Source organism: Hippopotamus amphibius, chromosome 2, assembly GCF_030028045.1.
Source record: "Hippopotamus amphibius kiboko isolate mHipAmp2 chromosome 2, mHipAmp2.hap2, whole genome shotgun sequence".
Taxonomy (NCBI): Eukaryota; Metazoa; Chordata; class Mammalia; order Artiodactyla; family Hippopotamidae; genus Hippopotamus; species Hippopotamus amphibius.
In genome coordinates, this window is record NC_080187.1 from 139096965 (window position 1) to 139169053 (window position 72089).

The following is a 72089-nucleotide window of genomic DNA, read 5'->3' on the forward strand; positions in this document are numbered from 1 at the left end:
TCAAAATATTAAGTTTGTTCCCTAACATCTTCTAAAACTAACCAATGAGGCATTTTATTATGAGAACCATTTATGAACCTATGGGTCTAAATATATTTGATATGCTTGAATCAGCTGGTGTTCTTAGCTACAATTAAAAGCCTTGTGTAAATATTTTTCCATATTTTGCCACTGTATTTTTGGAATTAAATCTTAGATGTAAGACTTCTGAGCCTAAAGGTAAATGCACATGTAACTTCCTGGCACATGGCTCCTCACTAGTTATTTGCTGACTCTTTATCCACAGTAAATCCAATTATAAGTTTAAAACAACTAACAGTTTTGTGGTAAATGCCTTCATGCCACTCTCCTGTACAATCTCACACCGAGAATCACACAATTTTCAAAATGATCGAGCTGGCTGGATTCTGATATAAGAGTGGATTAAATACTCATTAGTAATTGGGGTGATTAGTCATTGGAGTCTGGAGAGGTGTCCCACCATCATATTCAAGTTTTCAATAAAATGACTTAAAAATTTTATAGAATCAGAAAAAAAAAAGTTAAATAGGAGATAGAAGTTATCTGACCTAAACCTCTCATCTCACACCTGGGGAAACCAAGGCTCAGTAATGGCCTGATTTTCCCAAGTCATCCCAACAACTGGTTTCTGAGTTGGGACTTCCACTCCCTGAAAATCAGAGGCACTTTTGATTTCCCAACAGACTGTCTTCTGCACAGGATTCAATCTTTCCCTTAGGAGCAGCTATTTCTTCCTAGTCAGGTAAAGTGACCCATGACCAAGGCAGCAGGAATGAGTGGTCCCCTCAGAGCCATCTTTCTTTTCTTTTCTAGCCAAATCTGCCACTCTGTGTTTCATCACCGCCAGCCCTGGATCCCTGCGAACCAGCCTCCAAATGTTTCTCAGCACGGCAGAAGAGTCAGCCAACCCGGGCTGTCACCACCCCTGCCCTCCCCAGAGAAAGAGGAAACCATTCCTGCTCCTGGAGAGACAGACATGATGACAACTAAAAAGGCATTTGCCTACCAAAGCCTAGAGCTCCTTCCTCCCAGATTGTGGAAGGAATAGTTCATCCTGCTTAGCCATCAAGTCAGCGCTCAGCAAATCTAGCCAATGATGAAATGAAGCATGTAAGGGAACTGCAGGCAGTGGTCCCCAAGATCCCTATTCCACTACACAGTTCTCTGCCTGGGACAAAGCATCTAAGGGGGCTGGACCCTGCCACCGGTGTTCTACTGGCCAGGATGAACACATGGAGATCAAAGTTTTCTCTCCAAAAATATACCGAAGGTCCCTAGAGAGTAAACTCCCACAGTCTGAAACCCTGTATCCTGGAATTGTCAGATGCACAAACCCTGACTCAAAACTCCCAACAGTCTGCTGAGATCGGCCTACTCTCTTCCTCCTTACTGAGTTCACACCTAAGCCACAGTGTCCACCTAAGGCTGCCTGAAGGCCATCCTGATGAATTATCTCCACAGAACACAGGTCACTCTTTTGCATATCAGAGGCCAGTGATTTCACCTAGGGTTCCCAGATCCCTGAGAGTCTGTGAAGGTAGTGATAGTTACAAAGTTTTAAAAACATTATACTTTCTATTTCTCTTCATATCTAACTGTGCAACAAAAACCTCAAGTGTGTGTGTTGGGGAAGAGGAGTTCAACACCTAAAAACGTGGCCATGGGAGAAAGCATGGGGGTTCTTTTACCCTGCAAGGCAGAGGCTCAGAGCACTTCCTTTTGGTCTTCTGTTTCATCATGGCCACAGAGAGGCGTTTTAGGAGCAAGTAGACCTGGGTTATAATCCAGCCTTCTTCATGAACACTGGCTATGTGAACTTTAACAAAATAATCACTGCAGACCCATTTTTCATCTCTAAAGCTGGGAACATCCCACCCACTTCACAGAGCAGAGGTGAGAATCAAATGAGATAAAGTAGATGAAGTACCTAAGAGAGCTCTAGGCACATTGTAGGAGCTCAGTTAATGCTGGTTTCCTTCTACCTTCTCCCTTTATGAATGAACAGGCAGCATGGCGTAGAAATTTTTTTTTTTTTTTTTTTTTTTGGCACACGGGCTTAGTTGCTCCGCGGCGTGTGGGATCTTCCTGGAGCTGGGATCGAACCCGTGACCTCTGCATTGGCAGGCGGATTCTTAACCACTGCGCCACCTAGGAAGCCCATGGCGTAGAAATTTAGATTTTCATATTTGACAGGCATAGTCTGAAATTCTCTGACAATCAACAGCCACATGGCCATGGGTCATTTAACCTCTCTGAGCCTGAGTTTTCTTATCCAAGAAAGAAAGTTTTTCTTGCAGGGTTGCTGTGAGGATTAGAGATCAGGTACCTTGAAGCATGTGCTCAATGGAAGGGAGCTCTTACTGGTTTTCATGGTGTTCTCCCCATCCCATGACGTGGATTTCAACTGAGAAGCACCACACCCCATGCATGGGCAAATCTGAGATGGCATGGGAAGGGTAAAAGCTGAGCATGCTGTGTGCCACGCATTCTCAAAGGGGGGTGATATTACCCCCAAGGGGGTGAAAATCACTTCTTGGAGGAAGTAAAAATTGGTTCTGCAAGGGAGTGGAGGGATCTTAGATATCACAGTGGTTTCTGGCTTCTCAAAGGGCCATGGTACATCAACAGATATATGGTGTATCTGTGGTATTAAAATTTCACAATGGGGAGCAAGGGGTTGGCAATTAGGGGGGATATGTGTCAAAAATCTCCTTGGGATATGTAACAAAAAAAAGGGGAGGTGAGAAACCCACTGTATAGAGACGAGAAGCATCTGAGAAGAAAAGAAAATGGTTGAGTGAAAAGGCAATACTCTCCCTGTGGATTAGCAGGAATGCTGGGGGTGAGGGAAGTCATGAAAACAGTTCAAGTTCAATGCCACCTGCTGGAAACCTACAAATGATTTTTGGTGTGGGGCCGTTTTTGTTGCCACTATTGTCTTCACTGAGTTTGTTTGTGTTTAAAAAAGAAAAAGAAAAAAAGCGAATATATACTGAACACTCCTTTGCTAGGAATTGTGCCTGGCATATGATATATACTACTCCAACATTATCATGAAAAGTAGACTTCAGTTCAATCAATGAGAAAGCTGGGGTTGTTTGACGATAAGCAAAACACTTCTTTGCAAAGCCCCCATTCTTTCTAGAATGGCCAACCTTTCAAATTGCTCTAGACAGTGCCTGCTTATGCCTGATGTCAGCAGAGTCACTATTAAAGAGCACCTCTTTTCACTCTCATAAGTTTGACCTACCTAAGGAGGTAAAAGACCTGTATGCAGAAAACTATAAGACGTGGATGAAAGAAATCAAAGATGACACAAACAGATAGAGAGATATACTATGTTCTTGGGTTGGAAGAATCAACATAGTGAAAATGACTATACTACACAAAACAATCTACAGATTCAATGCCATCCCTATCAAATTACCAATGGCATTTTTTACAGAACTAGAACAAAACATTTTACAATTTGTATGGAAACACAAAAGACTCCAAATAGCCAAAATAATCTTGAGAAAGAAAAACAGAGCTGGAGGAATCAGGCTCCCTGAGTTCAGACTATACAAAGCTACAGTAATCAAGGTAGTATGGTACTGGCACAAAAACAGAAATAGAGATCAACGGAACCGGATAGAAAGCCCAGAGATAAACCCACGCACATATGGTCACCTTATCTTTGACAAAGGAGGCAAGAATATACAAGGAGAAAAGACAGCCTCTTCAATAAGTGGTGCAGGGAAAACTGGATAGCTACATGCAAAAGAATGAAATTAGAACACTCTCTAACACCATGCATACAACTAAATTCACAGTGGATTAAAGACCTAAATGTAAGGCCAGACACTATAAAACTCTTAGAGGAAAACATAGGCAGAACACTCTATGACATAAATCACAGCAAGATTCTTTTTGACTCACCTCCTCGAGTAATGGAAATAAAAACAAAAATAAACAAATGGGACCTAATGAAACAAAAGCTTTTGCACAGCAAAGGAAACCATAAACAAGACAAAAAGACAATCCTCAGAATGGGAGAAAATGTTTGCAAATGAAGCAACTGACAAAGGATTCATCTCCAAAATATACAAGCTGCTCATGCAGCTCAATAACAAAAAAACAAACAACCCCATCCAAAAATGGGCAGAAGATCTAAATAATTTCTCCAAAGAAGACATATAGATGGCCAAGAGGCCCATGAAAAGATGCTCAACATCACTAATCATTAGGGAAATGCAAATCAAAGCCACAGTGAGGTATCACCTCACACCAGTCAGAATGGCCATCATCAAAAAATCTAGGAAAAATAAATGCTGGAGAGGATGTGGAGAAAAGGGAACCCTCCTGCACTATTGATGGGAATGTAAATTGATACAGCCACTATGGAGAATAGTATGGAGATTCCTTAAAAAACTAAAAATAGAACTACTATATGACCCAACAATCCAACTACTGGGCATATACCCTGAGAAAACCATAATGCAAAAAGGTACATGTACCACAATGTTCCTTGCAACACTATTTACAATAGCCAGGACATGGAAGCAACCTAAATGCCCATCAACAGATGAATGGATAAAGAAGATGTGGCACAGGTCTTCCCTGGTTGTGCAGTGGTTACAAGTCCACCTGCTAATGCAGGGGACATGGGTTTGAGCCCTGGTCTGGGAAGATCCCACATGCCACAGAGCAACTAAGCCCATGCACCACAACTACTGAGCCTGCACTCCAGAGCCCACGAGCCACAAGTACTGAGGCCACACAGCACAACTACTGAAGCCCGTGTGCCTAGAGCCCATGCTCCACAAGAGAAGCCATGGCAATGAGAAACCCACGCACCACAACGAAGAGTAGCCCCCACACTCCACAACTACAGAAAGCCTGTGCACAGCAACAAAGACCCAATACAGCCAATAAATTTTTTTTTTAAGTTTAAAAAAAAAAAGATGTGGCACATATACACAATGGAATATTAGCCATAAAAAGGAACAAAATTGAGTTATTTGTAGTGAGGTAGATGGACCTAGGGTCTGTCATACAGAACGAAGTAAGTCAGAAAGAGAAAAACAAATACCGTATGCTAATGCATATTATACATGGAATCTAGAAAAATGGTGCTGATGAACCTAGTGGTAGGACAGGAATAAAGACGACAATGTAGAGAAGGAACTTGAGGACACAAGGGGGAAAGGGAGGCTCGGACAAAGTGAGAGAGTAACACTGACACACATATACTACTAGATGTAAAATAGATAGCTAGTGGGAAGCTGCTGCATAGCACAGGGAGATCAGCTCGGTGCTTCGTGATGACCAAGAGGGGTGGGATAGGGAGGTTGGGAGGGAGGCTCGGGGAGGGGATTATGGGGTTATATGTACACATATAGCTGATTCACTTTGTTGTACAGCTGAAACTAACACAACATTGTAAAGCAATTACACTCTGATAAAGATGTATTTTTTTTAAGTTTTTTAAAAAAAGAAAAAAAAGTGTCCAGGTTTGGGTAATAAATGAAATAACCACTCTACGTTACTGTTGCTCTGTCCAGTCCTCCAGGGATTTCCACAGGGAGGGTCTAGAATCAGAGAGACCCTGAATGGCCTCTTGCAGGAGCATCCTCATCAGAGGAGGCAAAGCAGTTCCTGGAGGAGAGGAGGAGGAATGATGAAAAGAAAGTGGCAGAGAGGTATGAGAAGAGTCCCACACAGAGAAATCGCAAACTTCCTGACTTCTGGAACCTTCCTGAATAACGCCTTGATGCACATGTGGACCTTTCGGAGCTCAGAGAAATGCAAAAGTGCAGATGTGATCGCGGCAGAAGGGGGAGGCCGCAGTTGCAGCTTCTGTGGGATCACACACGTGGCGGGTTTAGGACACCTACCGGGAGGTGGACGAGGGGAACTGGAAAAGGCCCAGCCAGGGCTTCATAGCCATGGAGCCACGCCCTTCCCCAGGCTCCCTGCAGCCTGGGACTGGACACCGACAGGGTTTGGACAGGTTGGACAGCAGCCTGTGAGCATTTCCTCCCGGGGAGTGGAGGAAGGCCCTGCCGCCCGCCTCCACCTCCGGCCTGGGCATCCGCTGCAGACCCTCACAGGGCCCAGCAAATTGACATCTGCAGGTTCAAGCAGGAAGTCAAGGCTGCTGGAGACGTTCTATTTGTGCCTGCATCTGAATAATTTAACACTCTCTCCAAAATAGACTATCATTAGAATTTGTCAATTCCTGTGCAGACAGCCTCAATAAAAAAGAGAGAAAAGGGAAGAAAAAGGTCGCACATATGTTGCCTCAGAGTAGTGAAACAGGAGGCTGGCGGTTCTGTGTTGTTCTTTTTTTCTAGAGTCAAACTCTTTTTTTCTAGATGCACCTGTGAGCAAGTCAAAGCCCCCCCCTTGCTCACAGGTGCATCTGACCCCACAGGAAATTTTGCCCTTTAGTGTCTCCTGAGCTCTACACACAAGTCTACTGCTGCATCCACCAGATGGAGGAGAAAAGCCAACTTCTTATAGATTTACGAGGGTCCAATTCCACCCTCACCCCTTATTTTGTGTGAGACCATATTTAGGTCACTTTTATGACCTTCAGTTTCTCCATCTACAAAATGTGAATAATAACGTGGCCTCCCTCGCAGGGCTTCTATGGTATTAAATGAGGTGATGGGGGTAACGCCCTCTTTCAAGGTCTAGGACACAACACTTGATTAATAGTCTTTAGCCTGCTGTTCTGTATTAGGCACTGACCGTAAGTGAAATGATGCTGGTTCCCACGAGGTCCTGCAGACAGGCACAACTGCCAGCCCTGAGTAATCCCACTTTCTTCCCATTGCTTAGCCTGTCAATGCTCATGGGAAAACAAACAAACAAAACAAAACATATATGTATATATACAAATATACCTACATATTCATACACGCACACACACAAATATACCTATACACATATACACACACATGCTCATCAGCTCAGCCTCCAGTTCAGATGCTCAGATCAACCCATCAGTGTTTGTTGAGCCCCTGGTTATTGCCTGGTTAACCCCCCCCCATGAGGGCTGTTCCAAACCTTTTCTAGAAATCCCACTGCACTTCCAAAACCTTCCCTCTTACTTCCCAACCTCACTCCGTTCACTGAGTACCATACCCTTCCCTCAAAACGTCTCCATCCTCCTCCCCTCCCCGTCTCTCTGCCTCCACAGCATCACTGCCCATCTCAAAGGCTCAGCTCTGCACGGTGCTCAGCCCCAACCCCTCCCATTCATTCCCAGACTTGGCTCCATCCACCTCCTCCTCCCTTTGCATCTTCAAGGTCTTTCTCCTCATGCTTAGTTTTTATCCTGTAAAAATGCTCAAGTATCACACATCCTAAAAACACTACTCTCTACTGTCTTTCCCACTAACTCAATCTACATTTTCTCCTTTCTTCCGCCACCACCATCTTGAGGAATGTCTGGGTTCACTGGCCTGTGTCCCTTCCTCACTCGTTTCTTCACTCCTGAAGCTGCACCTCTTGTTCTTACCACGTGCTGGCAGCTTGTCCTCCAGACTCACTCATTCTGTCCTAATTACCATTTAGGTGTCTCTCCTGGGTCCCCAACCTCCCGGACCTCCTCCCTGGTCAGTCGTCTCCTACTCTGGGGTCCCTGACACCAGCTCTCTCCTGGCTCTCTCCTTCCTCCCTGAATGCTGTTTCTCTCTCACTTTCTCCACTACTCTCAGTCCATGTTCCTTATCCTCCACCCCCTTTTAAAATGGAAATGTTCCCTGAGGTTCTCTGCACAGAACTTTTCTCTTCTGCCTCTACTCTGTCTCCCTGAAAGACTGCAACCACTTCTCCCATATCACATAACTGGACACTGACCTTGCCCCTGAAATTGCAATCAGTTCATGAACCTGCCCACCCAGACGTCCACCAGCCTCTGAAATGCCCAACGTGGAATTCAGGATTCCTCCAACACCCCTCCCATCCTCCTGCCCTAATCTAGAGACCCCAGCAGCTGACTGCTCCCTGGTTCCTCAGCCCCTCTTCGCGTACCTCCTAGCCCTGCAATCTTAGTGTCCTCTCATCTCCAGTCCCTCCTTTCCCCTCCCCCACCACCATCCAGGTTCATGCACTGGGCACCCCCCACCTACTGGCACAGCAACCACCCACAGGGCCCCAGGCCTGCAGCCCCTCATCTCCCCCAGCACCCCCGCCCCCGCCACTGTGGACCCTCTTCTTGAATGGCTGTTGGTATGCCCTCCCTTGGCTGAGCCTTCCAAGTCCTCAGCTGAACATTCTCCCCATGTCATCCCCTTGCACCCTCTCAAGATCCCTCTGTGGGTACCATTTCTGCCTCTGCTTTAGAGATGATGAAGCAGAGGCTGAGGAAAATCGCACTCATGGGCACACAACTGGCTAAGAGTCTAACCAGGGAAGGGGCCTAAAACCACAGAGTCTTACTGCCTCTAACCACAGACCAGATCAGACCAAAAGAAACCCCTCCAAAGAAGCCTTGGGTGGCACCCTACTGCCTACCAATTCCCCACCACCGTGGTCCCCAGAGTCCCCAAGCAGCCACATAGCCATCACACTGGATGCTCCGCGTGTTACTCCATTTGGCTTCTGTCCACCTCATGGCCACATTCCAGTTCTGGGCTTTTCCCAAATTTTGCTGGCTTCACCTTCTCACTTGGTTCTGCCACGATACCCCCTCCTCCCCCTGTGCCACCTCCTGCCGACAATCGATATCTCCTTCTTTGGTACATCCAGCACTTCACTTGTGCCTTTGCCACAGCCTTCATTGCCATTGACCTTATGCAATGGTCACGTCCATGTTCATTTTCCCATGGTCTTGAGGGCGGATACCCTCAACGTACTCATTTTTGTACATGGCACACACCTCACCCAGGGCACATCACATATTTGTTAACAGCAGAGCAGGAGACCTGCACAAGGCAACATCAGCATCTCAACTAAGTGGAAAATGGGGGTGGGGGGGCAGGGGGAGGCTCCAGACCCTGGCTTGCTCCCTGGTCCACTCACTTGTTCTGGCTCTGTGCAGAAAATGCACTGCTTACAAGCTGCCAAGTTAATTTTCAAGGAAAGAACAGAACAGCTTTCACATTCTGACACCTCCTCCTGCTCTCCCATCCCACCTTCTCGAGAATCGGCCTCGGAGGATGACTCACTGGTGGGAGAGGGTGAAAACAGCTCCCAGGAGGGGACCGACAATGTCTGCCAGACACAGAGCAGGGCTGGTGACAGCATTTGTCCCCGGAGGGTGGAGATGCAGTTTCTCCACAATCTCAGGTTGGATTTGAGCCCTTACGATAAACCTAAGAAAGATAAGAGCATTTGCGAGTGCATTCACCTCCTTTTATCTGTGGAGTATGCTCGAATACCTGTGCAGAGAGCACCAAATGTTATTCATTCTTCACTCCCTCCACTCAAGTCTCCTTACAGTCCATAAAATGCAAGTCAGTTTAATGCACCTAATGAGAAAAAGAAAAGAAAAGCTCAAAGAACTACTCCTGAATCTGCTTGGCTTGGCAGAGTTAACATATAAATCCTGGACTGTATAGCTCAGGAAACTATATTCGATACCCTAGGATTAACCATAACAGAAAGGAATGTAAAAAAGAAGGCATATATGTGTATAACTGAGTCATTTTGCTGTACAGCAGAAACTAACACAACATTGTAAATCAACTATACTTCAATCAATCAATCAATAAAAAATCCTGGTGACCCCCTGGGACTATTTCTGCACCCCAATATTCAGGGATTAAAACCTGAACTCTATCTACAAAGGCATCACACAGAGCCTGGCAGGACTCTTAGAACCAAATGTCTTGCTCCTCCTTCCCCTCAACCCACCCCATCTCCCCACTGGCATCTCAGCTCCTGCCACATAAACACTCTTCTGTGCTGTCCCTGGATCTATTCTGTATCTGTTATACCTCTGGAGTATTTCTTCTCTTTCTCATTCAAAAGGTTATTTGTTCCATAGAAAGAACTTTTATTTTCCAAAATCAGCACAGTGTGTACAATCTGCTTTCTAAACACCGACTGAGCCTTTCTGCCAGAGGATGCTGCTGGACAGTTCCGCCAGGGTGAGGGTTTGCAGCACAGCACGGCTTCCTGGCAGCCTCAAACAGAGGTCGAGGCCGAATGATCTGCCACAAAGGGCACAGCTGATCTCTTTCCAGCCTGGCCTCTGCCCATTAATTAGAACATCCTAGAAGAGGCTTAAATTCACTTCCCACTCTCCCCACCTCATCTCATCCACACTGTTCTTTTTTCTCTAAAGATAAAGCGAAGCACCCAGGGGAAGGAAGGGTAGAGAACATCTCACGAGCGTCTGCCGTGTGCTCAGCTCAGAGCTCAAAGCTTGACATTCATTCCATTCATTCAGTCCGTACGAGGACCTCCAAGGTAGGTATTATTATACTATTATTATTCCATTGCATAGAAGGAGGAACTGTGGCAGGCTCAGACAGGTTAAGCAACTTGCCCAACATCACACAGCTAGTGTTTGACGGAGCTTAGCAGTTGAGTCCAAGTCTTTCAATCCCAAAGCCCATACCTTGAGGCCTACAGGGCAAAGGACCAGACTGAACTGCTCCACTGTAAACTTCCTGAGAACAAGAACCACACTTTAAATATCTATATTTCCTACAACATCCACCAAAGAAAAGGCGCTCAGTGTGTGATGAAACAATGCACGCGTGAACAATTTAACAAAACAAGAGATTTTGCTACTTTCTTCTTGAAGTGGTCTGTACCCTGATTTGTTGATTAAGTTCTACAATAAAGCCAAAAGCAGAGAGACACCAGCAACCGAGGAATATTGACTTTTGAAACAGCAATCCCTGGCATGCCGTGTGAAGAACTACACCTGTATGCTTTCATTTCTGCCTTTCCACCACCTGGTTTGAAAACTATAGTCCTTGCTATGGTTCTCCACTGTTTATCTTAATGGAGGTAAATCTCAGTGTCCCTGTCAAATGGATTGGAAAGGAAGCATGATGCAGCAGCAATGACTGGGCTGCTGGCCAGGATAGGTTCCAATCCCAGAAAACAACTCAGCCTCTATGACCCTCAGTTTCCTGAACATTCACATGGGGTATTATAGCATCCTCCTTGCCTCACCTAGGGAAGACCAACTTCAAAAACTAGAGTATGCAGCCGGTGTTGACACTGAGTGGCACTAAAGTGGACAGCTGACTGTCATCCAAGAGGTTTTCCCCAAAGGGTGTTCTTATCTTAGTAAGGATAACTGTAGGAGGCAGAAGAATGGCTTCCCAAAGATGTCCATGTCCTAATCCCTGGAACCTGGGGATATGCTACTTGACATAGCAAAAGGGACATGCAGGGGTAATTAAGTAAAGGATCTTGAGATGGAGAGGCTGTACTGGGTGATCTGAGTGGACCCATTATAATCACAAGGGTCCTCATAGAAAAGAGAAAGACAGGAGGGGAAGAGTCAGAAATCTGAAAATGTAAAGCTGCTGGATTTGAAGATGAGGAAAAGGCCACAAGCCTGGGAATGCAGTCGGCCTCTAGAAACAGGAAAAGGCGAGGGATCAGGTTCTCTCCTCCAGCCTCCAGAAGGAATGCAGCCCTGCAGACACCCTGAATTTAGACCGAGGGGACCCATTTCAAACTCCCATCTCCAGAACTATGATACATTTGTGTTATTTTCAGCCACTAACTAGGTGGCAATTTGTTACCGCAGCAAAAAGAAACAAACACAATATCCCAGCCCCAGGTCTGGCTCTCACCCTAAATCAGGTTTCATCAGCGCTGCATCACAAGTCTCTCTCCCATTTCCCAAGGATTCCATATAGCAACCAGAGTGCCTGACCTATCTACGAGGAGAGATCTACCTGTAAGTCAGCATCTTCATCTTGGCACAACCAGCACCTCCTATCCCATTAGGCAGACCAGCATGGGAGGCCCTTCTGTATTTGGAAGGATGCTGAGAAGCACAGAATTGGAGCAGGCAGAGGTAGATGAGTCACCCAGCTCCTGGTCTCCCGCTGCACGCATACCTACAGTAGGCACAGCCTTGCCAATACCTGGATCTGTCGGCTAGAACATCTTCTTTCTTGGGCAGTATTTGGAAGGCACTGCCAACATCACCTTCTGAGAAGTTCCTTTTTCTGTGCCTACTTGGCTGACCAGCACCTCTTAAGAGTGTTAAATGTGTTCTTTCTTTAGAATTGGGACTATTAAATAAGTAATGCATTTAAAGCACTTAGAGCACAGCAAGCACTCAACAAATTCCAATTATTATCACTATTATTATTAATATATTCAATCCAGTTATGGTCAAGCACAGTGGGGCTGGGGGCCTTTTTTCTCTTCAAGGGGACTTCATTTTCTCACTCTCCTCTTTACCCCCCAGTGTTAAATTTCCATTTCTTGAGGGAAGCCTCCCCCCTTACGCTGACTGCATGGTAGTGATTATACAAAGATCAGCTGGGATCGCTGTTGGATGATCTGTAAGATCCTTTTCAATAAATGAGAAAATGTATGTGAAACTGTGAGTACAGTGCCTGGCATAGACCAGAAACTCAACAGTGTTTGTATTCTCACTTATTAATTCTCTGTTACAGGTTGAATTGTGTTCCCTCGGAATTCATATGGTTGAACCCCCAGTGCCTCAGAATCTAACTGTATTTGGAGACGGGGCCTTTATTATTATTATTATTATTTTTATTGGCTGCATTGGGTCTTTGTTGCTGCACACTAGTTTTCTCTAGTTGCAGTGAGTGGGGGCTACTCTTCTTCGTGCTGCATGGGCTTCTCATTGTGGTGGCTTCTCTTGTTTCGGAGCACGGCTCTAGGCGCACGGGATTCAGTAGTTGTGGCACACATGGGCTCAATAGTTATGGCTCTACAGCACAGGCTCAGTAGTTGTGGTGCACGGGCTTAGTTGCTCCACGGCATGTGGGATCTTCCCGGCCCAGGGATCGAACCCGTGTCCCCTGCATTGGCAGGCAGATTCTTAACCACTGCACCACCAGGGAAGCCTGAAGACGGGACCTTTAAAGAGATGATTAAGTTAAAATGAGGCCCTCAGGGTGGACCCTGAACCAACTTGACCGGTGTCCTTATAAGAAGAGGTGATTTGGACTTACAGAGAGACACCAGAGATACACACACAGAGGAAAACCATGGGAGGAGGTATCAACAGGACAGCTGTCTGCAAGCCAAGGAGAGAGCCCTCAGAGGAAACAAACCTGCTGGCACCTTGATCTAGACTCCAGCCTCCAGAACTAGGAGAAATTTTGCTGTTGTTTAAGCTGCCCAGTCTATGTTATTTTGTTACAGCAGCTCTGGCAAACGAATACACTCCCCTTTTAAGGACAAACAAGTTCTGTATCTCTGGACACCAGGAAGCTGCATTTTGACTTAAATAAGTCCCTGATCCCTATATGGGCCTGAAAATCTCTGTTTTGTGAAGCAAGGATGCATACTTTCCCAGCAGGACTTGGCTGCTGCGCCTGGCACTCAGGAGAGGGCTTCTTACTTCCTGAGGAAGGAGGTGTCATTAGTAGCACAATCCCCCCAACAACCCTGCATGGAGAAGAGAGTCGTGCATCGTAGGCTCGCAGAGGAAACACTGCTAGCAGAAGACTGTAAAATCACAAATGACAGATTCGTGACTCCCCTGAGGGAATAAATAGTGAGAACAGATGGGCCCCAAGGCGGGGAGATTTCATTTAAATCTTAATAACATTTTGATAATTTAATGGATGTGGTGAGAAAAGAGTAGCAAACCAGTACCAGCAAGCCAAAACACAGTTTGCCCACCCCGATGTTAACGCAGGAACACCTCCTCGTGAGGAGAGACACAACAGGGTTACAGGGACAAACTATTTCCTGAGGCATTTAAGGCATCCTCGCTGAACTGGCAAAGCTTGTGATGGGGGTGATATCCAGGGCAACACAGCACACCACATTTTCCCTATGTACCTCTTCAGGGAACATCTCTGAGCAACAGTCCTCCATACGGTCCTGGGTGACTTCCTGGTAAATGAGTAACCTAGGAACCGGCAGTGGACACAGACCACATGTGCTCAGAGCTCAGGAAGGTCTCACCTGGAGGTGGCTTATCTAGCGAATCCAGCCTGTTCCCAATTAATCTCTCCCTGCTCCTCTCGGGTGACTCTCAGTGAAGACATGCCCAGTATCAAGAAAGAGCCCTGGACAAGGAGCCCAAAGGCCTGGATCACAACTCTACCAGACATCAACCATGAGACGCTGGATGAGTGACTCACTTTCTCTGTAAAGTGGGACTAATACTTCCTACCTTGCAGGACTATTTGGTAAAGAGCAGACGAGGTCCAATCTTTAGAAATGGTAGGCAAATAACTAGTGTCCAACACGTGCAAATCCCTCTATTTGTGTCCCACAAACAGCACATGTGCTCAGACACCCGTGAGTGGTTACTGCATGGATCTTGGCTTTCTAGGTTATTCCTGGATAAACAAATGCATGACGGCATACCCACACTCTCTCAGGCTCTTATCAATATTTAAATAGGTATCTTGGAAAGTGCAGGACTGAGAACAGACGAAAGGTTAGGGAAGAGGAGCCCAGATGCAAAGTATCTTAACTGGGGTGTCCAGTTCTGTTAAGTCACTCAGAGAGACAAAATAAGCAACTGGAAGCTGCAGGAAGGATGGAGAGGGAGTGAGAACCGGGGGTGCCAGCTCTGCAGCTGGGGTGCCAGCAGAAAGCAAGCAGGGGACTGGTGCCCAAATGGCCCCCAGGGCATAAGAATGGAGCAGAGCCAACCCAGCAGCAGAAAGCTGAGTAGTTAAAGATGACCCAGACAGGGACATCAACCCCGGGCACCCCTGCTTTCCCAACTGAGTCCTCAGGGAAGATGTCTGGGGACCCTGTTTGTGAGCATGACTTAAGTCTTGCCAGAGAGGATGGAGGGCATCTTTGATGAACCCCTATGCTGAATCCCTTTGTAGTCAGACTCCTGGTCAAGCATTACTTTTACAAATATGAATCTAAATAGATGTTCTCTTGAGTTGCGTGGAGAAGGACAGGGAGTGGCAGAGAGGAACGAATTCCCTGCTTGGGATGAGGACTCGCGTGTTTCAAGAGAGCTGTTCTGATCTCATCCATTTTCACTTTTAAGCCAACTCTTTCCTTCCAGCTAATGGGTGATCTATTTGGTTTGCCCACTTGTCGAGTCCACCTTCAGCAAGAAAATTTTAGAAATTAAAAGGTAAAAATTAGGAGAGAATATGAGAGATGTGAAAGACAAAGAAATGAGGGAATTCCCTGGTGGTCCAGTGATTAGGACTCTGTGCTTTCACTGCTGAGGGCTCGGGTTCAATCCCTGGTCGAGGAACTAAAATCCCACAAGCCACACAGTGTGGCCAAAAAAAAAAAAAAAAAAAAAAATTCCACTCAAAAACTATGGGTGACTTTAGAAGGAAAACAAGAACAACAGAAACAGAAACAACAATTCAAGGTTTACTCTGTCTCTGGGTTGCAACCCTTGGCTGAGTTTCAGGATCACTGGGCAGTTTCTTCAAAAAATTCAATTTCCCAGCCGCATCCCGAGAGTCTGGTTGAAGTATTCTCAGGAGAGTTAGGAAATGGGTTTCTTGTTTGTTTGTTTTTTTAAATAAAATCCTCAGCTGATTCTAATATACAGCCAGGACGCAGAACCAAAGCACTGGATAAAAATTTACCCAACATGAAGAAAATCTTGACTCTTCAAATCAGTGGTGTTTACTAAATTCCAAGCAAAGGTAGCCCCACCCTGACAGTTTTTTAATTTCAAAGAGAAAATGTTAGAATAAGTTATTAACCCAAGAATAAACATTAGTGTGTTCACAGATTATTTCCCTGCCACTTTAAACTACAAGAGATAATTTGTAGGAATCTTAAGGGAGGGGATATACTGTAGCAGTTAACAGTTCAGGCTCCAGAATCAGAATGTCTTGACTAGGTTTCTCCACCATTTTACTCCCTGAATCATCTTGGTTAAGTTGGGAAGGTTAAATGAGATACTGCATTTAAAGTAACCAAAGCCTAGCACATAACCCTCAGTAAGGGTTAGTTTTTATTATTTTATTATTATTTTAATAGTTCCACTGTTTTAAAATACAAAGCTTTATAAACAGACTGAAAATAAACATTGAATAAATAAAAAAATACACCATGTTCTGTAATGCCAATTTTCACCAAATTAACGTGTAATGTAACTACATAAACAGAAATGTAATTTGTAATGGAATTAAACGGTAATCCCTATCCACATTCCATGGATTTTTTTTAATTTGGTGTGATGAGAAAGACAACACTTATTTTTCTGAGTTGCTGCCTAGGCATTTTACAGTATAACCTTGCTCACACCCAGAGTCTGGATATTTAGAAAAGGATTGAGTTTAGGATTCCATCCATAAGTTCCTACTTTGCTTTTTCCAGGGTACCTTTTAAAATAACTACTTAGAGTTAAGCCCATGAAAAATTAGTGACCTCCGTCCCAACCACTTTATAAGCAGTAGGTGCTTACTATGTTGTTCTCTGTTTCCTGCTGGATCACGACCTGGAACAGAGGACTGCCCTTCTCCCCATTCCCACTGTATCCCCTCTGTCTTTTGTGTGGGTGTATTGAAATGGTGCCTTCAATCAAAATGAGCCCCTAGGTTCCCCTTCCCCAAAGTGGGAGCTCAGATGCTGAGGGAGCCACCTGCCAACCCTGTGTGGGCCAGCACCAGGGCCCCCTCATTCAGTGGTCACAATTGGCATACTCTTAATTCAACACACCAGCTCTGGCTTCTCAACACATTTGGCAACATGATTCAGTACTTCATCTGGAAGAATAAATGGGTGAAAACAGCCATGGAATATTTTGAAAGTAAGAATGATGAGGGAATTGTACCTCTAGACATTAAAACAGGACATAAAACTATAATAATGACATTAGTTTGGCACAAGAGAAAGAGAGATAAAATAAAACAAAATATGCAGGTGGCTTTTCAACTCACTGGGGAAAGAAGGAGTATTCATTAAGTGGTACTGAAGGAATTGATTAACAGAAGTTAAAATAGACTGAAATAGAGACAGATCCCTACCTCACACGATAAGTCATAATAAAGTGAAAATGATTAATAGATCACATGTAAAAGTAAAATAATAAAAACAGCCAAAATTTACAGATGAATACTTTTCTGAACTTCTTAAGCATGATAAGACATTTTTAACTGAAAACACTGGCAATATAAACATGTGAAAACTAGATTGCTACATGGCAAGACCATGTAAGTGCAAAATTAAAAGCAAATAGATTGGGGAAATGATTACAGTAATTATGAGGGTCCCTGATTTAATAACCTCCATATACACAGCTTTTACCGACAAATGTGGAAAACACTAACACTCAATGTTAAATGGACAAAGGACATAGAAAGATGATGCTTAGAAAAGGAAATACAATTAGTCAATAAGCAAAAGTGCTCAATCACATTAGCAATCAAATGCATGAAAAGTAAAATATTTTCTCAACTAGCAAATTGACAATGGTTTTTTAATTATAATACTGCAAGCAAGGATGCATTAAGGGGCATTCATACCTTGCTGGTTGTAGGGTAAATTAGCACAGACTTTCTGGAAGGTAACTTGGCAGCATGAATAAAGAGCTTTATCATTTATAAGTTTTACTATTTTCCAAATTTTATTCAATAGCAAGTACTACTTTCTGAATCAGAAAAAAAATTACTAAGCATAAGGAAACCAACCACCTGGATGACAAACTTGAATAGTCGCTAATTTCACCAATAGATTTGGGTAACTTCAAATGTCCCTGCCAACACAAGTTTTGGAATAAGTCATGTTATGTGTGTTACTGTATATTAGTTTATAACAACCAGAGCCAGAAGTGGCAGCTCACCAAGCAGCCCAGACATAGACATGAGAACAAATGAATTGGTCACCATAGCTTTGTACTCACATCTCAAATGACAGACTACCTTAGGCACATCTTACCTTCTTTCCTCATCCACTTTAGCCATTGAATCTCTCCCTGAGATTAAGAAAAGATTTATGATGAAAAAGATAGCTCTTACCATTGGGAAACTCTTGTTCCCCTAGAAATGCCAACCCTTTGCTCCTTGCAAAGATATGCTCTGTACGAGCATTTCATTTTTGTGCTTTGAACCCTGCCTTATCCTAAAAAAATGGAGCATCTTGACTGAACATCCCGCAGAGGATTCCATCTGCTGCTGGCCAGACAGAAGCTGGGGATTAGGAGTAAAAGCTGGGAGCCCCAAGCGGATCAGCCAGCGTGCCCACACCCCCAGGCCCTGCCTCCACGCAGAGACAGCTCATTAGCCAGTGCATAAAATGTGTGAGGCTCCAAGCAGAGCTGAAGGGAGGCGGGAAGGAGCTGTGAAGAGGAGCCAGAAGTGGAGGAAGGGAGCAGATTGATTTTGTCCATTCAAAGTGGAATGTGAGTGAAGCATAACAATTATTACTGTAATAGGGAGATGTCCCTCCCCCGCATCACTCTGATTTATACCAACCCTTCTTATGCCGGTGGCTCCCACGTATGCTGTTTTCTTGGGGCAGTGTTCAACCTCACCTTAGCATCCTTCAGCACTGAGGAGCCTCTCAGAGAGGGGCAGCTGGGTCCCACCTTACACCCACCAGCTAGCCATGCATCCAGCCACTTCAAGTAGATTTCCCCTGCTGTGATTCAGCTACTTCTTGGGTAGCCCTGGGGCCCCTTCCCCTCCCCTAAGCTTTATGCTTCCTCCCATGGAGCCTTGTGTACCTTCCAAACTCCTCAGTGAAAGGACGAGAAAGTGATTCTTTTCTTCCCTTGGCACTGTACTGCCATGCATGTTTCCATGCTAGTATGGGCTACTCCATTAAGCCTCCTGTCTGCCAAAATTTCCAGGCTCAAAGTAGGCACCAGGATCTATATCTTCATTGCCCCAAACTCCAGGGACATGTCAAGCCCTACAGGGGCTCCATCAGAACTACAGGGGAGTGGAATGTCTGCTGGTACAAGATACCCCATGTCCCCTCCTTGCAAGCGTCCCCAGCCTCCACAAGGGAGCCTCTGGGGGGTCCCTTCACTTGACTTCGGGAGCAGAAAGTCTTTCACCTCAAGCAAATACTTCCTACAGGCCACGATTCTGAAGATTATGCCTTTCTTTCCATCTCTGTACTCATAGAGACCCGGGGGCTTAGAGTTAAGGGTTCCATAGCTGGTTTTGATACCTCTTGGAAAGTCATGAGGGAACCCTAGTTATTTGTGGCTCAGTTTAAAAAGAAGAGTGCCTAAGACTTCTTATTTTCAGATTTTCACTCTAAATGCCTATTCTGGGACAAGAGAAAATTCCCACTCAACATCCTGTTACATAGTTAACTTGTTTTGGTAGCTCAAATTATTAGTCCCAATTCTCCTCCCCCACATCATATGATTATAATTCACATTCTTAGCCATTGTTTTCCACTGTGAGAGGCATGTACATCCCCACCTCGTTGATGTTGGCTTTGGCCATGTGGTTTGCTTTGGCCAATGAAATGTTAGCAACAAGATATGCACAGAGGCTTTCAATGTGCTTTTACAGTTTGGCATCTCTCATGTCCTCCTATCACTTCCCATGAGAAGGACATGTCCCTAGCAGCTTCTAGTAGCTTACAAGTAGCTGGATGAGAGACACATGAGGCAGACCCATGCCTGACCTGCAACATGAAGGAGAGCCCCTCCAGCTGACTGGCAAACTCATGAGTGAGATAACTAATAATTGTGGTGTGAGCCACTGAGATATTTGGGAACATTTGTTATGCAGCATCATTATTCTCACTCAGTAATAGCTGACTAATACACTTGCTATCTGTCCAACATTATGCTAAGCACTGTAGTACCTCATTTAATTTCTTTCTCTTCACAACTGTATGAGATAGAGCACTATTAATATTATCTTTATTCTATAGATAAGGAAATTGAGGCACAGAGCATTTAAGCACAATTAGTAAGTGAAGGAGATAAGTTTCAAATCCAGTAATCTGACCACCATGGAACATAAAACAGAAAGAGAGAAAGGTGTCACTCTGTGCTCTGCAAGGTCTGTACTCTGGGGCTGACCCTGGACTCAGAGCTGCAAGGCTCTCAGCATAAGACTGACCAGATCCCAAGGGCTGAGGCAACTTTTCTAGCTCTGTCAGTGCGTGCAGACAGAATAAGGCAGGCTTCTCTTCCAGAATGCATGACCCGTCCCTGAACTTTGAGGAGGGGAAGTCCCACGGGGAATTCTAAGCAAGGAACAATCCTGCCTTTGTGAAGAGCAGCCATCCAATGTTCTGCACAGGATTACACAGCACATCTCATTCTCTGCCCGTTTTTTAATTCTCTCTAAGCAAATATCTCTGGCTTTTTTTTTCTTTTAAAAATGATTGCACAATTGCCAGCTGCTGGGATTATACAAATAACCTGATAATAGCAAAGCAATATGCTGCCCAGTGTTCAAACACAGCCACACAGCAACAAAGCAGCCTGGGTTGCCAGTCCTCCTCCACAGCCTGCAAACAAGCAGCACAAGTAAAAGCCACCCACTCTTTCTGTTTCAGGGGAACAGAGTATCAGGATGTTTAGTCCCAAGATTTTTGTCTCTTCAACTTCCAAGATGCTCTATGCACAAGAAGAATGCAAAGTCACGTCCTCTGGCAGAATAATTCATCAATGTGATTCAATGATGTATTCCCTTCTTTAACCAAAGTTAGTACCCCTGATGGGCAGCAACGGGGCTTACAGGTATTCAGGTTATAGACAAGCTAGCAATTCAGAGGACGAGGATTGCATCTTCCTTGCCTTCCACTAACCCCAATGCCAAGCATGGTGGGCGGTCAATCAATATCTGTTGGATAGATAAATGTAAAAGGGGTTTCAGGGGTGGAGGGGAATCCATCTTTGAATTATGCATATTTTAATTTTTAAAATACAAGAATAGAGCAAGCAAAGACAGGGTTATGAAAATTAGAACCCCTTAGAAAAGAAGAAACCTTGAAGACACAGCCAGACTTTAAAGTCTTTGACACTCACCAACAAAGCTGATACTTTATCATCTTTATTTCAGCAAGAGAAGTCAGCTCAGTGTCTGTGGCAGACACCTGAGGTTCCCTGCCCAGCAACCACATCTGCTTCTTTTGGTAACAAGTCCTCAATTTCCCTTTGAAGAACTCCCCATTCCTCACTCTACGTGGGACTCATAGGGTGACCTCCAGGACAGGGATGTGACCTCAGCTGGGCCAGGGAGATTTCCTTCATCCCTGAATCGGAATCTTGAGCTGGACACCCAAAGCCAGAAAATGGTGGGGAGCTCAGCCCCTTGGGAGTGTTTCCAAATAGTCCATCTATTTGCAAGGGAGCAGGCTGGACTTTCCACAGACAGACTGGAGATTTCCCCAGAATACAGCATGGAATTTACATCATTACTCCAGCAATGCATTCCATTGTTTTGCCCTTTCAGCTAAGCTCCTTCTCCTGAATCCTTCATTAAACACTAGCACAGAGTAGAGGAGAGAACTCCAAGCTGGAAACAGGGGCTCTGATCATAAATCTGCCACAGGAAATAATAAGTTACCTCCCCTGTTGGGGTCTCAGTCTCTCCCTCCATAGTATTAAGGGGCTGGCATTAAATAACCACAAAGGAGCCTTGTGTGCTGGGTCAATAAAAATTGACCCCTGGAAGCCCTGGTTCTTGGCAACACAAAACTCACATTGTCAGGGACAGTGAGGCTTGGAGTTTAAAGTAGTTAATCTCCTGGCTGGATGACTGGGACAAAGAGGATTAACCCTCAGATGAGAGAGTCATCATCCAAATATAGAGCAATCCCAAGCACACACATTAGAAACAGGAAGCACCCCCACCTTCTCTTGCAAATTCTTGTTCTCTAGCCTTGTTGGTGAGCTGATCGATTAACCCTCCAGCATCCCAAGGCGAAAGTGTTAAACCCTCTCCACATTCCTCCACCACCCTTCTCAATTCTCCAATCCAGTGTTACAGCATTTCTCCTTTGAAATACACATGTTTGTTAAAGGTACACCAAGTCTGTTAAATAACTAACCATTGAGCACCTAGTGTGCCAGGGACTGTTAGACACCAGAGCTACAGGGGTAGACAAGATGATACAGTCCTGGCTCTCAAGGAGTTTTCAGTCCAGAGGGAAAATACCTATTGAGTGCCATGTACCCTACAAAGCACTAGACAACCAACATCTCCTCAATAAATGCCCTTCAATAACCCCTGAAAGTAGATCTTACTATGACCATTTTACAGAGGAGGAAACTGAGGTGCTGAGAAAAACTACTTGCCCAAGGTAATGCAACCTATAAGTGTCAGACTGAGCTGCTTGGTTTTAAAATCCTATGGGATATAGAATATGAAACATCAAGTGTGAGCCCTAAGGTAAACTAGAGACTTTAGATTATTATGATGTGTCAGTGAAGGTTTACCAGTGGTAACAAATGTACCATTCTGGTGGGGATACTGATAATGGAGGAAGCTACACATATTTTGGGGGCAGAGGGATGGGAAATCTCTGTATCTTCCTCTCAATTTTGCTGTGAACCTAAAATTGCTCTTAAAAATAAAATCTTTTTTAAAATGAAAGCATCATTTGTAAATGAAAACAATCCCATTTACAACTGCATCAAAAAGAATAAATACCTAGGAATAAATCCAAACAGAGAGGTGAAAGGCTTGTATACTGAAAACTATGAGACCTTAATGAAAGAAACCGAAGAAAGCACAAATAAATGGAAAGATATGCTGTGCTCAGGGATTGGAAAAAACAAAATTAAAGTGTCCATACTGCCCAAAGCAATCTGCAGCTTCAATGCAATCCCTATCAAAATTCCAATGGCATTTTTCAAAGAAATAGAACAAATAATCCTAAAAATCTGTATGGAACCACAAAAAAACCCAAATAGCCAAAGTAATCTTGAGGAAGAAGAACAAAGCTGCAGGTGTCACTGCTCTCATTTCAAACTATACTACAAAGCTACAGTAACCAAAACAGCATGATATTGGCATAAAAACAGACACATATATCAATGGAATAGAATAGAGAGCCCCCAGACAACCCATGCACATATGGTCAATTAATTTACAACAAAGGAGCCAAGAATATACACTGTGGAAAGGATAGTCTCTTCAATAAATGATGGTGAGAAGACTGGACAGCCACGTGCAAAAGAATGAAACTCACCCACTATCTTACACCATACACAAAAATTAACTCAAAATGGATTAAAGACTTGAATGTACACCTGAAACCATAAAATTCCTAGAAGAAAATATAGGTGATGAAATCCTTGACATAGGTCTTGGCAATGATTTTTTGAATCTGACACCAAAAGCAAAGGCAATGAAAGCAAAAATAAAGTGGGACTACTTCAAAATAAAAAGCTTCTGTACAGCATAGGAAATTATCAACAAAATAAAAAGGCAATCTAAAAAATGGGAGAAAATATTTGCAAATCATATATCTGGTAAGGGACTAATATCCAAAATATACAAAGAACTCACACCTCAATATCAAAATAACCAAACAATCTAATTTTAAAATGGGCAGAAGATCTGAATATACATTTTTCCAAAGAAGATATACAGATGACCAATAGGCACATGAAAAGATGCTCATTGTTACTAATTATCAGGGAAATGCAAACCCAAACCACAATGAGGTATCACCTCATACCTATTAGAATGGCTATTATCAAAAAGACAAGACGTAACAAACGTTGGTGAGGATGTGGAGAAAAGGGAACCCTTGTTCACTGTTGGTGGGAATGTAAATTGGTGCAGCCACTATGGAAAGCACGCTGGATATTCCTCAAAAAATTAAAAATAGAACTACCATATGATCCAGCAGTTCTACTTATAGGTATTTATTTGAAGAAAATGAAAACACAAACTCAAAAAGATATATGCCCCCCCCCCAGGTTCATTGCAGCATTATTTACAATAGCCAAGACACGAAACAACCTAAGTGTCCATCGACAGATGAATGGATAAAAAAGATGCTGTAGACATATACGATAGAATATTATTCAGCCATAAAAAAGCATGAAATCTTGCCATTTGCAACAAAATGGATGGACCTTCAGGGCATTATGCTAAGTGAAGTAAGTCAGAGGAAGAAAGGAAAATACTGTATGCTCTCTCTTACATGTGGAATCTAATAAATAAATGGCCAGTAAACATCTGGCCACATCTCTCACAAAGCCCTTTGGGAATCTACACTACAGCATCAGAGCCAAAAGATCAGATTCACCTGTTAGCTGCTTTCAAGTTTCAGTGGATGGTCAAATCTACAAACTAAGATACACATAACCAACTTATCTGGAGAAGTCAGCCTCATCAGAGGCATATATGCTCTGCTATATGGTGGTTAGGCACATGCCACCAAAGGTAGAGCTTATGTCCTAGATTTCCTCTCTTGCCCAACACTGTTCTCAGCACATAAGATGCTAGATCACACTGCATAATATGAGATCCAACACTCTTAATTATTTATGTAATTTATGTGGCAAGAACTTCCCAGGTTTTGAAGATAAAAAATATTATTTTTAATGATATGGGATGCTACAAGATATCCCCATTGTTTTGTAGAAGTCCAAAACAATGTGGAAAGAAAGGGAAAATTTTGAACTTCAGTCTTTTCAGAGTGCATACACTCCTGGAATAGTCATCAGAGGAAACACTGGCTGTTTAACCCCCTACCCTTTGCTTCATTGAAGAAGCTCCTAGTTGTTTATCCATTCTACACATGAAAGCTTACATCTGCTAACCCCCATCTCCCACCCCACTCCTCCTCTAAACCTCTCCCCCTTGGCAACCACCAGTCTGTTTTCCATGTCCATGATTCTGTTTCTGTTTCATAGATAGGTTCATTTGCATCATACTTTAGATTCCATATATGTGACATCATATTGTATTTGTCTTTTTCTGACTTACTTCACTTAGTATAATAACCTCTAGTTGCATCCGTGTTGCTGCAAATGGCATTATTTCATTCTTTTTTATGGCTGAGTAATATTCCATTGTGTGTATGTGTGTGTATGTGTGTATGTGTATACACCACATCTTCTTTATCCATTCATCTTTCAACGAACATTTAGGTTGTTTCCATGTCTTGGTTATTGTGAATAATACTTCTGTGAATATAGGGGTGCATGTATCTTTTTGAATCATAGTTTTGTCTGGATATATGCCCTAGAGTAGGATTGCTGGATCATATGGTAATTCTAACTATCTAGAATTATTGGGCTCTTTAAATATTGTGCAATATAACTATTTTAACTATTACAAATAAACTTAAATATTAAAATAAATGTTAATAAATAGGAATACCATACATTTTAAAATAAAAAAGAAGCTGCTAGGAAACAGGCACCTCAACGGTCAGCCCAGAGATATCTTTTTAATCTTTATGTTATTGAGAAACATTCTTCTTGATCCACCACAATATATTCCCATAAGCTTATGAGAAAGTACTAATTAAAATTTCAGGCTCTGTATTGATGAAGGTGGACTAGGCACTGTAACAAACTCTAAAATGTCAGAGCTTACTTCTTGCATATGAGACAGTGCCAAACAGGGCCAGCCAGCAGATGGCAAAAGAGCCTGGAGGAGCACCCATGGAGGTTCACTGGACAGGCCTGGAAGTGGTACCCATCACACCCATTCTCATCGCAACAACAGACCTGACACATGGCCACACCCACTTGCAAAAGAGGCTGGGAGATGGAGTCTGCGTGCCCAGGAAGAGTAGGAAGCAGGTTTGATAAAGAGTTTGCTAGTGTCTGCTTTGCTTTTTATTATTAGGTTTGGCCTTTATCTTAGTTCTGATTATAATTGTCTGATTTTGTTTTGGGAATCTTCAGTCTGTCTGATTGTACTCTTGCTCTTTATTATATTTGATCCAAGCTTTCAAAATTTCCCTAGATATGTGTTTGTGTGGGGGTGGGGGACAGGGGGCGTTGGTTTTGAATTTCTGTTGGTTTTCTCTTTGATTGTCTGATGGCATACTGGGGTTCTTCTGTCAGGTCTTTCTAGTGCCTTATGTTCTATTAGATTCAGTATTTGTGTGTCTTATACATGTATAGGTTTCCTTGATTTAGTATTTATTTGACTCAACACTCTGCCATTAGTGTGGGGCTTGGACAGTCTTCTTTAAACCCCTTTATTGCCGGACAAGCAACCTCTGAAGTCTATTCCATCAGAAGTCAAGTAGGAGGCTCTGGGGAGGGAGCACTGAATCCAGGATGCTAGACTACTAGAGAGTCCTCAGACACAGGAAAGATTAACTGCAGAGAACTCTCATGGAGCCCTGTATCAGAGTCTAAGATGTGGCTTCATCTGACTGTCTGCAACTGCCAGTGCTGGACACCTCACACCAAACTACAAACAACACAGGAACACAAACCCACCCATCAGCACACAGACTACCTAAAGCCATATTAACCTCACAGATACCCTAACACACACCACCTGATACAGCCCTGCTCATCAGAGAGAGAAGACACAGAGTCACACATCAGAAATCAGACACCAGAACCTCCCCCCACCAGGAAGCCTACTCAAGACACTGGACAAATCCCACCACAGGGGGCAGGGGGCAGAAACAAGAGGAATTACTACTAGGCAGCATAGGGAAAGGAGACAGCAAATCCTATAAATTAGACAAAATGAGAAAACAAAGAAACACCATGCAGGCAAAGGAGCAGGAAAAAAAACCACAAGACCAAATAAATGAAGGGGAAATAGGAAAATTGCCTGAAAAAGAATTCAGAGTAATGATAGTAAAGATGGTCCAAAATCTCGATAACAAAATACAGAAAATGCAAGAAACAGTTAATAAGGACTCAGAAGAACTAAAGAGCAAACAGTAATGGGCAACAAAATAACCAAAATTAAAAATACTCTGGATGATATAAACAGCAGAATAACTGAGGCAGAAGAACGAATAAGTGAGTTGGAAGATAAAATGGGGGAAATAACTGCCACAGAGCAGGAAAGAGAAAAAAGAATTAAAAGAATGGAAGAGAGTCTCAGAGACCTTGGTGACAACATTAAGTGCACCAACATTCAAATCATAGGCATCCCAGAAGAAGAAGAAAAAAAGAAAGGGTCTGAGAAAATATTTGAAGAGGTTATAGTCGAAAACTTCCCCAACATGGGAAAGGAAATAATTAATCGAGTCCAAGAAGCACAGAGAGTCCCATACAGAATAAACCCAAGGAGAAATACACCAAGGCACATATTAATCAAACTAATGACAATTAAACACAAAGAAAAAATATTAAAAGCAGCAAGAGAAAAGCAACAAATAACATATAAGGGAAAACCCATAAGGATAATGGCTGACCTTTCTGCAGAAACTCTGCAGGCCAGAAGGGAATGGCAGGATATACTGAAAGTCCTAAAAGAGAAAAACCTACAGCCAAGGATGCTCTACCCAGCAAGAATCTCATTCAGATTTGATGGAGAAAGTAAAAGCTTTACAGACAAGCAAAAGTTAAGAGAATTCAACACCACCAAACCAGCCTTACAACAAGTGCTCAAGGAACTTTTCTAAGCAGGAAACACAAGAGAAGGAAATCACCTACAAAAACAAACCCAAAACAATTAAGAAAATGGTACTAGGAACACACATGTCAATAATCACCTTAAATGTAAATGGATTAAATGCTCCAACCAAAAGACACAGACTGGCTGAATGGATACAAAAACAAGACCCTTCTATATGCTGCCTACAAGAAACCCACTTCAGACCAAGGGACATATACAGACTGAAAGTAAGGGGATGGAAAAAGATATTCCATGCAAATGGAAGTCAAAAGAAAGCTGGAGTAGCAATACTCATATCAGACAAATTGGACTTTAAAGTAAAGACTATTACAAGAGACAAGGAAGGACACCACATAATGATCAAGGGATCCATCCAAGAAGAACATATAACAATTGTAAATATCTATGCATCCAACATAGGAGCACCTCAATACATAAGGCAAATGCTAACAGCCATAAAAGGGGAAATCAACTGTAACACAATAATAGTAGGAGACTTTAACACCCCACTTACATCAATGGACAGATCATCCAAACAGAAAATAAATGAGGACACACAAGCTTTAAATGACACATTACACCATCTTGACTTAATTGATATTTATAGGACATTCCATCCAAAAATGACAGAAAACACTTTCTTCTCAAGTGCACACGGAACACTTTCCAGGATAGATCATATCTTGGGTCACAAATCAAGCCTCGGTAAATTCAAGAAAATTGAAATTATATCAAGCACCTTCTCTGACCACACCATGAGACTAGATATCAATTACAGGAAAAAAACTGTAAAAAATACAAACACATGGAGGCTAAACAATACACTATTAAACAACCAAGAAATCACTAAAGAAATCAAAGAGGAAATCAAAAAATACCTAGAAACAGGAGAAAAAGATGGTGGCGAAGTAGAGGGACATGGAATGCATCCCTCTCCACAGATGCATTGGGAATGCACCAAAGGACGCAATAATTCCCGCAGAGAACCAGCTGAACACCAGCAGACGACCTCAGACACCAGAAAGGACCGCAAGGATCCCAACATAACCGGTAGGGAGGCATCTACGAAGGCTCAAAGAGGGTGAAGCTGCGGAGCTGTGGCAGACGGGAGGGAGTGAGAAACATACCGAGGGTCCGCACCGCAGCTCAGCGTTCCCGGACCCAGACGTCGATCCACAGCTGAACAGAGGGTCTGGGAGCGGGAGCGTGGAAACTGGAGAACTGGATCAGGGTGAGAAACATTGTTGCCAGTAAGGTGATGGACCGAGAGGACAGGAGGGAAGAGGTCCGCGGCGAGGAGTGCCCGTCCCTGAGAGCTGTCCGGCCATGATGGCAGCTGCAAGCTGCAGGCTCACGGGCGGGGGGGAGGAGCTGCACGCATAGCCTCTCTCTCTCTTTCTGCACCTCTGCAACAGGCAGTTGAGAGACCCCTGTGGGCCACCTAAGGCACTCAGGGATAACAAGTACCCTCAGGCACTCGGGCGGGGCTGGATTAAAACCCCTTGGAACGCCGGCAGCAAGGAGGCTGCGGAGAAAAGAAAAAAAAACCCGAGAGAGGCCCAACTCTGAGACTTTCTGTTTACACCTGAGCCACCAGCGTCCCTCTGCAACAGGCACCTCCAAGCCCCACTGAAACAACAGTGCACCACTGCTCACTCACTCCCAGGAGAAGGAGCCACTATTGTACCCTCTCCCTCCCCACACACCGACGCTTATAGACAAACAATAAAGGAAGCTCTGCTGGTCACATAATAATGCAAAAAAACCCAAGGCGAGTAGAAGGACACTTACAGCTGAGACTCTAAGGAAACAGAAATATTAGTATCAATCCTATTGAAAGGGTCCATTCTGGGATCGGTTCTGGATTTTTTTTTTTCCTTTAATAATTACGATCTTAGTCCTAAGAGATCTACAAGTTTTATAACATAATTTTTTAATGCTATTTTTATTCTATTTTTATTTTTTTGCCTTTTTATATACTTCTATTTTTAGCTAAGTTTTTGGTAGTATGGACAATATATCTCTCATACTTTCCTTTCATCCCTATCTTTTATACATTTCTATTCCTTTCTTTTTATTTGCATATTTCCAATCACACTACACTCTTCTGTTCCCCTTTCTTCCAGCCATTTTTAGTTTATTTCATCTTAGCATACTTATAAGCAACACTATCGAGCTGCTCAGATTCCTTGCTCTATTCTCCAGATGATGCACTGCCTTGGTATTTAATATTAGGCTTTTGTCTTTATCTAAGTTCTTAGTACAGTTGTCTAATTTCATTCTGAGAATCTCCATTCTGTCTGGTGGTACTTTAGTTCTTTTCTATATTTGATCCTAGCTTACAAAATCTCCCTGGATTAGTGTTTGTATGTGTAAGGTGTTATTTGTTTGTTTGTTTGCTTTTGCTTTTGTCTCTGATTTGTTCTGTTTCAGTTGTCAATTTCTGTTGGGTTTCTCTTTGAATATCTGATAGCATACTGGGGTTCTGTCACGTCTTTCCAGAGCCTTATGTCCTAACGGATTCAGTAATTGTGTGTCTTATACATGTATGTGTTTCCTAGACTTAGTATTTGTTTAACCCAACACTTGGACATTAGTCTGAGGGTTGGACAGTCTTCTATAAACACCTCTATCACCAGGACAAGCAACCCCAAAAGTTTGGACAACCATGAGGAAACAAAGAAACCCCATGCAGGCAAAGGAGCAGGAAAAAAACCCACAAGACCAAATAAATGAGGAGGAAATAGGAAAAATGCCTGAAAAAGAATTCAGAGTAATGATAGTAAAAATGATACAAAATCTTGGTAACAAAATAAAGTACAAGAAACAGTTCATAAGAACTCAGAAAAACAAACAGCAATGGATAACAAAATAACTGAAATTAAAAATACTCTAGATGCTATAACCAGCAGAATGACTGAGGCAGAAGAACGAATAAGTGAGTTGGAAGATAGAATGGGGGAAATAAATGCCACAGAGCAGGAAAAAGAAAAAAAAATAAAAAGAATAGAAGACAGTCTCAGAGACCTCAGTGATAACATTAAATGTACCAACATTCGAATCATAGGCATCCCAGAAGAAGAAGAAAAAAAGAAAGGGTCTGAGAAAATATTTGAAGAGGTTATAGTCGAAAACTTCCCCAACATGGGAAAGGAAATAATTAATCGAGTCCAAGAAGCACAGAGAGTCCCATACAGAATAAACCCTAGGAGAAATACACCAAGGCACATATTAATCAAACTAATGACAATTAAACACAAAGAAAAAATATTAAAAGCAGCAAGAGAAAAGCAACAAACAACATATAAGGGAAAACCCATAAGGATAATGGCTGAACTTTCTACAGAAACTCTGCAGGCCAGAAGGGAATGGCAGGATATACTGAAAGTCCTGAAAGAGAGAAACCTACAGCCAAGAATACTCTACCCAGCAAGAATCTCATTCAGATTTGATGGAGAAAGTAAAAGCTTTCCAGACAAGCAAAAGTTAAGAGAATTCAGTACCACCAAACCAGCCTTACAAGTGCTAAAGGAACTTCTCTAAGCAGGAAACACAAGAGAAGGAAAAGACCTACAAAAACAAACCCAAAACAATTAAGAAAATGGTACTAGGAACACACATGTCAATAATCACCTTAAATGTAAATGGATTAAATGCTCCAACCAAAAGACACATCCTGGCTTTCATGGACCTGATGAGGAGGCAACACAGGGTCCAGGGCAAATAACATGTTCTCGAGAGTAAGCGGCCCTGAATTTGAATCCACTCTGCCCTTTAGTAGATGCTAACCTTTGGGCAAGTTACTTAACTTCTCTGAACCACAGTCTACTCCATGGCAAGATGCAGACAATGAATTCCACTTCACAGGGATGGGGAGAATTACATGAAATCATATTCACACCACAGTCGTCACTATTGTCACATGATCAGACTACAGGCTCCTACAGGAACCACATCTAATGCATATGTGTCCTCAGTACAGAGCTAACTGCTGTAAAATTCAACTTCTCTGCTGTCTCTATTTCTTTATCTGTAAAATGAGAATAAGATTTACAAGCTGCTTATTTGAGGGTTGTTGGGAGGACACTGCTATTGGAATACTAGGTACTGAGCAAATGCAAGATGGTGATTCTTATAACCTCAGGGTGACTTTTCCCTCTGATTCCCAGATGGGCAAGCCCTAAGAATTCTCTTGTGTCCCCATGGTGAGAGCAGAGGGGGCAGACCAAAGCAGGCTGCAGGGACTCTGGAGTGCAGCCTCAATCTGGAGCAGCAGCTGCTGTAAATGGACCTCAGCCAGTCATTGGATTGAGGACACGGCATTTAATACTACCTGCCATCAGGGAGTAAGTAGTCACTAGTAGACAGGCACTGTCCTAGGCCCTTCATGCAAGTTAACTCATGTCTCCTTCCCCATAACTCTACAGAGTAGGTAAGACTATCATCATTCCCATTTTACTGACTGGGAAACTGAGGCACTAAGTTGTGAAATGACTTGCCTAAGATCTCACGTTAGTAAGAAGCAAGGCCAGGCCAGGAACCCAGGCTGACTGGCTCTGGGGCTCTTTGCTTTCTACCTTCACCAAGAAGCTCAAGAATCCAGGAATGACTAGAAGGTTGAGTCAGCCAGAAGGGACCTCACTTGTCTAGAGGAAATGGGTTGAAAGTCCCAGGACAGCAACCTGGCAGTGGCACAGATGAACCTGAAAAAGTTGATGGGAATAACCTGGCTTGTGAGAGCTCTACCTGGTGCCCCCAGATCCCACACACTGGGCCCCTGTGGATACAGGAGGCCACCAACCCCGTGATGTGAGGATGGGGGCCTGGCATAGCTTCTCTGCTAGAGGTGGGCTGGCACCACCAAAGGCAGACAAAGTCACCCATCACGGGCAGTGAGAGGAGAGCGGCACCCACCCTGTTTGCATACTGCTTTGACACTTTCTACGACCCCTTCATGGCTTATCTCCTACCACTTTAATTTTCAAGTGACTGCTTTTACTTTGCTTTCCCAGAACTTCCCTTTCCTTAAAGCTTGGTTTTATGCTTTGCTTAAAAAAACTCAAAGTAGCTGCACTTAACCCACGGACACTGAAGCAACCGTGGGTGGGGTGCCCTCATCACTCACCAGAGGGGCAGGAGTGGAACTGAGTCCCTTCAGCCCTCCAGGGCTGAGGGCAGGAGCTCCTGACACAGCCATGACCTCTTCAGCCCTACTCCCGGGGCCCAGGACTCTGCCCGGAGCAGGCCCCCCCAACAAGCCCCTTTCCTCTCCCTCAGAGCCGCGCACGAGCCGGCTGGGCTCCATTCGGGCACCATCTGCTGCACCCAGATCAGGCAAGAGGCCACGGGCAGATTCTGTGCTCAGCAGGAGAGCAGGGACCAAAGGCAAAGCACGAGCTGCTCGCACTGGGCCTGGGCTTGGGTCGCTGGCAGAGGGAACCCCAAAGGGAAGCTGTGGAAGAGCCCAGCCAGGTTCTCACCTGCCTGGGGAAACCAGTTGTGCTGTTTCAGAGGGTTTCTAAGCATAACAATGAAGGGCACCCAGGTCTCATACCCTGTTCTCTCTCTCTCTTTTTTTTTTTTTTTTCCTGTTCTCTCTCTTTTTTTTAATGTTTTTAATTGAGGTATAGTTGATGTCCAATGCTATATATTTTAGGAGCACACCATAGTGATTCACAATTTTTAAGAGTTGTATACTCCATTTACAGTTATTATAAAGTATTGGTTATATTTCCTATGCTGTACAATATATCCTTGCAGCTTTTTTTTCAATTAATTAATTTATTTATTTTATGGGCTGTGTTGGGCCTTTTTTGCTGTGCGCAGGCTTTCTTTAGTTGTGTTGAGTGGGGGCTACTCTTTGTTGTGGTGCGCCTTGGCTTCTCTTGTTGCAGAGCATGGGCTCTAGGTACATGGGCTTCAGTCGTTGCAGCACATGGGCTCAATAGTCGTGGCTCACGGGCTCTAAAGCGCAGGCTCAATAGTTGTGGCACACGGACTTAGTTGCTCCGCAGCATGTGGGATCTTACTAGAGCAGGGATCGAACACGTGTACCCTGCATTGGCAGGCAGATTCTTAACCAGTGCGCCACCTAGGAAGCCCTGCCTTGCAGCTTTTTTATGCCTAGCAATTTGTGCCTCTTAACCCCCTACCCCATCTTGTTCCTTCCCACTTCCCTGTCCCCACTGGTAACCACTAGTTTGTTCTCTGTATCTGTGAATCTGTTTCTTTTTTGTTATATTCACTGTTTATTTTTTAGATTCCACATATAAGTGATATCATACAATATATGTCTTTTTCTGTCTGACCTATGTCATTAAGCATAATGCCCTCCAAGTCCACCCACGTTGCTGCAAATGGCAAAATTTCATTCTTTTTATGGCTGAGTAATATTCCATTATATAATACACCACAGCTTCTTTATCCATTCACCTGTTGATGAAAACACTTAGGTTGCTTCCATACCTTGACAACTGTCAACAATGCTGCTATGGTAGTGGTCTCTCTTTTGATCCCTACTCTCAGAGGAACTTATGTTGCTGCAGGCCTGACTTGGGCTCTGGTCCTCTCTCTAGCATTAACTGACTGTAGGACCTTAAACAAGTCATTTCCTTCTCTAGACTCAGCTCCTTCCTTTGCCTCGTAAGGAGTTTAGATTCCTGCTGTCCCTTCAACTCTGAAATACTAAGATCCTGTAGTTCAAGTACATCCTTCCATTGTCCTGAACTTGTTCTGGGCCCCAAAAGGAACCTGCCTATGAAATTCTTATTAAAACAAACCTGCACACTTGGGGGGTATTGATGGATGGCACTCTGAGCCACAGACATGTGTTCATTGGTAGGTTTCTGTCATGGGGGGGCATGAAAACAGACTTGAAAACGTACACCCCCCTTTTACATGACTTAGGTGCCTACATGACTTCTAGGCACCAGAGCTCCTGCCAACACATGTATCATCTGGGGTTGACATATGAAGCAGTTAATGGTCCCCAGCTCCCAGCTTGAATAGCCAGCTGCTAAACCCAGACATCTGGATGCAAGAAGGCCCCAGAAGTTCAGCAAAAGTACCTTCTCTTGCATCTATGCAGGGCTGGAAGAGAAAGAAATGAGGTTGTTCATCCACTTGTCCAAAGGTACTTTTGTCTATGATTTCTTTGCTCTGGGCCTCAGGCTTCCCAACTGTACAGAGGACGTGGCCTACATGTTCTAGGTCCCGAAAGACCTTTAGAACTCTATTTCTGAGGGGTTACAGTGTCACCAGCTAGGGGAGAATTTTCAATTGCCTTTTGGGAAAATGTTAATGTTACTCTCTCCCCTGCTGCCCAAGGCAGAAGCAAGCTCTAAAGACTGAAGGAAACAGGAAGTGGGTGGAGCAGGAGCTTCCATAGAAACAGGAAAATGTGATCGCACCACAGGCTTCTGTATAGGCAGCTGAAGGAGGGAATCCACGATGTGGGTTTTCATTGCCGGAGCAGGAGACACTGTTGGGTGAGCTGTAGTCAATGGTCAGGACAGCAAGGGAGTTTTGGCCTTTGCTCCTAATGCATCTGAGAAGTCCAAGGGAAAATTGAGTCTATATTCCTTGATCTAGAGGAGGCCAGAATGGCAGCAAAGTCAGGGAGGTGCAGGAGAGAGAAACCATTAGCTGCTGAGTACTTACTAGACGCTGAAGACTCATCACTGTCACTCACATTCTCACTTCTTGCCCAGGCCAAAGAGGAAGAAGGAGAAAGAGCCCCAGCTAACCGAGCAACCACAACAGCATTTACTTGTTCATGTAGCTAATAAATATGTATTGTGTACCTACTATGAGCCTGGAGCAGGGAGAACAGCAGATTTTCCAGTAGAAAACATCATGGGGCAGATTTTATGGGAGCAAAGCCTAGAGGTATCTGATAGGAGAGTTTCTGCACTTACATAATCCAAGTAACTCAAAAATTTTGATCATGGAATTCCAACAAAGTATGGGACAGTGCAGAGCTGAGCTGAGGTGTGGCTTATTGCAGAGAATAGAAGGTTGATTTCCCTCTGAGGCACCTTGGAAGTCTCTAGCTCATAAGGCTGATTATTATCCATTTGTATCATTTTGAACATCATGGGCCCCATGCAAATAATCTTCTCCATAGCACTGGCAACATTAAATAACAGGTTCTAAATTCTCTCTGCACTTAGAATTTTCAAGTCTTTCATTAGGTGTAGTGATCCCTTAAGCAATATTGAGACCAACATATTTCCAAGTCCAGGAGAATGAAGGAAACTGCAGAGCACTTGGGTATTATTACTACCACCATCATCACCATCACCATCATCATCACCATCATTATCACCATCACCACCATCATCATCACCATCATCACCATCACCATCATCATCACCATCATCATCACCATCAGCACCATCATCATCACCATCATCACCACCACCATCACCACCATCATCATCACCATCATCATCACCATCATCATCACCATCATCATCACTATCATCACCATCATTGTCACCATCACCATCATCACCATCACCATCACCATCACCATCATCACCATCATCATCACCACCATCACTACCATCATCACCATCACCATCATCATCACCACCATCACCATCATCACCACCACCATCACCATCATCATCACCACCATCATCACCATCACCATCATCATCACCACCATCATCACCATCACCAACACCATCATCATCACCATCATCATTTTACAACTGAGGAAACCAGGGCTGAGAGAAATTGAGTAACTTACTAAAGTTTACACAGCTAGAAAGTAATGAAGCTGGAGTTCAAACCGAATTTTGTTTGATTCCAAATCCCACTGCACCATCCAGTCCCCAACATCATCAAGCCCAGTACTCACACATACAAATGGAGGCCAACTTGATACCCCTTTCTCATATTTCCTTCTGGGCTTCAATTCTTTTTTCCCCCACTGTTCTCTCTCTCTCTCTCTCTCTCTCTCTCTCTCTCTCTCTCTCCCCCCCTCTCCCTCTCCCTCTCTCACACACACACAGAGGAAACCACTTGCCATTGCAGTACCTACTTTTTCTTTTTTTTCACTTCCCACCCCCTCCAATATCATTGCAAACAAAACTCACACTCAACATGTATTCAGTCACACAATGGGGAGGAAATGGTCAGCACATGGAGCCTGCGATTGAAGTCATTCCAGTCTCCCCTTTTCTTATAAGGTTATTGTCGATTTCTCTCCTTTTATAAACAGGAACACATTAAGCGAGATGCTGTAGATGTAGGATTTTTCAGGCAAGCTGGTGACACTCTTTCACTTGGCATAAAATCAATTTAAATAAATGCCTCCCCTTTTCAAGATTCTTTCCTGCTCCGGCTTAATCTTAAATTAAGAGCAGTACAATAATAACTCAAGAACATCACACCCCTGAATTTCAGCCACCTCTCCCGCAGGATCTTGTCTCCTTTTTTGAAAGTATGAGCTATTTTTTGGTTTCCACTTGTTTCTCCTTCTTACTTGTCACCACACATTGTTTTCTATAAGATATAAGCAACTGGAGGCTTCACATTTAAAGTCTGTTTTTAGTCCGTGGGATCTACAATAAGGCTCTCATGAGACCTTGGAAAGAAAAGGAATAACTTCAGGGAGTTACCCTTCAAGATCCACCAAAGCAAAGATCTGCAGTCACCTCCAGTGATTAAATGACTCCATTCATTCATTGGGTAAATACTCACTGAGTGCATAGTATGTGCCAGGCAACATGCAGGGCACTGGTGTTACAGCAGTGACTTAGCTCATCGAAGGGACAAATTAAAAACATGCTGATGATACTCAAGTTTATATCTCCTTCTGGGACCTCTTCCTTCAACTCTAGACCCACATACATAACTATCTAATTAATATCTCCCATTGGATGTCCAATTAAACCCCATGACTGTTTCTTCTCCATTTCAGTAAAGGGCCCCACTCTTTCTAGTTGCTCAGGTCAAAATATGTGGAGTCGTCCTTGAGTCCCTTCTGTTCTCACACCCTAAATCTAACCCATCAGCAAGATATACCCAGAATTTAATGATTTCTCACATCACCACGCTCCACCCTGGTCCAAACCACCTTCATCTCTTGTCTGGATCATTGCAGCAGCCTCCTGATCAGTCTCCCTGTTTTTACCCTTAACCCCTAAAGTCTATGTTAAGATCTAAAGCTCAGGTAATCATTGTAAAACCTAAATCAGATCATGTCAACAAGTGCTCAGAATTCTCCAATGGCTTCCCATCTCACTCAGAGTAAAAGCCAAAGTTCACACAAGGCCTAGACAACCTTGTATTGCCCAGCTCTCTGTCATTTCTCTGATCTCATCTTCTCCGTCCTTATCCTCTCTCAGCTCCTCCTACATGAACCCCCTTGCTGTTTCCGGAACACACCAGTACACTGTTCCCTCGCGGCCTTTGTCCCTGTTGCTTTCCCTGCCTAGAGGGGTCTTTCCCCCAAAATCCATCTAGCTCACTCTTTTACTTCCGTCATGTCACCCTGACCACTCCCAGCCCCTCCTCCACCCCACTCCCCACCCCACTCAACCAGGCACTCCCCATCCTCCTCTCCCCATTTGATGTTCTCTCATCACCTAATGTTACACATTTACTTATTTACATATTATCACCCCAACTAGAATGATGCTTCATGAGAATGGACCTTGCTACCTTGACTGCTGTATCCCCTGCCTACAACATGCCTGGCACGTAAGGAACACTCAACAAATATTTGGTGAATAAATGACTATCTAAAGATACATATGTCTGAATTTGGTCAGCCATAGAAATAGAGAAAAAAGACAGAAAAAAAGAAAAGGGACAAGTTGCAGGCATTGCCCATTCCAGCAGAGTTCAGGAGAAAAGGAGCCTTAACCAAGGGGACTTTAAATATTAAGGTCTCTGTGGTAGATTTGTTGCAAAGATATCCCAATTCCTCCGCTGCTCCTGGTAACCGTGCTGTTTGCAATGTGACTACGTAGGTCCTCCCACGAGAGGTGTGCTCTATTGCCTATGCCTTCACTCTGGGCTGGCCTTGTGACTTACTTTTGTTAACAGACAAGGATGAAATGACGGTGTGCCAGTTATAAGCTTAGGCCTCAAGAGGTCATGTAAGTTTCCACTCTCTCTTGGACTCCTGCATACCATGTGAACATGCCAGGCTAGCCTGTTGGAGGATGAGATACCACCCGGAGCAGAGCCAAGCCATCCCAGCTAAGGCCATCCTAAAGCAGCCAGCTCTCAGCCATCTGACAACAGACAGAAATCACACGAGCAAACCCAGCTGCGATCCATCAAGCACCACCCGGATCTGCAGAACTGCCTGGCCAGCCCATGACATGTGAGAAAATGAGAAACGGTTGCTGTCTTAAGCCACTAAGTCATGGGGAGGTTTGTTCTGTAGTCCCTTCGGCAAGGTCAGCCCTAATGTGTGCGATCAGCCCCAGGGGAGGCATCTCAGCTGCTCTGCTCTGAGTACATGCTCATCAAGAAAGCTTCTCCTTGTGACTTAGTTCTCACTAAGGGGGGTCTGCAGGGAAGAATACACACCACCATGCCAGTGTCCCAGCCATGGCAAATCAATAGACTGGCATAGGGGTGAGAAAGGTCACTGTGATGTAGCCCAGAGGGACAGATCAGCTTTCTGAGGCAGCAAGACTAAAAGCCAGACCTTGGATGGGGAAAATTCACAGAGGTGACTGTCACCTTCTGAGGTGACTTGGGGGGACACCCAGCCAGCCACCGGACCAGGATCCAGCCTTATCACATCCTGTTTCACAGAAACTTTGACAAGGTTTTCAGGCATCCAGCCCCATTTCTATCCACAGAACACACTGCAGCAGCCCTGCAGCACCAAAGACAGCTGTGGGGTGTAGCTCTCAAACCCCAAAACCATGCTCTTTATTTTTTTCTAATTGGGTCTAGTTGGTTTACAATGTTGTGTTAGTTTCAAGCGTACAGCAAAGTGATTCCATTTCATAAATTTTTTTTTCAGATTCTTTTCCCTTACAGGTTATTACAAGATGTTGAGCACAGTTCCCTGTGCTATACAGTAGTCCTTGTTGTTTTCTCCCTTGTTTATATATAGTAGTGTGTGCATATTAATCCCAAACTCCTGATCTATCTCTCCTCCCTCCCCCCACGCTATCCTCTTTGGTAACAATAAGTTTGCTAAAACCATGCTCTTTAGAGGAACAAACTGTGGTCTCAGAGCAGCAAACTGTGGTCTTAGCATTCAGCCTATAAGACGGAAGCCTCAGATAAATGCGTCATATATTATGAAAATGCATCCCATGGTATACCAACGGTCAGTATATTTCCAGTTGATTCTAACACCTTTCCATAACCATAGAAACAACTGCCATTCTCAAAGAATAAAGAATAAAAACGAGCAAGGACGATACCTGGAGGATTTTTCACTAAAGGTGACCCTTTCTTTCATTGTAGGGGAAAGAAAACGACCATAATACTAAGGTTCAAAAGAAGCACTAAAACAGCCCTTGATCTGGATAAAAGACAGCTGAGCACTGTTTTGCACTGAGCTTCCCATCACTTGTCAAAGATTTATATGCCTCTGCTGGCTGCATTTGCCTAGGCTGAGTGGCCACAGGAAACTGTGCATCCCAACGAGCCTTCTTCTAAACATGGAGTGTAGGATTTCAGCCAATTCCTTCCACAAGACCTCAGGATATTAATCTTAGCAACAAATAGAAATCATAAGAGGCAATACCCCCGTGACCTTGCCGTGTTACCCGTCTGACCTCAAACCCTACTGCTGTTCCTCTCGCTTATTCAACCGCAGCCTCCCTGGACTCCTTTCTGGTTTTCTGATGAACATACCTTCCTCCGCTTCAGAGTTTTTGCAGGTGCTGTCACTCTGCCCAGAATGTTCTTCCTCAGACATCTGCCTGGCTCGCTCCTCACTTCCCCAGGGGTCCAGTCAAGTGTCACTTAGCGACAAAGCCTTCCCTGACCAAGCTGCATTAAAAAATAACAATCCTACTCGAGGATGGAAGATGCCTTAGAGGACTGGGACGGGGAGGGTGGGGGGGGAGTCGAGGGAGGGAGGGAATACGGGGATATGTGTATAAAAACAGATGACTGAACTTGGTGTACCCCCAAAAAAATAATAAATAAATAAATTAAATTTTAAAAATAAATAAATAAATAACAATCCTCACCCCGCCCTCTGGCAAGACTCCCCATTTCTCTTACTCGGCTTTATTTCTCTCCACTATAATGCATCACTATCTAGTTACTTATTGATTTGTCCATTATCTTACACACATACTCACACACACACACAAGGTAAGCTCCTTGAGGGGCTTTATTTAGTTCAATTCTGTATTGCCCACACATAGAGCACTACCTGACACGTCGTAGGTATTCAGCGAATGAACTGCCATTTCTTAAGCACCTACTTTGTGCCAAGCAATTTACATATGATAATCATTTCCCAATAAACACATATTTTTAAGCACCTATGATGTAATTATACTATTATTATAAGAACTCCATTGTTATCTCCATTTTACAGATCAGGAACCCAAAGCTCAAAGCAAGGCTAAATAACCTGCCCAAGACACTCCCCTAGGTCTGTTTGAGCATCAAAGCCCACGCTTCTTGCTGTGTGCCAACGTGCTTTTTAAATACCTTAGTGATGGTTTGGGTTACAAAATGCATGTGATACGCATCTCTGCCAACTTGCATAACACATGAGCTCATCATCCTACCATTTTTCATCACCCACCATAGCTTCTGTCCAGGAAAAAACATCCATCAGTTTGGATTTTTATTTCCCAGAACATATTGATTGAAACAACTTTAGCTTTCCTTTATTCCACCTATTTAGATACAACCAAGGTCAGAGCTTTTCTTTTGAACTGAGCTGGGACAAGCACAGACAGGTCAGGGACCCAAGGGAGACGAAGACAGAAGTTCATCTGCTCTGAGAATCCCTCAGAATTGTCCAGAATCCCTGCCTTTGTAAGGTACTGCTTCCAAACCTTCCTGGTCCCAGAATTTAGGAAAACGGCCCATTAAAAAAACAAAAAGCCTGATCTCCTGCATTGGGCACACTCTTCCCTTGGTGTCATCTTATGTCTGTGTCTACTGGGATCTGGTCACATACTGCAAACCCCAGCCCCTGTTGTGACTTGTAGAGCTCTGACCATCCAGTAGCCTTGATGCTGATGGGGTAGAAGGCGATGGGGGTCACTCATAGACCAAGAGACCAAGAGAGGGACCCCGTCCCTACCGAAATCCATGTAATACCCCACCTAGGGGAGCTTCATTTTAAAAGTAATCACTGCCACAATTAATTCCTCCTTCCTCGCTGCTCCCACCACTCTTTTCACACCTGCATTACTGAACTCATCACACCTCATTATTACAGGTGTTTCCTCTTCACCCGGTGTGAGCTTCTGGGGAACTATGTTTTCATCATCTCTGCACCCCCCAAGGATTAATCTAGCCTCTGACACATACTAGGTGCCCGAATAGTATTTGCTGACTCAAGAAAGATGCAGAGTGAGCCTGCACTGTGTCTGCTGTACCCACTGGAGCAAGCAGGGTAAGTCACCTCTTCTGGAAAGGTCAAGAAGCAGAAACAGAAGAGACCAGGGTAGTCTAGAAGGACCGCTGAGCAGGCTACAATGCCCATTTCTCCTCCATAGGCACATACCTCTCGTCCTTCACCTGCCACTCCCCGAACCTCAAAACCACCCACATTTGCTTCTGAACAAGCTTTAAAAAAATGAGCAGGCACCCCCCCGCCCCCCTCCCTGTGCCCTACCCCACCCTACCCTACTCGGCTGCTCTTATCAGAGCCCCAGACACCGACGTTAAGTTACCTTTAAAAGGAGCTAGTTTGCATCTGTGATTTCTGGTTAAAGGATCGTGTTTCAGCAGCCCGACCAAACCCTGGACAGCAGAGATCTCTAACACCCGTCTGCGGAGGAAATGGCAGTGCCTCGCTCCTCCCTGGCTAAAGGCATTTGCTCACCCATCCCTGCGGAACAAATCATGTTCTTTTCCTTGCGCTAAAATCCATCTATAAACAAATCCTCTCTGTGTCCCTCAGAAACGGCTCCCACGCCCGCGGAGGGCGCCCTCCACATACAGAAATACACACTCACAAACCCCAGCCCAGAGCCACCAGGTGTAAGCCTGGTTTTGATCTGTCCTTTAAGAACAAACCAACAACTTCAACTACAAAAAATCCATCTAATTGGAAAGAATTGAAACTAAAAGCAGTGACTAGGAAGCTCATGGAAAGGGAGTTATAAACGTCAGCAGCCTAAGTTGCAAAACTATGCCTGGGCGCTAACAGTTCAAACAGGATTCAAGAACAGCCCTTGGCGATGCCACCTTCCAAGAGGCGTGCAGCCCCGGGCAGCGGTCAATCCTTGCTTCTCTGCGTCGGCTTTCCAAGACTCTCCCCTGTCTTTTGTGCCATTTACTACAAACGACATTCAGAGGTAGCAGCGTGTGCGTTTCAGCCCCAGCAGGCGAGCCTGGGAGCCCCCAGGAGCGCGCGGCATCCGCGCCCCGGCCGGGTCTGCACGCACCGGAGCGAGCAATGCCGTCCCCTACCTGGGTGGGAAATCCGCGGGCGGCCGCCTCCGGGTGCGGGGGGAAGCGGCGTCCGCCCTGGTGGCCCCGCCGGCAGCTCCGGCGAACGCGGCGCTGGGGCGATCCCCGCGAAGGCAGGAGTCCGCGGGGTGTCACACCTGCATCACGGCGCCCGCGCCGCCGCAGCCGCCGCCGCCCGCCCTGGCGCAGCGCGCAGCGCGCCCCCGCCACACCGAGCACCGCGGGCGGGAGGCTCCTGGGCCCTCTGTGAAGCGGGATGAGATCCTAACCCGATTTCTTCCCCGCCTGGGCATTAAAGGCATTCGCGGTGCGCAGCTCTGCGCTTCTATATCTCCTTCTGATTCGAGACGAAGTGTTTGGAATGGCTGGGTGGGAAGGGGACCCCGGCGGACCCCAGGCTCCCTGGATTTGCAGAACAGTAGATGTTAAACTTCTTATTCATCGAGTTTCTAGTTCCATCGCCAACTGATTATTGCCATCTTCGCGGTCTCCACCCGGCCTGGGGCAAGGGGCCGCTGTGTACTCCACACCCATCTCACCGGCCCCATACTAGGACACGTTTGAGGACACGAACTCGAATTCCCGGGAAGGGGAATCATCTGATAGACCCATCCCCAAATCTTAGATAATGGATGTCATTAAATTGCTCCGTCCTGTGACCTCATCGGGGAACTGAGAAGGACCTACCTGGCGAGTGGGAGAAAGGAGGAAGGCTTGGGGGGCTGGATGCATGAAACGAATGCATCACCTCCACCTACATCTGTCTCCCTCCTAACACCACCCCCCACCCCTCCCCACATCCACCCCCACCCCCACACAAGAGTTCAGCAAATTCAACTGCCAGGGCTCACCCTGCAATGAAAGATTCTGTTCAGGCACAAGGCTCCTTCTAAGAGGCAGTGAGAAGCAAGGAAACACACTGGCTGAGGTGCCTGGCCTCCTCTAGGGTCTGGAATTGCATCCCTTTCCTAATAGTGGAGGCAAGCCCTGACAGTCTCTTCCCTTTTCCACATCCAGCACAGCCTGCTATCACAAGGTCTTTGGTTCCATTTCCTCGCCACCTTTGCCATCAGTACACTGCCTGCAGCACCTCAGTCCCTTCCCTGTTTCTGGCCCCCATCATCTCTCAGCTGGACCACCTCCAGGGCTGCAACTGCTCAGCCTCCTAGACTCACTCCTTAAAATGTAAACATGATCTTGATTCTTTCTTACCTAAAACCATGTCCTGAGAGAAGCTGAAAATCTAACACATCTTTAGTCCCCAAAGACCAGGCCCTCGCAGAACCCCAAGCCTTCCCCTCACCATTCCCATCTTTTCCCCTGTACTCCAGCCTTAACAAATTTTTAATTTCTTGCACATGCCTCACTCTCTCACCTCCAGACGTATACTTTTCTGTCTGCCCAGAATGTTCTCTTTCTCCCAGTCTTCTTATCCCTGCCTAATGCCTAATAGTCCTCAGTTGAGCCATCTCTTCCTTGAGGAAGTCTGCCCTCATCCCTGGAATAACAGAGTTCTCCCTGCTCCATGGGCATGGGGCCACCACTGCTTCCTCTACCAGAGCACCCAACACCTGTTACTAAAGTTGGTCGCCTAGTGTCTGTCTCCCTCACTAGAAAGTAAGCTGTGTAAATGCATGGTCTCTGGTTTGCTGCATGTGCAAAGGCATATAGTGTCTCTCAATGTATATTAGTGCAGCCGCTATTCAGATTAAGATATAGAACAGTTCTGGCATCCAGAGGTTTCTTTATGCCACTTACCAGGAAATAACTACTTATCCCCCACATGTACCACTATTCTCACTTCTTTCAGCATCAATTATTACCACCTGTTCTACATGTGAATGGAATCAACAGTTTTATATTATTTCATATTTTAAAGGTATATAATATATGTGAATAGACAAATTTTACATTTCCTTTCCAATGCTTATGTCTTTCATTTAAACTTTTTCTTGCCTTATGGCTCTGGCTAGGATCTCTCATACAATGCTAAATTAAAGTGTCAATACCTAGCCTTATTCTCAAATTCAGGGAAAAAAAGTCTTCATACTATTAAGTATGATGTTAATTACAAAAGTGGTGATAATGAAAAGCTTTGTCTTATTCCTAATTTCGTAGGGAAAGTATTTTTAACACTAACTATGATGTTAGCCATTGGTGCTTATTTTTATAACATTTATTAGATTGAAAAACTTCCCTTTTAGTTTGCTGAAAAGTGTATAATAAATGTCAAATTTTATTAAATCTTTTTGCATCTATTGAGATGACCATATAGTTTTACTCTTTTATTCAACTTATGTGAGTAATTACATTCACTGACTTTTGGATATTAAACCAACTTATATTCCTCAAATAAACCCCTCAAGGAAATGATGTCATATCTTTTTTATATATTGCTGTATTTTATTTTATAATCTGTTTAATATTTTATATTAAAAATAATCTATGTTCATGAGCAACATTAACTTATAATTTTGCTTTCTTCTAATGTCCCTGTCAAGTTTTTATATCAAGGTTGTGCTGACCTCATAAAATGAGCTGAAAAGTTTTTCTCATTTCTCTTATCTGGAATACTTTGTATAGTGGTATTCTTTCCTTTTAAAAGTTTGAAAAAATTCACCAGTGAAACCATTAAAGCCTAAATTTTTTATTGTGAGATTTTTAATTACAAAGTTCAATTATTTTATTAGCTATATGACTATCCAGATTTTCTACTTCTTCTTATATCAACTTTGCCAAACCATTACTTTTCAAGGATTTTATTTTTATTTTTAAATTTTCAAATTTTTTAGCTGCAATCACATCCTATTTTTCATTCTTGATTTTGATAATTTGCATTTTTTTTCTTTCTATTACTCATTGCCTGGGACTTATCAATTTTATTATATTTACCAGTTAAAAAAAACAAATTTTGTGAATTTTCCTCTGTTGTGTTTCTAAACACTAAATTCTTTTTTCATTTCCTTGCTCCTTCTTTCATTTGATTTAATTTGCTTTCTTTTTCTTCTTAAAATGGAAACAGATTATTGGTTTTTGATAGCCTATAAATTTCCTTCTAAACACTGATTTGGTTATATCTAACAAATTTTTATACGTTCCATGTACATTTTCATTCAGTTCAAACTATTACCTAATGTAGACTGTGATTTCTTTGGCCCATGGGATTATGGAAGTGTAATTTCCAAATATTTAGGAGTTTCTGTCTTCAGTTTGTCCCATCTTTTCATTGCTTATCTTTTTTTCTACCTTCTTTTTCATTAATCAATGTTTTAATTAAATTGTATATATTTATTCACTGTAGTTTTCCCTTTTAGTATTTTTATTTTGTTTTGATACTCTATTTGTATAGTGCAACTCTGATTGCATTTTACCTTATCATTTATCACTTCCCAAGTAATGCAAAAAATTTACAAAAGTTTAATTCCATTAAAAAAAGTAATATATATATATATATGTATAAACATACAGTGACTGAACTTTGTGTGAGGATTAGTAAACAGACAGAGACCTAATCTTCTTTTTGAATACTTAGGTCAGTAGCTTTGTACAAGCAAGTTTTCTGAGCTATTCATTTCCCATGCAGAAACAGAAAGGGATCCAATGGTCTCACTCTCCATATGTATTTCAAATAAATTCCTCTCAAATTACATGAGTGAATTTCATTTTATCACCTGATCCTTAGATGTCAGCATGATGCCACATTTGAAAACTTGCTATAAAATAGGGTTGACTAGCCTTAACTAATCCCTTACCATTCCTATCATGAGGAGACAGATGTGGACTGAAGTGAGTTCTTAAATATATTTAAGTTCTTAAATAAATTTAATATATACTTATATTTAATATATATGTATGTTAATTATATATAAGTATTATTTAAATATATATGCACACTAAACCCCACAAGACACTGTTATCATTGTTCTTTTAAAAGTCAATATTTGTCTAAATATTACCCCATATTTAACCAGTTCTTCACCCTTTCTTGGAATTCTGTGTATCTATTTGGAGGTTCTTTTACTTCAGTCTGAACCATTCTTTTCCATATTTCTTGCAGTGAACATCTGCCAGAGACTAATTCTTTCAGCTTTTTTACAGCTTAAAATGTCTTTATTTGACCTTTATTTTTCAAGATTATTTTTCTTATATATAGCATTCATAGATGGAAGTCTTTTTTTATTTCTTTCGTCACTTTAAAGATGTCATTCTATTGTCTTCTTGCTGCCATACACTCATTTGAAAACTCCGCTGTTAGTCTAGTTATCACTTCCCTGAAAGTAATCTTTTTGCCTTTCACTGCTTTTAATATTTTCATTTTATATTTTCTTTCATAAGTTTAATTATGATATTTCCATATATGGCTTTATTTTTTTCTGATTCTGAGCATCTTGAATTTGTGGGTTAATGTCTTTTATCAGTTTCAGAAAATTCTCAGACTATCTTTTCAAATGTTGTTTCTGCCCTATTTTCTCTCTCCTATGCTCTTAGATTGAGAAAGCACGTTACACATAACTAAATGGTTTTGATATTGTCCAACATGTCTTTTATGTTATATTTTTTCTATTCCTTTTTTACCCTCTTTGTACTTTAGCTTGAGTATTTTCTGTTGATCTTTCATTGGGTTCACTGAACTTGTTTTCTGCTGTGATCAATTCACTGTTAAACCCATCCAATGAGTTTTTAAGTCTAGATATTAAATTTTTCAAATGACTACTTGATTATTTGATGTAAACTTTGTTGGAATTTTCTTTTTATCCATTCTGTTCATCATTTTCTCTATGTTCTCTAACGTATTTATAATAAAATCTATTAACTACAACATATGGATAATTTAGTCTATTTTATTGTCTTTTCTGTTGATTATTAGTAAAAATTTTCTTGCCTTTTTGCATGTATACTGTTTTTTTTATTGTATGCCAGATATTGTGTGTAAAGAAACCGCTGAAAACTGAAGATATTGTTGTTTTCCTCCAGAGATGGTTCACCTTGCCCTTTGTTATACAGATAAGATGACAGGTTGATCACCACAATTCATTCAGGAATAAGCTTCCAAGGAATTGGATACTAGCTCTACTTAGACTAATTTCACCTCTGTTTCCATATGTCTCAAAGATGAGAGCTGTCATGTGTTTATTGTAGGACATTGCCTCCAGGGAGGATTTTTCTCATCAGCATTATGAGACTGAAAAATACTTCACTCTGCCTTTCCAATCCAGCACCTAGCTTCTTATACCACCAACTCAGCATTCAGCAAAGATCCCATCAGGCAAACTGTACATTTGGGACTTTTCTAGATTTTACACTGGCATACCAAGCCATATGGTGGTCTAAGGCTCTGCTGGTTTCTTTTCCCCTAGTATAGCCCCTCTGCCTGATCCTCAGCCCATGCTTAGACTCAACAAATCCATAGCGAAAAAAGAGTAAAATCAGCTCACCCACATAGGAAGAGCTCTTCCTTCTTTGGAATGTTGGTTCATTTAGCCCTTTTTGTTTCCACTATTCTCAGATATCTTTTAAAATATGATTTCTATAATTTACTTTTTTTGTTGTTGATGTGCAAGATTAATGGCATGCCACCACCTATTAAATATTACTAGAAACAGAAATTGATTTGCTAACTCTTTAATCCTCACAACTCTTTTATGAGGTAGGTACGTTTTTCAGAAAAGCTGTGTAACTTGCCAAAGATCACTTTATAGTAAGTAATGAAGACAGGAGATAAACCTAAGCTATCTCATCCTGAAACCAGGGGTGATAATATATTGCCTCAAACGGATGGGAATATTCTTTCTCAATAGGTTAAGAAATGCTAATTCTGACTTCTAACTGAAAATCTGAAGGGAAGATCATTTTTAAAACTTCCTTTTGAAATTCATTTTGAGTCAGATACATAAATTATTTTAAATTCAAGGCACATCTCTCACCAAAATTTTACTGTAGAAACTAAATTACCTTTTCCTATTCCTCAAGCCCCAAGAGATAAACCTTAGTTAATCAAAAGCATTTTGGGTCCTATTTTCTTCAGGAAACATGATGGACAACTGTCAAATTTTCTGTGTCCTCCTCCCACAGAATTCTATTGTTAATTATGACAATTCACTTCAGGAATACAAATACATTGAGGGGAACATTTTCACTTTATATTTTCATTTTTGGAATGTAAGGGCAGTGGACTCCTAAACTGCTTGCTTAGAACTGCAAAGGTTAAGGTAATTACAGTCAAAATGGGAAAATCCACAATCAATTTTTAAAAGGGCCAAAGAAAACCAAAATGAGCACCGAGAGGGCATCAGGCAGCAGGTGTTTTGTGGCTGCAAAGGGTGAGCCACAACTAAAACTGTAATATGGAAACCAGCACATTCTGAAAAGCACTTGTGTTCACTCTTTTTTTTTCACTTGTTTTTTTTTTAATTTTTATTCTATATTGGAGTAGAGTTGATTAACAATGTAGTGTTAGTTTCAAGTGTACAGCAAAGAGATTCAGTTATACATATATATGTATCCAATGTTTTTTAAATTCTTTTCCCATTTAGGTCATTACAGAATATTGAGCAGAGTTCCCTGTGCTATACAATAGGTCCTTGCTGGTTATCTATTTTAAACACAGCAGCGTGCATATGTCAATTCCAACCTCTCAATCTTTCCCTCCCCCCACCCACCCTTCCCTTCTGCTAAATATAAGTTCATTCTCTAAGACTGTGAGTCTGTTTCTGGTACATATTACTCAGCCATTAAAAAGAATGAAATAATGCCATTTGCAGCAACATGAATGGACCTGGAGATGATCATACTAAGTGAAATAAGTCAGACAAAGACAAATATCATATAACTTTGCTTATACACAGACTCTTAAAAAAAATGATACAAATGAACTTATTTACAAAACTGATGTTTACTCTTTGTGGGCCTTTGCCTAAGAATAATGTGATAATGATAAAGTCTCTTCTAGCTACAGCTTTATCAGTAGAAAAATTTAAGATGCAAAAGAATCAGAATCTCTTCCACTTACTCTACCTGCAGGAAGGAACTTCAAACTTGCCATGGCAAAAGTCAGTATACGAACTTACTGAGAAAGACTTGATTGTTGGCTTTTAGGGAGAAACGTGTCACCTGATACTGCAGAAAAACCAAACAATTTCATAAAGAAAGCAATTGTTTCCTTGAAAGCAGAATTTTAAAACTAAATCTAAAAGAGGAAAAAAGCAATCCACAAAATCCCATCACAGGATTTTAAATATTTCCATTACCTTCTGCTGCTTTCCAACCAAAGAAGGCAGTGATTTCCATGCATTGGCCGTGTCTGGCAGACTTGCTGGTTCATTTCCTGGATTTTATCACTCTGTAAATTTTGATGGTTCAGTTATACTACCATCAAATGACATTAAAACGCCACTCTTACTGTATTAAAAAAAAATGCTTTAACACTACCTGCCAGTATAACGATCAATTTAACAGCTGCTTTCTATCATGTGCTTACCATTTGAAAGGCATTCTATGTATATTTTTGCTAATCTTCCTCAAAACACGTCAAGTTATTCACTTCATTTTTATTTTCTAGATAAAAAACAAGCCTAGGGTGGTCAGGTAACATGTCTAAGACCACACAACTGGTAAGCAATAGGGTTAAGAGTCAAATCGTGGTAAATTTCCAAAGCCTGGGTTCTTCCCATAAAATCACTCATCTCCTATTAGAATAGTCTTGGTTCCAAACTAGCTGTTCTGTCTTATCCCTTCTCACATCTATCCATCACCACGTTTTTCACTCTATCCAAATCAGTCTGTTTCCTCAAATATTTTGTATTTATTTTCTCTTTTGTATCTTTACATATACAGTTCCTCATACTAACATTGTTTCTAATCCCCAACCCTATAAAAAGCTGATTTATCCTTCAAGCACCTGCTGAGATTCTACTTCTTCCAATAAACCTGCCCAACCTCCCCTAGCCCTCCACAGAAATCTCTCCCTTCCAGGTAGTTATATAACATATATTCTCTGTACTATTTCTTCATTCATTCGCTCAACAGATCTTTATTCACTTCAAGCACTGGAAACAGAGATGACTGGAAGTGAAATCTAATAACAGATATATAAATATAAAATGTGTTTTAAATATAGTAATGTAAATGTAAATGTATATACACACATATATATGTTCAACAATATTAATAATAGCTGACATTACTGAGTACCTACTACGTGCCAGGCACCACTCTAGGCCACTTAGATGTTCTAACTTATTTAATCTACACAACAACCCTTCCGAGTAAGAACCTTTCTATTTATGAGAATATTGACACACAGAGAGGTAAACCAGTTTCCCAAGATCACACAGCTAGACAGTTGGGCAAACTGGCTTCAGAGCCTATTCTTTCAAAACCACTACCCCCATATGGGTTCACATGTGGCTGCCTCACAGAGGGTTCACAAAGGAGGTGATGTTTGAATGGTGTCTTGAAGGAAGATGAGAAGTTCATCAAAGGGACCAGGAGAAGAAAGGTGTAGTGAATACTGTAGTCGATCCTCTAACTTCCAATCTCGTCTCATTCGAAACTTTGAAGTGTGGAAACATTTGGAAAAGATGTGAACCCCGCAAGTGGCCCATGACCAACGTAAGTCAACCAGGTCAGTAATTCCAGTAAGTGATTCCAGTGCCCTGGCCCATCACCCATCCAGAAATCCAAACCTAATAGCATTTCTTTGCAGTAGAAATTGGTTCAAGGAGGTCCACAAGATCACACTAAAGAAAAAATTAGTTTCTCTTTTCCTGGACACACATGAGGGATCATCAAACAGCCCTGTTTCTACCAGCAACCATTTTAAAACCATGAAGAGGACCAGCATGAACACAAAGGTTACTGTCTTAGCCTAGGTTCCCCTAACTTAAGCCAGTGTTTCACTTTCCACCTGCTCTTCATCCCAATTCTCCATCATAGAAGGTTTTAGTAGTCATAATGGTGCTGCATGCCAAGGCCTAGCACCATCTTACTTTCCACCAACAATGGGGACCAGTGAATGATGCAGTCACAGAATCCATCCTGAGGGACTAGTTTCCAGGGCCCTTTCTGGTAACAGCTGTCATAGCCTAGGTTTTCCCCTGAAAGCAGAGCCTAAGGCAAGGGTTTACATGTAGGTAGTTTATTTTGGTAAATGATCCCAGGAAACAAGAGTGGGGAGACTCTGAAGAATGAAATAGGGAGAAAAGAAAAGTAAATTCAAAGGTACAACATCAAACTAGCCACTATTGTTGGCAACTGGACCTTGGTCCTGCTGGGAAACTCTGAATAATTGTACAGAATATAACTGAGAAATGTCACCCAATGTCCTCATTGGAGGAGTGAAAGATTTATCTTCCAGTTTTCATCTCCCATTGGTCAAAGGTTGGAGCATTGAAGGTTAATTTCACACTTGCATGTTTGCATATGTGGAAGTGTCCAGCTAGTCCTCCAGTTGGTTTAGCTGCCTCACAGACACTTCACAAAAGAAGTGATGGTTCTGTGCCTGGATCACTCACTGGTCCTCTAGTTGGACCAGCTGGTTCCCAGAAGAGTCCCATATCTGGTATCAAAAAAGCCCTGGGGCAGAAAATTAAAAATACACTGTGCACCTGAGGCAAGGTGCTGATACACTTGTGCAGAGCTGACTCCTGCACCCATGGCTGGATTAAAGGTGGACTCAGAGGATATGAGGTAGGGCATAGGAGGTGTCCACACACAGTACCAGATATCAGAGAGAGACATAAAAAGCACCTGCAAGGACTTCCCTGATGGCGCAGTGGTTAAGAATCCGCCTGCCAATGCAGGGGACACAGGTTCCTTCCCTGGTCCAGGAAGATCCCACATGCCGTGGAGCAGCTAAGCCTGTGCACCACAACTACTGAAGCCCACGCACCTAAAGCCTGTGCTCCACAACAAGGAAGCCACCACAATGAGAAGCCCACACACCAAAACAAAGAGTAGCCCCTGCTCACCACACTAAAGAGAGAAAGCCCGTGCAGCAACAAAAACCAAATGCAGACAAAAATAAATAATTAATTAATTTTTTTAAAAAATAAAATAAAAAGCACCTGCAAGCTCAAGCCATCATCCAGCTGTTAGAATCTGGCTATCTCTGTATTTCCAGTAATGGGAATGTATTAACTTCCTTATTGTTTAAGCCACTTCTTTCTTCTTAATCCCCCCTTTATTCAGAGGAAACCACGGAAATATATATATATATATATATATATATATATTTATGAATTGTGGCATGGCAGGTAGTGGTAGGAAGGCAGCCAGAGATATAGAATTTGTTTTCCTTGAGTATAGGATTTGTTAACCTCATTGATTGTGAAGCCTTATTGGTATCGCATTAGCCACGTTCAAAATGTACATAAGCTACTCGTTTATGTGAAATAAAGCACGCTGTTTTTTCCATAACCTGAAACTGAAATCATGCCAACTCTTACAGAGGGCACTCTCTACAGAAGAAATAGTATTTAGAAAAGAAGCAAGAAGTTTGTTAATCAGCTCAGTTTTTCATTCAACAAAATTGGGGTGCCTCTCATGTACCAGTCATCATTACTGTCCTCCCTGTGGATACAGCAGGGAAACAGAAAAAATTCCCCACCATCAAGGAGTACGGTCTAGTAGGGGAAACAAACAGTAAACTCAGGGGAGGGAGAAAGGTAATACCAACATATATATATATATTTTTTTTTTTTTTAAAGAAACAAATGAGAAAGATACACACTAACCATCTAATTAATATATAGCACCACATAGTTACATACATTACTTTTATGCTTATAACTAACAGTGAGATTTTTTTAATTAATTTATTTATTTATTGGCTGTGTTGGGTCTTTGTTGCTGGACACAGGCTTTGTCTAGTTGCAGCAAACAGGGGCTACTCTTCATTGTGGTGCGTGGCCTCCTCATTGCCATGGCTTCTCTTGTTGTGGACCACGAGCTCTAGGCACATGGACTTCAGCAGTTGCAGCACATGGGCTCAATAGTTGTGGCTCATGGGCTCTAAAGTGCAGGCTCAGCAGTTGTGGTGCATGGGCTTATTTGCTCTGCGGCATGTGGCATCTTCCTGGAGCAGGGATCGAACCTGTGTCCCCTGCATTGGCAGGCGGATTCTTAGCTACTGCACCACCTAGGAAGTCCCCCAACACATATTTTTAAAGGATCATCTGGTTTCTGTAAGGGACTGGGGTGGAAGCAAGGAGACCATTTAGATGTTGATGTAGCAATTTGGGCCAGAAATGTTGGTGGCCTGGACAAGAGTTGTGAGGATGAAGGTGATGAGAGGCTTTCATTCCCATCCCTTTATTGTGCATAGCAGTACAATCTTTGAAGAAGGATATAACTGAGGAAGAAAATGGATTCTAGAAGGAAATGGAGAAGGGAGTAAAATAAAAAAGGCCACTGGATAAGGGTTCGGGAAGACATTTGATTCAGCTGGAAGGTCAGTTGCAAAATGTGAAAGAGCCACAGAGTGAAAAAATTGTGAGTGATGAATTGAATCTACTTTGATGTTGATCAATAAACATATGATTGATAACATTGGAATATTCTAATTACTTTTAATTGCTAAGTTATGTTTCTTTAAATACAACATCACGCAAAGTCTGGACTCTGTGGGACCCAATATACATAGAGTTACACAGGCTTATATGGAATGAAATTTGTTCTGTTTAACACATTCTGAAAGTGATTTTTAAATATTTTTACTCTTATGATTTTTACTCATAAATCTTTCCCTCTGAGATATATTAAGTACCCACTCCTGCAAAGAAAATTAGATAGAAGGCAGTTTAGCTATGAATCAAACAAGAATCATGATCAAAGAGAGTCTCAGTAGATAGAATGTAGTTTAGAAATTAAGTTAGCTAAGTTTTTACCTCTCACATTAATCATTTCATAACTCATATTTTCAAATATTTACAGCTCATTGAGCAAGTCTATTTTCTTTCTCTGTGGAAAGATCCTTGGTGCTTAATGGGCATTGTGATTTAGTAGGGATAATTATGTGAAGTAAAGTACAAATGACAAGTGACTATTTTTGTGATTTGCTTTGCCTCCTTTCCAAACTCAGTAGAACAGTGAAGTAGAGGGGAACAGGATGACCATTTGGGCAGGGGGCAGGGATTGATCTCTTTATTTTAAAATATTGGGGCAATAAATTCTTTTAAAGTGTAAGTGTACTCAGAGTGTAAGTTCCATCACACCTCTGTGTAATGATATTAATGCCTCATTGGGCAATGGGGCACTGAGAAAGAATAGAGGGGAAGCCCTAAAAACTTGGAAAGTGGGAACTAGGGTTTGGTCCCATCTTTGCTACCATCTAGCTGTGTGTCTTTAAGAAAGTTATGTGGCTTCAACAAATGATGTTGGGAAAACCAGATATTTGCCTGCAAAAGAACAGAGTGCAACACTTACCTTACAACATACACAAAAATTAACTCAAAATGGAGCAAAGACATAAATATAAGAGTGAACCCTATAAAACTATTAAAAGGAAACAGAGGAGAAAACTTCGTGATGTTGGATTTGGCATTGATTTCTTGGATACGTCACCAAAAAAACAAGCAACAAAAGCAAAAAAAGATAAATTAGACTACATCAAATTAAAATCTTCTGTGCATCAAAGGATACAATCAACAGAGTGAAAAGGCAACCCACACAATGGGAGAAAATATTTCCAAGTAATCTAGTTCATAAAGGGTTAAAATCAAGACTACATGAAGAACACTTACAACTCAGCAACAAAAAAACAAACAACCCAATTAAAAAATGGACAAAGGACTTTGGTATTTCTCCAAAGAAAACATACAAATGTCAGTAATTACATGAAAAGATGCTCAATATCACTAATCATTAGAGAAGTGCAAATCAAAACCACAATGAGATACCACCTAACACCCATTGGGTTGGCTATTATTTTTAAAATGAAATAAAATAACAAGTGTTGGCAAGGATGTAGAGAAATTGAAACTGTTGTGCACTGTTGGTGAAAATGTAAAATGCTGCTATGAAAAACAGTAAGGTTGTTCTTTAAAAAATTAAAAATAGAATTACCATTTGATCCAGAAATTCCATTTATGAGTATATGCCTAAAAAATTAGAAGCAGGGACTTAAAGAGTTGTGGGGGGTTTTTTCTGGCCGAGATTTTTTTTTTTTGGCTGAGCAGCACGGTATGTAGGATCTTAGTTCCCTGACCAGGGATCAAACCTGTGACCCCTGCATTGGACCCCTGAAGTCCCTAAAGGGATATTTTTAAACACATGTTTATAGCAATATTATTCACAATAGCCAAGAGAAGGAAGCAACCCAAGCATTCATCAACAGATGAATAGAAAAGCAAAAGGTGATATATACATACAATGGAATATTATTCAGCCTTAAAAAGAAAGGAATTCTGATACATGCTGCAACATGGATGAACATGGAGGACATATGTTAAGGGGAATTAGCCAGTCTCTGAAAGACAAGTACTGTATAATTCCGGTTATATAAAGTACCGAGAGTTGTCAAGTTCACAGAGACAGAAAATGGAACAGTGGTTGCCAGAGACTGGCAAGAAGGGAATGGAAGTTGTTCCTTAATGAGTACCAAGTTTCAGTTTTACAAGATAAAAAAGAGTTCTGGAGATGTGCAGTGGGATATTTGCACGACAATGTGAATTAGCCAAAGCCGCTAACCTGTATACTTAAAAGTGGTTAAGATGATAAAAATTGTTATATGCACTTTTTCACAATTTTTTAAAAATTTAAGATAATGAATAGAAAATGCTTTCACAGTGTAGGATACACAGAAAGTGCTCCAAAATAACAAATTTTATACTTGTTATTTTATTAAATTTCCTGAATTGAGGCCCAAGATGGTCCTGTTATGTTGAGTTCCTTTCTGGGGAAAAGCAAGCATGTGGTGAAATTAAGTCACCAGAATTTTTAGAAGTGCCTGAGACATCATTTGGTCCCATTCCCTGAAGAAAAAAAAATTTACAATGTCTTGCCAACTCTTAGAATTCCTATTTCTAACATGAAGGGTTTGGACAATTCATTAAATCATCCATAAATTCCTTCATCTCTCATAGTTCTCTGTCTTAAGTCAATACTTTGTAGATTGTGTTCTAGTTCTTGTCCTCCACGTGAAGGGCATGCTGACTCACTTGGATCCTGAATGCTTTGGTACACACACACACACACACACACTTGCTTTAACCAGAAATGCTCACTTTTTATATACTGAGGTTATGTTCAATATGTATATTTATACGAGTTTTCTAATTTAAAAAACCTGAAAGCTCTGTTTCTAAAGTAAGTAAACTTTTCAGATAAATTTATCTTCTTTAAGTACAAACTTTCATTTTAAATTCTACTTTTGATGAAAATCCTATAAAAACTGACCTTTGTCCCATACCTTCTAAAAGAGGATTCCTGGACCATAGTCTGATTGGTAAATCTTGGCTTCACCAGGGACTGACATGCAACAGACTCTGCTCTACATAGAATTGTAACTGAGTTTCTGTTCTCTTTCCAGGAAAAACACAAGACTTTGAGACCAAAATGAAAGTAATAACTCCTACTAACCCAGTTCTTAATTTTTCCTCTATCAGTGCCCTGTCAATCTTCACCTGCCCTCCAGTATCATGCCTGGTTCCACACCTCCAGCTTTGTATGAGCTGTTACCTCTATTTAGACTCCCTTCATCTGGCTGAATTCTTGTTATCCTTTAAAATTCAGCTCATGTGTTCCCACTTAAGGAAGCCAGCCAAGATGGGCGAAGCGTTTGTCCTCTCATCCTCAAACATCCTGTCCATCTGGATACCAGGTATACACATGTACACCAGAGCACTTACCATTTTTCACTATCATTGTCTCTTTTTTAGTCTCCTCCTTAACTAGGTCTGTGCCCCTCAAGCCAAAGTCTGTGTTCTCTTTACATCTATATCCTCAATGCAGATGACAGGGCTGGAATATGTAATACATACTTTTTTACTGCACTAAAATAATTTTATGTCATCTTAAAAGTTCACGGACAATTGACCCTTTTTTCATACCCAACTTTCCTTAACATCGTAGGTGAATTTTCTACCATGCTTCATCTTTTAGGTACATCTAGATTATATGTTAACTCCTGTCAACAAGATTATTTAATGACATAAAAGAATACAAATGGGAATGAAGTAAGAACTCTAAATATAAAGCTGTACAAACTTCAATAAAATTTTGTGAAAGCAGTAGTATATATTGTATATGTATGTAGAAAGGACATGCACACAATATATATCTATATGCATATATATGGAAACGCATCACAATAGTTAACAATGTTCACATCTTGTAAGGATGTCTACAGACATTTTAAAAATACATTTCTGAGACTTCCAGTTTCTGGTGCAGCATATAAGGAGCTTGGAAGTCAACACTGCATCCTAACAAGTAAAAAGCTGAACAAACTGAAAAATTAACAGCTCTTCTTAGATTCATAAGAGAAGTGAGGTTACAGGACAAATCGCAGCTCCCAGCATCAGAGAGACACAGGCAGATACAAAGAATCAAACTTACCATAGAAACCTCCACAGGAACCCGTGCTGAGGCTGGAAAATCTGAACGATAATTGATGAACTGCTGGAGGCTCAGTATGAACCTGCCTGTGAGATAAAAACTCCAGGGGGACCCAGCCCTATGGGGTCCCCACAATGTTGTGCGTTTTGCCTCCAGTGGCTTGACCAGGTTCTCACAGTGAAAATCAGAGAAAAATCCACTCATGTTTCTTGTAGGGGGAGGAAGAAAGTCGCTATTTTAAAAATGCCAGAGCATTCTATTCTTTTTAATAAGACCTACCCTCAAGAGAAACTACTTTGCCAGAGCCTAACCTATTGGGATTTTGTCAGAGCCTAACCAGCCCAGGGGAAGGGAAATACCCAACTCTGGACCCCTCCAGTCCCTCCTAAGCCCCGCCTCTCCCAACTTATGGAGGCTGGGACCGAGAGGCGCTTGTGAAGTTCACAGCTAAGAGGCAAAGCTTCACAGAAAGCCTGAGACCTAATCACAGGACTATAGAACACCTCCCCTACGCCTACACCTCACCACATCACCAAAGGTCTCTTTGCTGCTCTTTCTTCTACCCAGTATATCATGTCCAGCTTCCAATGAAAAATTTCAAGGCATATTAAAAGACAAAAAGCAGTTTGAAGAGAGAGAGCAAGTATCAGAACCACACTCGTACATTGCAGGGTTGTTGAAATTAGCAGATCATGTATTTAAAACAGTTATGATGAACATGATAAGGGCTCTAATGGAAAAAGTAGACAACGTGCAAGACAGATGGATCATGTAAGCAGAGGGATGGAAATTCTAAGAAAGAATCAAAAAGAAGTGCTAGCAATCAGGAACACTGTGATGAAAATGAAGAAGGCCTTTGATGGGTTCACTAGTGGGCTAAGGGCTGAGGAAAGAATCGCTGAGTGTTGATGGAGGCTTCCAAAACTGAAAGGCAAAGGGAAAAAAGACCCAAAAAAATGGAACAGAAGATCCAAGAACTGTGGGACAACTACAAAAGGCATAACATCCAAGTAATGGGAATACCAGGGGAGAAGAGAGAAAGGAACAGAAGAAATACTCAAAGCAAGGCGGGGCAGGCGCGCAGCCTGGAGCACAGGCCCTTTGGGATTGGCTGTTAGCGGTCCTGCTCCTGCCAATAGTCGGCATTGCGGTGGGCCCCCAACCCCACCTCCTCTGTATAAAAGGAGCCAGACTTCTACCTGGGGGGAGCTGGTTCTTTGAGACACTTCTCTGCCATCTTCTCCGCCTGCTGGCTTTCTGAATAAAGTCGTCATTCCTTGTCCTAACAACTCATCTCCTGATATACCGGCCTGTCGTGGGGCGAGCAGAACAAGCTTGGACTCGGTATTGTAATGACAGAGAATTTCCCCAGATTAATGTCAGATACCAAACCGCAGATCCAGGAAGCTCAGAGAACAGAGAGAATAATGGGGCGGGGTGGAGTGTTAGGCGTATAATATTCCAACTGAACAAAATCAAAGATAAAAATCTTAAAAGGAGCCGGGGCGGTGGGGGGGGGGGGGGAATGCCTTCCCTTATAGAGGAGCAAAGATAAAAATTACATCTACCTGTTCCTCAGAAACCATGCAAGCAAGGAGAGCGTGGAGTGAAATATTTGAAGTGTTGAGAGAAAAAAAATGAATGCCAACCTAGGATTCTGTATTCTAAGAAGTTATCCTTCATAAGTGAAGAATATTTTTTTCTTTTTTCTCAGCCTTGCTGCACAGCTTGTGGGATTTTAGTTCCCCCACCAGGGATTGAACCCAGGCCCTCAGCAGTGAGAGCTCAGAGTCCTAACCACTGGACCACCAGAGAACTACCAAAAATACTTTCTAAGGCAAACAAAAACTGAGAGAATGTGTTGCCATCAGTCTTGCTTTGAAACGTTAAAAGAAGTTATTTCAGAGAGAAGGCGTTTGTTCAAAACCAGTAACCTGAGGACTGCCCTGGTGGCGCAGTGGTTAAGAATCTTCCTGCCAATGCAGGGGACATGGGTTCGATCCCTGGTCTGGGAAGACCCCACATGCCACAGAGCAACTAAGCCCATGTGCCACAACTACTGAGCCTGTGCTGTAGTGCCTGTGAACCGCAACTATGGAGCCTGCGTGCCACAACTACTGAAGCCCATGAGCCTAGAGCCTGTGCTCTGCAACAAGGGAAGCCACCTCAATGAGAAGCCTGTGCACCACAGTGAAGAGTAGCCCCCACCTACCACAAGTAGAGAAAGCTGGCACGCTGCAACGAAGACCCAACGCAGCCAATTAATTAATTAATTCATTGACTAATTAATTAATTTTTTAAAAAACCAATGACCTAGAGCTTCCCAGGTGAAATCTGAAAGGGGCCCCAGAACACAGAGGGCAAGGAGAAATGGAGGAAAGAGGCAGACACTCGAGCCTGGTAGGTGGCAGGTTTACTAAGCAAGAGAACTTGGTACCAAGGCCCGTGGCCTCAGAACCATACCCCCACCCCTCCCTCCAGGAAAACTGGCAGAAAATCACAATTAACCATAGCCTCTAGCTGTGTTCAAGGAACAAGAGCCCATCCACAAGAAAATGGGTGCAAGCTGATTCAGCTTCACAAGTGGGACAAAGGGCGCCCTGCAGCTCATTACCATTGCATTAAAATACTAAGGTCTCAGCCATCTTCACCAGGATGGTTCTACCTGCTTCTGACCCAGATGCCAATGACCACACAAAGGCAGAAAAGAGGTGGCAGCCCAGTTCTTGGAAGAATCCTGCCTGTTCCCAGAAAACCAATGCAGATGCCTCCCCCCCCTTAACTTTGCCCTTAAAATCTTGCCTGGGGACTTCCCTAGTGTCGCAGCTGTTGAGAATCCACCTGCCGGTGCAGGGGACAAGGGTTCAATCCCTGATCCAGGAAGATCCCACATGCTGCGGAGAGACTAAGCCCGTGCACCACAACTACTGAGCCCGTGCCCTGGAGCCCAGGAGCCACAACTACTGAGCTCATGCTCCACAACTACTGAGCTCATGCTCCACAACAAAAGAAGCTACTGCAATGAGAAGCCCACACACCACAATGAAGAGTAACCCCCACTCGCCACAACTAGAGAAAGCCTGCACACAGCAACAAAGACCCAATACAGCCAAAAGAACCCCAAAAAACAGAAAAAAACCTTTCCCTGAGGCTTTAATGGGTTTTGGTCACATGTACCATCCAGGTGGTCTCAACAACAGACCGCTCTCAAAGCTACATCCTTGAAAGTGGCTCCCGCTGTATGGGAACAGTGGGCAGAGCGTACATTCCAAGGGCAGGGGAGGTGTGAGGAGCCTGCCACTTCCTGGGTTATCCGGTGGTCATATCCTCCTCCAACAGAAGAAAATTGACATGAATCAGAAACTCAGATCCACAGAAAGAAAGGAAGAGTGTTAGAGAAGAAATGCATGAAGGTAAATAAGAACTTTTATTCTTCTTATTCTTAATCGATTTTATAAATAATAGTTACAAATAACAATAGCAACAATGTACTTGATTATGTGTATGTATTGTATATACACAATATAAGCATACGCAATTGTATATCGAAGCATATACACTTCCGTATGCTTCTGTATGAGTGAGGTAAATGACAGCACTGATATAAGGTACAAGCAAGGGACAGGAGGAAGAAATTAGGAATGTTTCTTACAAGGTACTCACACGACCTGTGAAGCAGTATAGTGTTATTTGAAATTGGACTTGGATTATCTGTAGATGTATATTACAAATTCTATCTAGGGCAACCACTAAAAAAAAATGAAAAAGAAGTATAATTGATATGCTAAGAAACGAGAGAAAATGGAATCATAGAAAATGCTCAATTAAAACCACAAATAACAGAAAAAGAGTGGTAGACAAAAATAGGAATAAAGAACAAGGGCAAAAAAATAGAAACAAATATGGTAAACAATTGATATTGTAACAATATCATCACTTTAAATGTCCATGGTGTAAACATACCAATTAAAAGATAGACTTTGACAGAGTGGATTAAAAAATGAGACTTAAGGAAGGGAATTCCCTGGTGTTTCAGTGGTTAAGACTCGGTGCTTCTACTGCTGGGGGCTGGGTTCGATCCCTGGTCAGGGAGCTAAGATCCCTCAAGCCCCATTGCATAGGAAAAAGATAGGTGTATGGTAGACGCATGTCTTTATACATCTGCCCAAACCCACAGAATACACAACACTAAGTGTGAACCCTAAGGTAAACTACAGACTTTGGGTGACGGTGACATGTCAGTGTAAATTATTGACTGTAATAAATGTACCACTCTGGTAAGGGATGTTGATAATGGGGGAGGTTATACATGTTGATGGGGCAGAAGATAGAGGGAAATGCTGTGAACTTTCCACCCCACTGTGTAGTGGAAATGGGAACATTTTTTAATTGAATAGTTTTAATATCTTTCTGCACTCTCCAAATTTACTGTAATGAGTGTGTATAAACAGAGATAAAAAATATGTTAAAATTCTACAACTTCCCTTTTCCTAACATAAGAGAGTAGAAAAATCACAGTGATCCATTGGGCTTCTCCAAGTCTTGAGTTGTTTGATGACTAACACACTCCTCTTCTCTGGCACTGAGTGAACTTGTTCTGCAGCAAAAAACATTGAGAAAAGGGACTATGACCCTCGCGGTTTCGCATCTTCCTCTGGTCTGTGCTCCTAGTCCTCCCACCCTGTAACCAAAAGGATAATGGCGTGCAACTTTGGGGCACTCTTATACATAATGCAAAGCTTCTTGATTTGGAAGGGACTGATGTTCTCCAAGTGTTTGCAGCAGAGTCAGTAACAAAGCATTAATATTTCATGGCTTTTCTGTTTATGTGTGAGGACAACTTCAACTTCCTGAGTCATAAGGGAGAGGGCAAAGGCTGCTGGGGACTGCAGCGTCTCCCCGGAAACAGCTGACTCAAAGTGGGACCTCACTCCACATATACAGGTCACCATAGACTCTGAGACATGGGTTAGACACCAAGATGTATATTTAGCCAGGAAGCATGTTTCCATGGCAATCTTAAGCTCCTGTGTCTGCCTTTCTTCCCCCATCCTGTGTGTTAAGTCCACACTGAGCCCCTGTGGGCTTTGCCCATCTGTAAAGCAGCTGAGGCCTCAGCTGCTTTATGGACTGCTGATAATCTTGGAAAGCTAGGGCAAAACCCAGACAATAATGTTCACGGTACTTATTTTGTGATTGCTTGACATTTTTTAAGAGTCTGTTTTCAATTCAGAGACATTCACAAAGATTTCACAAGGCAGGTCACTGCAACATTATTTGCAGCAGCAAAACTCTGGAAATCATCTGAATGTCCAACAAGAGGGGATTTTTAAAGTAATTCATGCTACCTGCACTTGCCCTGAAACCATGAACATCGTTCCCTGGGAGAATACTTAATCATAGGAGGAAAGTGTATGGTTAGATTATAAAATGGAAAGGAAGGGTCTCCAAATAGGCCATAGAAGACGATGCCAATTTTCAATGTCTAAGAGATGAGTGGGTGCCCCAGAGAGCTGATTTCACCAAAGAACCACAGCTGGGTCTTTCTGTATGGCCTCACCACTGGCCCTCCAAGTGTCCGGGGCCCAGGCTCCATCTGGGCTCACAATTGTCATTGACCAGCGAAGTGGGCACTGGCCACACAAGGTAATTCAATGGAGACTATCAGTGTCTCAGGGAGCAGATGGACAACATTCACGCCAGGTGATCAACACGCCAGAAACACGCTGACAGATCGCCGTGGGCTTTCCTAGTGCACGGGCAGGGAGAGAACACCTACTTGGTTCCTTGGAACTGATAATAGGAACGCTTACTCGCATGGAACATAGTGGTCAGCAGAGCCAAATGCAGCTCCCAGTTGCCAACACAGATGGTACTCTCTTGGGCAAAGGATGGGCCGCAGCTCAGTGCTGGGTCCCCTCAGTGCTACCTACTTTTTCTCAGCTCCGTCCACTTCTCTCCAGGCAAGAGCTGTGCATCGTCCCGCCTAGTACCTTCCCCCAGGCTGGGGATTCCATATCTCATCTGAGAGAGAGGAGCCTGGCTCTTCTTCCCTTTTACCCATTTACTCCCATGCAATGCTACGTCCTGAATTCTTCAGGACATACACCTTCAAAATATTTACATCCCAAAGCTAGACTTTCAAGGCTCTTAATTCTGATAAAAGTTTCACAAGGTAATGCTGAACTTTTAAGAAGTAGTGGCATGGAGGGCAGTGAGGCATGACCTCAGAGTAAAGTACAAAAGAACTCAGTGGGGAAAAGTACCTAAAATTATATCTCAAACGTATATCCTAACATGTAAATATGCCCATAGAATAAATATTGGAGCGCTATACACCTGAACAATCATTACAATTATTATCTCCATGTAGAGAGGTTAGAGGTCATGTTTAGCTTCTTCTGCTGCTATTATTTTCTCAGTTTTTTACAATGAGCATATACTACAATAGAAATGTATTTTTTGTCAGTATGAGCTTCCAATGGCAGCTTGTAATGTGAAAAATTATGTATAGTTAAAATTTAATTCCTTTAATTGTCCACTAAATACAGCACTCAGACTGATCAATTGCTGGTTGATCAATTCCTAGTTGATCCGGACTTCCCTGGTGGTGCAGTGGTTAAGCATCTGCCTGCCAATGCAGGGGACACAGGTTCAATCCCTGGTCCAGGAGGATCCCACATGCCGCGGAGCAACTAAGCCGATGTACCACAACTACTGAGCCTGCACTCTAGAGCCCGTGAGCCACAACTATTGAGCCCACGTGCCACAACTACTGAAGCCCACATGCCTAGAGCCTATGCTCTGCAACAAGGGAAGCCACCACAGTGAGAAGCCCACGCACCACAACAAAGAGTAGCCCCCACTTGCCACAACTAGAGAAAGCCCATGCTCTGCAACGAAGACCCAACACAGCCAATAAATTAATTAATTTTTTAAAAAAGAAAAATTTAAAAACAAATTATTCATTGATCAATCTAACCAGTAATTCCTGTGGCATTGGAACAGACAGCTATTTCTTCAGCTATGGAAGTCAACTTGCATATAAAGTCCATGCTGTATGCAAAACAAGGACTAGAATCACATACATACGTATAGCAGAATTTGCTTAAGTTGAATGCATTTGTAACATACACTGTACTCATAAAACAAAAAAAAAGCCTATATTAAAAACTTACTACTCAAAAAAACAGTATTGAAGGAAATAGAATAACTTCACTATCAACAACAAAAAAAACTTATTACTCAGAGGGATTATGTAATCCCTTTTTAATTCCCCTCCCCCAAATTTTCCTGCTCTTTGCCAGCTACAATACTAATTAAATATAAATTAAATAAATCACTATCCTAGTCTGCAGAATGGGCATCACCAGACAGAGTAAATGTTCACTGAATACTGCTTTCCAGTCGGGCTGGATTGTCAGGGACTTACTGGAATTGGCCAGCCTGGCTGGAATGGGACTGGTCATATAATGAATGCAGAGCACATGGAGACACTGTCAGATCACAGAATTCCAGAGAGGAACACACAATGCAGAGAGGACCTGATCCAAACCCCCATTTAACAGGTGTAGAAGCTGAGGGTCAGAGAAGCCATACACTAACCCAAGTTCACAAGCTAGCCCAGAGGGGTGGGGACAAGAATCCAGGTCTCCCAATTGTCCATCCTGAGTGCATTCTGAAGCTTTCTTTTTCCAGAGAGTAGGAAACTGAGAAACAGAGAAGGTGGATGATTTGAAAACGTAGCGTGGGGAAACATATAGACGCAGAGTATACAAGCAAACCTAGCACACGGTGGCACTCGATAAATATTTGCTGAATGCAGTTCACAATATGCTGTTGACGTATTTTTTCAGATTTCAATTTTTTAAACTTCAAATTTTATAATTATTTATTTACTTATTTATTTATTGACCACCCTGTGCAGCATGTGGGATGTGGGATCTTAGTTCCCCAGCCAGGGATCAAATCCATACCCCCTGAATTGGAAGCACAGTCTTAACCACTGGACCATCAGGGAAGTCCTCAGATTTCAATTTTTTGAGCCAATATAATATGTGCTTGTTGTAAGAGGAAAATAAATACTAAAGTATACAAAGAAAAAAATTAAAGCTCAGTCCCCTCTATCCCACATCTAGAGGTAACCACTGTTAACTGTTATTGACAATTTGAAGAATATCCTTCCAGATATCGGAAGATATCCTTCCATATTTTTAAACAAAAGTTGATTCATAATGTATTCACCTCTACATCTTTTTCTAATTTAATAATGTATGAAAGATTTTTCTACATCACTACACGTGGATTGCTTTATTTGTTATAACGTCTGAATAATATTTGTCCATCTCTCTCACACTACTATTCTCCCTTGACCGGATGAGAAAATTAAAAAGAGAATTGTGGGAATGGACATTTTATAAATGGTGCTGGGAAATTTGGATAGTCATCTGGAAAAATACAAAATTAGATCCATTCTTCACACCTTACACTAGAATAAATTCCAAATGGGTCAGAGGTTTAAATATAAAATATGAAAACATGCAGAAGAAAACATGTGTGAATGTATCTAATCTGAGATTGAGAAATCTTCCCTAATTAGGATACAGACTCCAGAAGCAGCAGGCAAGAATGGATCAATTTGACTACATAACTTTTTTTTCTTAATGGTCACACAAAAGAAAAAACAAGGAAATGGAACTTAGAGATTTAAATAGACACAATGAGAGAGTAGCACTGACATATATACACTACCAAATGTGAAACAGGTGACCAGTGGGAAGCTGCTGCATAGCACAGGGAGATCAACTCGATGATGGGTGATGACCTAGAGGCATGGGATAGGGAGGGTGGGAGGGAGTTGCGGGAGGGAGGGGATATGGGGATATATGTATAAATACAGCTGATTCACTTTGCTGTACAGCAAAAACTGGCACAACAGTGTAAAGCAATTATACTCCAATAAAGAGCTTAAAACAAAAATTAAAAAATTAAAAAAAAATAAGACACAAGAGATAAATCAATCAATATAATATGTGAGTTGCTTGCATCCTGGTTCCAACAAACCAAGTATAAACACACACACACCCATGCAAAAGTAAGCACAAGAACACACGTGCTCGGGCGCACGCACACCTGTTTATAAGACAATCAGGGAAATTTGGGTCACTGATCAAAGATTAGAAAGTAACAAGTAATTTAAAGATATTGTAGGTTATATTTTTTTAAAGAGCACATATCTGTTAACAATACTCTAATAATATTTATGGATGAAACAATATGTCTGGGATGTGCTTCAAAATAATCCAGGAAGCAGGGTGGGAGGACGTGGTTGGCAATATATATCAAATAAGCATGGCCATGGATTTAATCATTATTGAATTTGTGTAGTGAGCAAATGGTGGCTCCCCAGACTACACTCTTCTTTAAAGTTTAAAATTTTAAGACTACTGATACAGTGATACAGTCAAGAAAACTCTCTCCTGGCTTTAGTCCTGCCCCTTGGCAAATACAAATTTCTTTGTGTAATTAGAACCATACATTGTCTAATTATTCTGGTAATTTCTGCATATAAATTACTAGTTAGATTTCAAGTCCTTGATATCAGGAATAGCATGTTTCATTCATCTTTTTTCCCCAGTGCCTAGCTTGGAGTACGATTAGATGGAGATGTGTTTCTGAAATTTTTCCATGTGCAGAGAGCTTAACACTTACTCAGCACAAATGTGGACCACTGGTTTTAGGTAAAGCAGATAAAATCAGTATTAATTGTTAAAAACATTTATGAAATTAAAATATTACTAAAATTAAGAGTAGTGACACTATTAATGACAACAATTGATAGAGAAGAGAATTGGTAGACAAAAATAAATTATAAAAAAAATTTATTAATTAATATTGTGTTTGCCAAAAAGTTTGTCCGAGTTTTTCCATACAAAATTTTCAGCCAACCCAATGCTAATAATATTATTAATATATTATAAATGATAAATTTGGTATGTTAAAAACAAAGTTTTTTATTTTTTATTGAAGTATAGCTGGTTTACAATGTTTTGATAGTTTCTGCCATACAGCAAAGTTATTCCATTATATTTTCTTTTTCATAGTCTTTTCCATGATGGTTTATTACAGGATGTTGAATATGGTTCCCTGAGCTATGCAGTAGGACCTTGTTGTCTATCCATTCTATATATAATAGTTTGCATCCGCTAACCCCAAACTCTCATTTCATCTCCCCCACCCCCCACCCTCTTGGAAGCCACAAGTCTGTTCACTATGTCTGTGAATCTGTTTCTGCCTCATAGTTAGGTTCATTTATGTCATAGATTCTACATATAAGTGACATCATATGGTATTTGTCTTTCTCTTTCTTACTTCACTTAGTATGATAATCTCTAGTCCATCCATATTGCTGCAAATGGCATTATTTCACTCTTTTTTTATGGCTGAGTAATATTCCATTGTATATATGTACCACAACTTCTTTATCCACCCATCAATGGACATTTAGGTTGTTTCCATGCCTTGGCTATTGTAATAGTGTTACTATGAACATAGGGGTGCATGTACCTTTTTGAATTATAGTTTTGTCTGTGTATATGCCCAGGACTGGGATTGCTGAATCATATGGCAACTCTAAAAATAAAATATTTTAAATTAAGATGAATAGAAATGTTTCATCAGGTAGAGAAATGATATCCTTTGCAATCTTTCACCAATGTCCCTCCATCTGGCTCAGTGTCCTATAGTTTGGGCCACAGGTCAGATTATACATCTTGTCTTTCCTCCTCTTATGGTTTACTTTCCTCTGTATTTTTACTACACACAGAGTTATCGATCACAGAGTTCACGTTGTTGGGAATGGCAGTAAATACTGGATACCTCTTTTATACAAGTTTGGAAAATCAAATAGAAAATTAAGTGGTTTCCCCTTTGGGAGGTGATAGATGTTTATGGCCTTGAAGGAAATGATGGTTTCACAGGTATATACTTACCTCCAAACTCACTGAGTTCTATACCTTAAGTATATACCGCTTTTTACATGTCGATCATAGCTTCATAAAGTGGTTTTAAATAATTAAAAATTAAATGAAATTTTTATCAGAACATGAAGTGGTTTCTCACTGATTGCTACTTTTACCGCCCTGTTGAACACTACATTGGCCAGCAATCATAATCAAAAGCTGAAGGGTAAATATTTTTGGTGGAAGACGACTTTAAAAACAGACCTTTTTCACTCCTTTATTGACCATAGCTCTAGAAAGTGTTGTTTCATGGTCTGCTGCAGTGCCCAAATGTGGATACAGATATCTATATCTATATCTATATCTATATGCATATATATATATGTATCTCCAGTGTTACATTGTGTTTTTCTCCATGTGCTTCTCTAACAAGTGAAGAAAACCGTTCACTATTGGTAAACAAGCTCCCAGCAATCAAACTCTTCACACCACAGTTCAGCTTAAGAAATCCTCTCATCTCGTCCTGAGGGTTCATCATAGAAATATTTTGCCTCTAATGTAAGGTGTAGACCCCAAGTTTATACTATTCAAGATATTGAGACTTATGAATGTAGGTGTAAATGGCATTATGAAAAAAAAATCATTTTAATTTCATCCCCCATTTCAAAGACAAAAATGTACCATTCCCGCATTCCAAAACAGTGTACTCACTGGAGGAGAGCAGTGTCTCCCTAACTGTGTGTGTCTCCTGTCAGCATGAAAGGGTGTGCATACAAAGTCCCCGATGTGTTTTTACACACAATCTTCAGTACTTCCTTTAATGCCAAGTGAAGATTAAGAGTTAAAGTGCAACTGTTCTCTGTGAGAAAGCATTTTGTGGTTTGACACCCAAGAGCCCCCTCTTTGATTCATGTGACAAAGCTCTTTCTCACTGTAAATTAGCTGGTGCTCCGTCAATATTTTTCCCCATAACCCTACTTAAGTCCACATCATGGCCCACAAAGTATTATTGATTAAATTTTTAAGAAATATTTCTTCTTGCAACATGAAATTTCAATGATAAAATAAAAAGTCATCGTGCACTTCTTTACACATGTACCTCGGTAACTCCCACACTGCCCCTGGAGTGTGCTAAAGGGTGGCCCCCGAAGATATCAGGCCGTAATCCCTGGAAACTGTGAATGTTAGCTGGTAAAGTTTTTGAGATGTGATTAAATTAAGGATCTTGAGATGAGGCAGTTATCCTGGGTAGTCCACTTGGGTGCTAAACGCCATCACACGTAATCTTATAAGAGGAAGGCAGACATAAAGTTGACCACACACAGAAGAAAACGCTATGTGAAGACATGATGAGAAAAACAGCTTTTGTTTTTCTGAGTTGTTGCCTAGGCATTTACAATATAACTCTTCTTACACCCAGACCGTGGACACTTAGATAAGGACTTGGGTTTAGGATTCCTGCCATAAGTTCCCATGTTACTTTTCCCACATAGAGTTAAGCACGGGCAAAGTTAGTGACTTCCTCTCCAACCTTATAAATAATCGGTCCTTGCTACCCTGCTCTACCTCCTGCTCGCTCATGACCAGAGATGGACTGCTTTTCCCCCAGTTCATTGTGCCCCCTTGCTCCTGGGATCTATAATACATCCTGTGACTCTACTTCCTTGATGCAGATGTATTGAAACTGAGCTTCAGTCAAAGTGACCCTGTGGGTTTCACTTCCCCAGAGTGGGAGCTGGGGTGCTTGTCGGTGGCTTGAGCCTCCACATGGCGGTAGGTCCTAATCCACCTAGTCTTAAATCGGTACACCGGCTCTCCATCGCAGGACAGCGGCAGAGATTGGAGTAATGCAGTTACAAGTCAAGGAAAGCATGAGATGCTTGAAAATGATGCAAAAACAACAATGATTTTATGTCCCAGATCAGCCACGCCAAGCTGGAAGAGCCAAGAAATAGACCTCCCCTAATGCCTCTGGAGGGAGTGTGACCCTGCCAAGCCTTGATGTCAGCCCAGAAAAGCCGGTTTTGGACTTCTGGTTTCCAGAAGAGTTTGTTGTCATTTTTTGCAATGGCTCCAGGAAACTAATACAGCCCCTCAGTGCCTGTATCCACATGTAAAGTCAGATGTCTCCCAGAGTTCCCAGGCAGTGCCAATGGCTCTTCCACGTTGTACACTATTGATATTATTCAGCATCCAACCTCATCATAATATGCCCAGCCTGTCAGCGTCCTTTTCTGGGTCCTGCAGAGCACCATGCTTGTCATTAACTCTCAGGATGGTTTTCAAGCTCTTTAGTGACAATGTACTTGTGCCTCTTTTTATTTGAAGAGTGCTCCTCAGAATGGTTCCTCTATAGATTTTT